Genomic DNA, 71854 nt, shown 5'->3' with positions numbered 1-71854 from the left:
GTCAACCCATCACCTAGGTATTAAGCCAAGCATGCAGTAGCTGTTTTCCTTAAGGCTCCGCCTCCCGAAAGGCCCCAGTGTGTGTTGTTCCCCTTCCTGTGTCCATGTGATCTCATTCTTCAGCTCCCATTATAAGTGAGAATGTGGCGTTTGGTTTTCTTTCCCTGGATTAGTTTGCTGAGGATAATGACCACACGTCACCTCTGTTTTTGTTTTTTAGTATAGAGTAGCATTTTATTGAATAAGATTTGCTCACAGAAAAATAGGCTTAAATCTACAATGAATGCCAGACTCTACAGCAGAAAGCAATTTTCTCACTTTTCCACACACAATGGTTCCTACTAAGTGAAAAAAAGCCATAAAATTTCATTCACAAATGTACTAATCTGTCTCAAAACATCTCACATAATCATGCACTGCACTAAAGCCATTAGATCAGTTCTTCAGTGAGGTTAAAGAAGTATCCCTCTAATAACTGACTTTTATAATGCTATCAATATCCACTCCCAATCAGTATGCCATTGTTAATGGTGTACAGCATTACTGTATACAATGGAATTGATGACACCCATATCCACGGACAAACCGTGACTTATGATGGTTTGATTCATGATTTTTCAACGTTATGATGGGTTTATTGGAATATGAGATGCGGTTCTGAGTTACACTGGGTTTATGAGTATGCGACCCTATACTCCAGAAACAGCTGTATAAGGAAAAACAGGTGTACCTAATAAAAATATGCTTAGTGACTTGGGATAAACCAATAGATGTTCACAACTGATGGAGAGCCGTGAAAGAGAGATAGCGGTAAATAGTTACAATAACACAATTTTCCTGCACCTGTCGAGGATTTCCCCAAAAAAACGCAGAATGTGTGATGCACCTAAGGCATATGAAAGAGAGAGGGCAGAAGGAGTAAGAGAGTAATAGGAGGAAGGAAGGAAGGAAGGAAAGAAGGAAGGTAGGAAGGAAGGAAGGAAGGAAGGAAGGAAGGAAGGAAGGAAAGAAGGACGAAAGGAAGGATAAAACACCCGGTGTTACTAAAACCCCCCAAAAATATGGTTTTCCCCTGTGGGTAAGCCTACAATGTGGATGAATCTTGAAAATATTGTGCTACGTGTTATGTCAGTCATAACAGCTCACCTATTGTGCAATTCTGTTTATAGGACATGTCCACAATATGGAAATCTATGCATATGGGGTTGATCGCACTAGGTAGTTGCTACCTAGGGCTGAGGGTCAGGGAGAGGGTTTGAGACAGAATGAGGAGTGACTAATGCCTACAGGGTTTTTCTCTGGTCGGGGGTGATAAGACGTTCTACAACGGATTGCTAATTAAAATTGAATGTGCACAACCACTGGTATACTAAAAGCCACTCAATTCATGACTTTTAATGGGGGAATCTTATGTGGCGCACTCTCATGGAGACCACGGCAGACATAGTGAGAGAGAAAAAGGTGAGTAAATATCTGAAACGGAGGCAGAAACAGAGAGAATGAAAAGCCCTGTGAATGGAAGGGAGAGCGAAAAGGGAAAATGGTCCATTTACAAATGACAGATGTGAAACTGGGGTTCACATCAACAGTGTCACTGCCAGGAAGGAGGGTGATGCTAGCCATGTCACCGGTAGTGTGTCCCGCAGGGACGCCGACTTGCTGGAGCGTCTTGCCAGCATGGGCTCTGGCAGCCACGTGGGCCAGCAGGAGGGTCCCGCTGCACAGCTGTGGGGTGAGGATAGACTGGGTGGTGATATCGGAAATGACAGGGGCCTCTTCTGCTGGCAAGAGTGTGACAGTAGCAAGTAGGTGGACAGGCCTGCGTGTGAGGACGGAATGCAGGAGCGGGTCTTGTGCGGCTGGGTGTGGGGCCCTCACGGGAACCGTGGAGTAATGGCCAGGTAACTGCGTCATGTGGGCTACTAGACTGGCCAGGGCTTCGTACTGAAGGACAATAACGGGGAGTAGCTGTCAGGCCCTCGGAGTGTCTGAGTGTAAGTGGAGATGGGTTTGGGGTCACTGAGGGATGCGTGGGAGCCATCCCTGTATAGGTACAGGTCATAGGGAGATAGTCTCGTGTGGCCTGTGAGTTTCTAGGGTTATCCTGGGTGCCTGGGGCTGACTGTGGCAGAAATCTGGGGAAGGCGGGAGAGAAGCTGGGAGACCCAGGAGAGTCCCTGAAGGCAGGGGGTGAAGAGGTGAAAGAAATGGTGGAGGGTTGCAGTAAGGTCCGTGAGTTTGTAGGTGATTCCTGGGTGCGGGAAGCTGACTCCAGGTGAAATCTGGAGATGTTTGGAGAGTAGCTGAGAGAGACAGAAGAGTCCCTGAGGGCTGGGGGTGAGAACATGAGGGAGACTGGGGTGTAAGTCAGTGAAATTCGTGAGTTCGGTGGTGTATCGTGGGTGCCTGGAACTGACTCCAGCTGGAATCTAGAGAAGTTTTGAGAGTAGCTGAAAGAGACACGAGAGTCCCTGTGGGCTGAGGGCAAAGACCTGAGAGAGACCAGGGAGGACTTCAGTGAAGTCTGTGAGTCCGTAGGTGATTCTGGAGTGTGGGAGGCTGACTCCCGCTGAAATCTGGGCGTGGTGGGGGAGTAGCTGGGACAGACAGGAGAGTCCCAGGGGGCTGGGGGTGAAGACATGAGAGAGACTGGGGAGTAACTCAGTGAAACTGCTGAGTTTGTAGGTGATACATGGGTGCCTGGGACTGACGCCCGCCGAAATCTGGGCATGGTTGGAGAGTAGCTGCGACACACAGGAGAGTCCCTGAGGGTTGAAGATAAAGACGTGCTAGAGACTGAGGTGTAACTGAGTGAAATAGGTGAGTTTGGTGGTGATTCCGGGGTGCCTGGAACTGACTCCAGCTGCAATGTGGGCGTGGTTGGAGAGTAGCTGGGACAGATGGGAGAGTCCCTGAGGGATGGTGAAGACATGAGAGAGACTGGGGAGTAACGCAGTGAAATTGGTGAGTTTGGTGGTGATTTCTGGGTGCCTGCAACGGACTCCCACTGAAGTGTGGGCGTGTTTGGAGAGTAGCTGGGACAGACAGGCGAGTCCCTGAGGGTTGGAGATAAAGACGTGCTAGAGACTGGGGAGTAACTCAGTGAAAGTGGTGGGCTTGGCGGTGATCCCTGGGTTCCTGGAACTGACCCTCGCTGAAATGTGGGCGTGGTTGGAGAGTAGCTGGGACAGACTGGAGGGTCCCTGAGGGCTGGGGGTGAAGACATGAGAGAGACCGGGGAGTAACTGAGTGAAACTGGTGAGTTTGGTGGTGACTCCGGGGTGCCTGGAACTGACTGCAGCTGAAATGTGGGCATGGTTGGAGAGTAGCTGGGACAGACAGGAGAGTCCCTGAGGGCTGGTGAAGACATGAGAGAGACTGGAGAGTAATTGAGTGAAATTGGGGAGTTTGGTGGTGATTCCTGGGTGCCTGGAACTGACTCCTGCTGAAATCTGGGCATGGTCGGAGAGTAGCTGGGACCCACAGGAGAGTCCCTGAGGGCTGGGGGTGCAGACATGAGAGAGACCGGGGAGTAACTGAGTGAAACTGGTGAGTTTGGTGGTGACACTGGGGTGCCTGGAACTGACTCCAGCTGAAATGTGGGCGTGGTTGGAGAGTAGCTGGGACAGACAGGAGAGTCCTTGAGGGCTGGGGGTGCAGACATGAGAGAGACCGGGGAGTAACTGAGTGAAACTGGTGAGTTAGGTGGTGACTCCGGGGTGCCTGGAACTGACTCCAGCTGAAATGTGGGCGTGGTTGGAGAGTAGCTGGGACAGACAGGAGAGTCCCTGAGGGTTGGAGATAAAGACGTGCTAGAGACTGGGGAGTAATGGAGTGAAATTGGTGAGTTTGGAGGTGATTCCGGGGTGCCTGTAACTGACTCCAGATGCAAAGTGGGCGTGGTTGGAGAGTAGCTGGGACAGACGGGAGAGTCCCTGAGGGATGGTGAAGACATGAGAGAGACTGGGGAGTAACGCAGTGAAATTGGTGAGTTTGGTGGTGATTTCTGGGTGCCTGCAACGGACTCCCGCTGAAGTGTGGGCGTGTTTGGAGAGTAGCTGGGACAGTCAGGCGAGTCCCTGAGGGTTGGAGATAAAGACGTGCTAGAGACTGGGGAGTAACTCAGTGAAAGTGGTGGGCTTGGCGGTGATCCCTGGGTTCCTGGAACTGACCCGCGCTGAAATGTGGGCGTGGTTGGAGAGTAGCTGGGACAGACTAGAGGGTCCGTAAGGGCTGGGGGTGAAGACGTGAGAGAGACTGGCCAGGATCTCATTGAGGTCTGAGAGTTTGTAGGTGTTTCTGGGGTGTGGGGTACAGACTCCCGCTGAAATGTGGGCGTGGTTGGAGAGTAGCTGGGACAGACAGGAGAGTCATGGGTTGCTGGGGGTGAGCTGCTGTATGATGGCAGTAAGAACATATGGTATATTATTGATGAATGAGGTGACTGTGAAGAATCTCCAGAGGAGGACACGGGAGAACACAATGACATGAGTGACTGTCCTGCTTGGTTAGGAAAGGGAAACGTAAAGCTGTGGAATTCTGTTGATGATGGATGTGAGAGTGGTGAAGCCCTGCGGGATGATGTAGAGTACTTCCACATCCCTGGTGAGGAGCTGCCCCTTGGGTCTGAGTTTCTGGGAGGGGAGAGGGAGAAGCTGGGTGAGGCAGGCATGAATCTTGAGGAGTCAGGGCTGGGGGACCGCTCATATTATCCCGAGACCTGTGATTCCCTGGGGGACTCCTGGGTGCATGGGGCTGACTCCCGCAGGAACCTGGGGATGGCTGGAGAGTAACTGGGAGCCACAGGAGAGTCCCTGAGGCCTGGGGGTGAAGAGATGAAAGACACAGGGGTGGAGCACCGCGAGGCTCGTGAGTTTGTAGGTGATTCCTGGGTGTGGGGGACTGACTCCAGCTGAAATCTGGGGTTGTTTGGAGAGTAGCTGGGAGACACAGGAGACCCCCCGAGAGCTGGGGGTGAGCTGCTGGGTGATGGCAGTAAGAACATGTGGTATATTATTGATGAACCTGGGGACTCTGAGGAATCCTCAGAGGAGGACACGAGAGAGCCCGATGGCTTCATTGATTGCCCATCACGGTGAGGACAGGGAAATGGGAGCTTGTGGGATTCTGGTGATGACAGAGATGAGTGTGGTGAAGCCCTAGGGGATGGTGAATGGTAGCTCCGGATCCCTGGTGAGGAGCTTCCCCTTAAGCCTGAGATTCTGAGAGGGGAGGGGGAGAAGCTGGGTGAGGCTAGCATGGACCTTGGGGAGTCCAGGCTGGGGGACCGTTCATAAGAAGAGCCAGACAAGACCCTACTGTTCTTAGGTGCAGACATGATTAGGAAACCTGCAGCTCCCAGGGGCCCCTACTAATTTTCTAACTCGCAGAAGGAAGGAGTGTGTGTGCGTGTGTGTGCGTGTGTGTGTGTGTGTGCGTGTGTGTGTTTCTGTGTGTGCGGTGTGAGGTATGTGCCCCTTAAGAAAATGGAAATCAACCAACCAATGAGACAGACAGACAGACAGACAGACAGACAGACAGACAGACAGAGATTCACTTGCCCAAGTGTTCTGTCCTGTCCTCTGAATCCGCCTCCAAGTCGCAAGACGCCGTGAGCTCCAAGTCCACGCAGAGTCCGCCAAACGCTCCGGCCGCTGATCCGCTCCGCGAAGATCTGAGTATAGGCCAGCCAGGGTGGGTTTAAATTGCCTCGGGCGCAGCCTAGCAGCAGAAAGGGCGGAGCTTCACTCCTCCTTTCCATCAGTCACCCCTAACTTTCCCAGGCTACACCTGGTAGGAAACTGTTCTCCTGCTTTGATTTCATGCGCCAACTTTGGGACAATCTAAGAACTTCCAAGTTTTCTTGGCCAGATATATTAGGAATTGTATGCACTGAAACACTGAAAACCAACCAGTGGTTCTGTGGTTCCCACGTTGTGGTTTCGACACCAGCAGCATCCTTGCCACAATCAAATCCCGGAGATCCACAGATCTGTGTTGCAACAAGACCTCCCCCTGACCCTGATGCATGGCAGTTTAAGAAGTCTTTCCGTGTAAGCGAAAAGACTTTGAAGAAAAGGTGGAGATATGCGTTGTATAAACATTCTTTTGCTCTGGAACCACGTGGAGACTTGGGAGCCAGTTGGGTGGAGCATTCGTTGGATGAGGGTGCTCGGGTTCGGAATATCAAGGTGTGTGTCCAGACGATCCAATCATCTAATTAAGATTCCAGTTTTGCTCATCTGTTTTAAAATTCCGTTTGGGTAACTTCTTTTATTCAGACTGAGAATGGCAAAGCCTCAACCCCAATTTCCAGGGAGGGTTGAGAGCCTCAGGTGGAGTTGATCACCAATAGCCTATGGTTTAACCCATCATGCCTATAGAATGAGGTCTCCATAAAAACCCAAAAGGACTGGGTTCAGAGAGCTTCTGGATAACACTTCCTGGGAGGTAGTGCGCCCCTCCCCACATGCCGGGCCCCACATTTATTTCTGAACTTTTTGCAATGTCCGCTAAAATACAACGGCAAATGTAAGTGTTTCCCTGAGTGCCGTGAGCTCTTCCAGCAAATGAATGCAACTAAATCTGGGAGTGGTGGCAACCTGATTTATAGCCAGTTGCTGAGAAGCACAGGTAAAACAACGTAGGGCTTCCCGTTGTTACTAGTGTGGGAGGCCTGCCTGGCAGGACTCGGCCCTTTGGAATCTAATGCTATGTCCCGGTAGATAGCGTCACCATTGAATTAGAAGACACACATATGTTGAGAATAATCTTTCTGGTCATTTGCTGCATGTCTTATTTACAATATGTAATCAAATTCCTTATCCTGACCTTATGGCACCTGGGTTGAGAACCATGATTTGAACCAAACATTGGTCTGTCACTTTCTGAGTTTGAAACTTTATTTTGCCTTTAGCGTTTTGCTACTGCTTTTTCGTTTTCTTTTGTTTCGTTTCGATTCTAAGTTGTGGGGTATATGTGCAGGATGGGCAGATTTGTTACTAAGGTAAACGTGTGCCATGGTGGTTTGCTGCACCTGTCAACCCATCACCTAGGTATTAAGCCCAGCATGCAGTAGCTGTTTTTCTTAACGCTCTGCCTCCCGAAAGGCCCCAGTGTGTGTTGTTCCCCTTCCTGTGTCCATGTGATCTCATTTTTCAGCTCCCATTATAAGTGAGAATGTGGCGTTTGGTTTTCTTTCCCTGGATTAGTTTGCTGAGGATAATGACCACACATCACCACTGTTTTTGTTTTTTAGTATAAAGAGTAGCGTTTTATTCAATAAGATTTGCTCACAGAAAAATAATCTTAAATCTACAATGAATGCCAGACTCTACAGCAGAAAGGAATTTTCTCACTTTTCCACACACAATGGTTCCTACTAAGTGAAAAAAAGCCATAAAATTTCATTCACAAATGTACTACTCTGTCTCAAAACATCTCACATAATCATACACTGTACTAAAGCCATTAGATCAGTGCTTCAGTCAGGTTAAAGAAGTATCCCTCTAATAACTGACTTTTATAATGCTATCAATATGCACTCCCCATCAGTCTGCCATTGTTAATGGTGTACAGCATTACTGTATACAATGGAATTGATGACACCCATATCCACGGACAAACCGTGACTTATGATGGTTTGATTCATGATTTTTCAACGTTATGATGGGTTTATTGGAATATTAGATGCGTTTCTGAGTTACACTGGGTTTATGAGTATGCGACCCTATACTCCAGAAACAGCTGTATAAGGAAAAACAGGTGTACCTAATAAAAATATGCTTAGTGACTTGCGATACACCAATAGATGTTCACAACTGATGGATAGCCGTGAAAGAGAGATAGCGGTAAATAGTTACAATAACACAATTTTCCTGCACCTGTTGAGGATTTCCCCAAGAAAACGCAGAATGTGGGATGCACCTAAGGCATGTGAAAGTGAGAGGGCAGAAGGAGTAAGAGAGAAATAGGAGGAAGGAAGGAAGGAAGGAAAGAAGGAAGGTAGGAAGGAAGGAAGGAAGGAAGGAAAGAAGGAAGGAAGGACGGAAAGAAGGACGAAAGGAAGGAGAAAACACCCGGTGTTACTAAAACCCCCCAAAAATATGGTTTCCCCCTGTGGGTAAGCCTACAATGTGGAGGAATCTTGAAAATATTGTGCTACGTGTTATGTCAGTCATAACAGCTCACCTATTGTGCAATTCCGTTTAAAGGAAATGTCCACAATATGGAAATCTCTGCATATGTGGTTGATCGCACTAGCTAGTTGCTACCTAGGGCTGAGGGTCAGGGAGAGGGTTTGAGACAGAATGAGGAGTGACTAATGTCTACAGGGTTTTTCTCTGGTCGGGGGTGATAAGACATTCTACAATGGATTGCGAATTAAAATTGAATGTGCACAACCACAGGTGTACTAAAAGCCACTCAATTCATGACTTTTAATGGGGGAATCTTATGTGGCGCACTCTCATGGAGACCACGGCAGACATAGTGAGAGAGAAAAAGGTGAGTGAATATCTGAAACGGAGGCAGAAACAGAGAGAATGAAAAGCCCTGTGAATGGAAGGGAGAGCGAAAAGGGAAAATGGTCCTATTTCCAAATGACAGATGTGAAACTGGGGTTCACATCAACAGTGTCACTGCCAGGAAGGAGGGTGATGCTAGCCATGTCACCGGTAGTGCGTCCCGCAGGGACGCCGACCTGCTGGAGCGTCGTGCCAGCATGGGCTCTGTCAGCCACGTGGGCCAGCAGGAGGGTCCCGCTGCACAGCTGTGGGGTGAGGATAGACTGGGTGGTGATATCGGCCATGACGGGGGCCTCTTCTGCTGGCAAGAGTGTGACAGTAGCAAGTAGATGGACAGGCCTGCGTGTGAGGACGGAATGCAGGAGCGGCTCTTGTGCGGCTGGGTGTGGGGCCCTCACGGGAACCGTGGAGTAATGGCCAGGTAACTGCGTCATGTGGGCTAGTAGATTGGCCAGGGCTTCGAACTGAAGGACAATAACGGGGAGTAGCTGTCAGGCCCTGGGAGTGTCTGAGTGTAAGTGGAGATGGGTTTGGGATCACTGAGGGATGCGTGGGAGCCATCCCTGTATAGGTACAGGTCATAGGGAGATACTCTCGTGAGGCCTGTGAGTGTCTAGGGTTGTCCTGGGTGCCTGGGGCTGACTGTGGCAGAAATCTGGGGAAGGCTGGAGAGAAGCTGGGAGACCCAGGAGAGTCCCTGAAGGCAGGGGGTGAAGAGGTGAAAGAAATGGGGGAGGGTTGCAGTAAGGTCCGTGAGTTTGTAGGTGATTCCTGGGTGCGGGAAGCTGACTCCAGGTGAAATCTGGAGATGGTTGGAGAGTAGCTGAGAGAGGCAGAAGAGTCCCTGAGGGCTGGGGGTGAGAACATGAGGGAGACTGGGGAGTAAGTCAGTGAAATTCGTGAGTTCGGTGTTGTATCGTGGGTGCCTGGAACTGACTCCAGCTGGAATCTAGAGAAGTTTTGAGAGTAGCTGAAAGAGACACAAGAGTCCCTGTGGGCTGAGGGCAAAGACCTGAGAGAGACCAGGGAGGACCTCAGTGAAGTCTGTGAGTCCGTAGGTGATTCTGGAGTGTGGGAGGCTGACTCCCGCTGAAATCTGGGCGTGGTGGGGGAGTAGCTGGGACAGACAGGAGAGTCCCAGGGGGCTGGGGGTGAAGACATGAGAGAGACTGGGGAGTAACTCAGTGAAACTGCTGAGTTTGTAGGTGATACCTGGGTGCCTGGAACTGACTCCCGCTGAAATCTGGGCATGGTTGGAGAGTATCTGGGACACACAGGAGAGTCCCTGAGGGCTGGGGGTGAAGACATGAGAGAGTCCGGGGAGTAACTGAGTGAAACTGGTGAGTTTGGTGGTGACTCCGGGTTGCCTGGAACTGACTCCAGCTGAAATGTGGGCGTGGTTGGAGAGTAGCTGGGACAGACAGGAGAGTCCCTGAGGGCTGGTGAAGACATGAGAGAGACTGGAGAGTAATTGAGTGAAATTGGTGAGTTTGGTGGTGATTCCTGGGTGCCTGGAACTGACTCCCGCTGAAGTGTGGGCGTGGTTGGAGAGTAGCTGGGACACACAGGAGAGTCCCTGAGGGTTGGAGATAAAGACGTGCTAGAGACTGAGGAGTAACTGAGTGAAACTGGTGAGTTTGGTGGTGATTCCGGGGTGCCTGGAACTGACTCCAGCTGCAATGTGGGCGTCGTTGGAGAGTAGCTGGGACAGACGGGAGAGTCCCTGAGGGATGGTGAAGACATGAGAGAGACTGCGGAGTAACGCAGTGAAATTGATGAGTTTGGTGGTGATTTCTGGGTGCCTGCAACGGACTCCGGCTGAAGTGTGGGCGTGTTTGGAGAGTAGCTGGGACAGACAGGCGAGTCCCTGAGGGTTGGAGATAAAGACGTGCTAGAGACTGGGGAGTAACTCAGTGAAAGTGGTGGGCTTGGCGGTGATCCCTGGGTTCCTGGAACTGACCCGCGCTGAAATGTGGGCGTGGTTGGAGAGTACCTGGGACAGACAGGAGAGTCATGGGTGGCTGGTGGTGAGCTGCTGGATGATGGCAGGAAGAACATGTGGTATATTATTGATGAATGAGGTGACTGTGAAGAATCTCCAGAGGAGGACACGGGAGAACACAATGACATGAGTGACTGTCCTGCTTGGTTAGGAAAGGGAAACGTAAAGCTGTGGAATTCTGTTGATGATGGATGTGAGAGTGGTGAAGCCCTGCGGGATGATGTAGAGTACTTCCATATCCCTGGTGAGGAGCTGCCCCTTGGGTCTGAGTTTCTGGGAGGGGAGAGGGAGAAGCTGGGTGAGGCAGGCATGAATCTTGAGGAGTCAGGGCTGGGGGACCGCTCATATTCTCCCGAGACCTGTGAGTCTCTGGGGGACTCCTGGGTGCATGTGGCTGACTCCCGCAGGAACCTGGGGATGGCTGGAGAGTAACTGGGAGCCACAGGAGAGTCCCTGAGGCCTGGGGGTGAAGAGATGAAAGACACAGGGGTGGAGCACCGTGAGGCTCGTGAGTTTGTAGGTGATTCCTGGGTTTGGGGGGCTGACTCCAGCTGAAATCTGGGGTTGTTTGGAGAGTAGCTGGGAGACACAGGACACCCCCTGAGAGCTGGGGGTGAGCTGCTGGGTGATGGCAGTAAGAACATGTGGTATATTATTGATGAACCTGGGGACTCTGAGGAATCCTCAGAGGAGGACAGAGGAGAGCCCGATGGCTTCATTGATTGCCCATCACGGTGAGGACAGGGAAATGGGAGCTTCTGGGATTCTGGTGATGACAGAGGTGAGTGTGGTGAAGCCCTAGAGGATGGTGAATGGTAGCTCCGGATCCCTGGTGAGGAGCTTCCCCTTAAGCCTGAGTTTCTGAGATGGGAGAGGGAGAAGCTGGGTGAGGCTCACATGGACCTTGGGGAGTCCAGGCTTGGGGACCGTTCATAAGAAGAGTCAGACAAGTCCCTACGGTTCTTTGGTGCAGACATGATTAGGAAACCTGCAGCTCCCAGGGGCCCCTACTAATTTTCTAACTCGCAGAAGGAAGGAGTGTGTGTGCGTGTGTGTGCGTGTGTGTGTGTGTGCGTGTGTGTGTTTCTGTGTGTGCGGTGTTAGGAATGTGCCCCTTAAGAAAATGGAAATCAACCAACCAATGAGACAGACACACAGACAGACAGACAGACAGACAGAGATTCACTTGCCCAAGTGTTCTGTCCTGTCCTCTGAATCCGCTTCCAAGTCGCAAGACGCCGTGAGCTCCAAGCCCACGCAGAGTCCGCCAAACGCTCCGGCCGCTGATCCGCTCCGCGAAGATCTGAGTACAGGCCAGCCAGGGTGGGTTTAAATAGCCTCGGGCGCAGCCTAGCAGCGGAAAGGGCGGAGCTTCACTCCTCCTTTCCATCAGTCACCCCCAACTTTCCCAGGCTACACCTCTAGGAAACTGTTCTCCTGCTTTGATTTCATGCGCCACCTTTGGGACAATCTAAGAACTTCGAAGTTTTCTTGGCCAGATATATTAGGAATTGTATGCACTGAAACACTGAAAACCAACCAGTGGTTCTGTGGTTCCCACGTTGTGGTTTCGACACCAGCAGCATCCTTGCCACAATCAAACCCCGGAGATCCACAGATCTGTGTTGCAACAAGACCTCCCCCTGACCCTGATGCATGGCAGTTTAAGAAGTCTTTCCGTGTAAGCGAAAAGACTTTGAAGAAAAAGTAGAGATATGCGTTATATAAACATTCTTTTGCTCTGGAACCAGGTGGAGACTTGGGAGCCAGTTGGGTGGAGCATTCGTTGGATGAGGGTGCTCCGGTTTGGAATATCAAGGTGTGTGTCCAGACGATCCAATCATCTAATTAAGAGTCCAGTTATGCTCATCTGTTTTAAAATTCCGTTTGGGTAAATTCTTTTAGTCAGACTGAGAATGGCAAAGCCTCAACCCCAATTTCCAGGGAGGGTTGAGAGCCTCAGGTGGAGTTGATCACCAATAGCCTATGGTTTAACCCATCATGCCTATAGAATGAGGTCTCCATAAAAACCCAAAAGGACTGGGTTCAGAGAGCTTCTGGAAAACACTTCCTGGAAGGCAGTGCGCCCCTCCCCACATGCTGGTCCCCACATTTATTTCTGAACTTCTTGCAATGTCCGCTAAAATACAACGGCAAATGTAAGTGTTTCCCTGCGTGCTGTGAGCTCTTCCAGCCAATGAATGCAACTAAATCTGGGAGTGGTGGCAACCTGATTTATAGCCAGGTGCTGAGAAGCACAGGTAAAACAACGTAGGGCTTCCCGTTGTTATTAGTGTGGGAGGCCTGTCTGGCGGGACTCGGCCCTTTGGAATCTAATGCTATGTCCCGGTAGATAGCGTCACCATTGAATTAGAAGACACACATATGTTGAGAATAATCTTTCTGGTCATTTGCTGCATGTCTTATTTACAATATGTAATCAAATTCTTTATCCTGACTTTATGGCACCTGGGTTGAGAACCATGATTTGAACCAAACATTGGTCTGTCACTTTCTGAGTTGGAAACTTTATTTTGCCTTTAGCGTTTTGCTATTGCTTTTTCGTTTTCTTTTGTGTCGTTTCGTTTCTAAGTTCTGGGGTAGATGTGCAGGATGTGCAGATTTGTTACTAAGGTAAACGTGTGCCATGGTGGTTTGCTGCACCTGTCAACCCATCACCTAGGTATTAAGCCCAGCATGCAGTAGCTGTTTTTCTTAACGCTCTGCCTCCAGAAAGGCCCCAGTGTGTGTTGTTCCCTTTCCAGTGTCCATGTGATCTCATTCTTCAGCTCCCATTATAAGTGAGAATGTGGCGTTTGGTTTCCTTTCCCTGGATTAGTTTGCTGAGGATAATGACCACACATCACCACTGTTTTTGTTTTTTAGTATAAAGAGTAGTATTTTATTGAATAAGATTTGCTCACAGAAAAATAAGCTTAAATCTACAATGAATGCCATACTCTACAGCAGAAAGCAATTTTCTCACTTTTCCACACACAATGGTTCCTACTAAGTGAAAAAAAGCCATAAAATTTCATTCACAAATGTACTACTCTGTCTCAAAACATCTCACATAATCATGCACTGTACTAAAGCTATTAGATCAGTTCTTCAGTCAGGTTAAAGAAGTATCCCTCTAATAAATGACTTTTATAATGCTATCAACATCCACTCCCAATCAGTCTGCCATTGTTAATGGTGTACAGCATTACTGAATACAATGAAATTGATGACACCCATATCCACGGACAAACCGTGACTTATGATGGTTTGATTCATGATTTTTGAACGTTATGATGGGTTTATTGGAATATTAGATGCGTCTCTGAGTTACACTGGGTTTATGAGTATGCGACCCTATACTCCAGAAACAGCTGTATAAGGAAAAACAGGTGTACCTAATAAAAATATGCTTAGTGACTTGCGATAAACCAATAGATGTTCACAACTGACGGAGAGCCGTGAAAGAGAGATAGCGGTAAATAGTTACAATAACACAATTTTCCTGCACCTTTCGAGGATTTCCCCCAAAAAACGCAGAATGTGGGATGCACCTAAGGCATATGAAAGAGAGAGGGCAGGAGTAAGAGAGAAATAGGAGGAAGGAAGGAAGGAAGGAAAGAAGGAAGGTTGTAAGGAAGGAAGGAAGGAAGGAAGGAAGGAAAGAAGGACGAAAAGAAGGAGAAAACACCCGGTATTACTAAAAGACCCCAAAAACATGGTTTCCCCCTGTGGGTCAGCCTACAATGTGGATGAATCTTGAAAATATTGTGCTACGTGTTATGTCAGTCATAACAGCTCACCAATTGTGCAATTCCGTTTGTAGGAAATGTCCACAATATGGAAATCTGTGCATATGGGGTTAATCGCACTAGCTAGTTGCTACCTAGGGCTGAGGGTCAGGAAGAGGGTTTGAGAGGGAATGAGGAGTGACTAATGTCTACAGGGTTTTTCTCTGGTCGGGGGTGATAAGACGTTCTACAATGGATTGCGAATTAAAATTGAATGTGCACAACCACAGGTATACTAAAAGCCACTCAATTCATGACTTTTAATGGGGGAATCTTATGTGGCGCACTCTCATGGAGACCACGGCAGACATAGTGAGAGAGAAAAAGGTGAGTGAATATCTGAAACGGAGGCAGAAACAGAGAGAATGAAAAGCCCTGTGAATGGAAGGGAGAGCGAAAAGGGAAAATGGTCCTATTTACAAATGACAGATGTGAAACTGGGGTTCACATCAACAGTGTCACTTCCAGGAAGGAGGGTGATGCTAGCCATGTCACGGGTAGTGTGTCCCGCAGGGACGCCGACCTGCTGGAGCGTCGTGCCAGCATGGGCTCTGGCAGCCACGTGGGCCAGCAGGAGGGTCCCGCTGCACAGCTGTGGGGTGAGGATAGACTGGGTGGTGATATCGGCCATGACAGGGGCCTCTTCTGCTGGCAAGAGTGTGACAGTAGCAAGTAGATGGACAGGCCTGCGTGTGAGGACGGAATGCAGGAGGGGCTCTTGTGCGGCTGGGTGTAGGGCCCTCACGGGAACCGTGGAGTAATGGCCAGGTAACTGCGTCATGTGGACTAGTAGATTGGCCAGAGCTTCGAACTGAAGGACAATAACGGGGAGTAGCTGTCAGGCCCTGGGAGTGTCTGAGTGTAAGTGGATATGGCTTTGGGGTCACTGAGGGATGCGTGGGAGCCATCCCTGTATAGGTACAGGTCATAGGGAGATAGTCTCATGAGGCCTGTGAGTGTCTAGGGTTGTCCTGGGTGCCTGGGGCTGACTGTGGCAGATATCTGGGGAAGGTTGGAGAGAAGCTGGGAGACACAGGGGAGTCACTGAAGGCAGGGGGTGAAGAGGTGGAAGAAACGGGGGAGGTTTGCAGTAAGTTCCGTGAGTTCGTAGGTGATTCCTGGGTGCGGGAAGCTGACTCCAGGTGAAATCTGGAGATGGTTGGAGAGTAGCTGAGAGAGACAGAAGAGTACCTGAGGGCTGGGGGTGAGAACATGAGGGAGACTGGGGAGTAAGTCAGTGAAATTCGTGAGTTCGGGGGTGTATCGTGGTTGCCTGGAACTGACACCAGCTGGAATCTAGAGAAGTTTTGAGAGTAGCTGAAAGAGACACAAGAGTCCCTATGGGCTGAGGGCAAAGACCTGAGAGAAACCAGGGAGGACCTCAGTGAAGTCTGTGAGTCCGTAGGTGATTCTGGAGTGTGGGAGGCTGACTCCGGCTGAAATCTGAGCGTGGTGGGAGAGTAGCTTGGAGAGACAGGAGAGTCCCAGGGGGCTGTGGGTGAAGACATGAGAGAGACTGGGGAGTAACTCAGTGAAACTGCTGAGTTTGTAGGTGATACCAGGGTGCCTGGAACTGACTCCCGCTGAAGTCTGGGCATGGTTGGAGAGTAGCTGGGAAACACAGGAGAGTCCCTGAGGGTTGGAGATAAAGACGTGCTAGAGACTGAGGAGTAACTGAGTGAAACTGGTGAGTTTGGTGGTGTTTCCGGGGTGCCTGGAACTGACTCCAGCTGCAATGTGGGCGTGGTTGGAGAGTAGCTGGGACAGACGGGAGAGTCCTTGAGGGATGGTGAAGACATGAGAGAGACTGGGGAGTAACGCAGTGAAATTGGTGAGTTTGGTGGTGATTTCTGGGTGCCTGCAACGGACTCCGGCTGAAGTGTGGGCGTGTTTGGAGAGTAGCTGGGACAGACAGGCGAGTCCCTGAGGGTTGGAGATAAAGACGTGCTAGAGACTGGGGAGTAACTCAGTGAAAGTGGTGGGCTTGGCGGTGATCCCTGGGTTCCCGGAACCGACCCGCGCTGAAATGTGGGCGTGGTTGGAGAGTAGCTGGGACAGACTGGAGGGTCCGTAAGGGCTGGGGGTGAAGACGTGAGAGAGACTGGCCAGGATCTCCCTGAGGTCTGTGAGTTTGTAGGTGTTGCTGGGGTGTGGGGTACAGACTGCCGCTGAAATGTGGGCGTGGTTGGAGAGTAGCTGGGACAGACAGGAGAGTCATGGGTGGCTGGGGGTGAGCTGCTGGATGATGGCAGTAAGAACATATGGTATATTATTGATGAATGAGGTGACTGTGAAGAATCTCCAGAGGAGGACACGGGAGAACACAATGACATGAGTGACTGTCCTGCTTGGTTAGGAAAGGGAAACGTAAAGCTGTGGAATTCTGTTGATGATGGATGTGAGAGTGGTGAAGCCCTGTGGGATGATGTAGAGTACTTCCACATCCCTGGTGAGGAGTTGCCCCTTGGGTCTGAGTTTCTGAGAGGGGAGAGGGAGAAGCTGGGTGAGGCAGGCATGAATCTTGAGGAATCAGGGCTGGGGGACCGCTCATATTCTCCCGAGACCTGTGAGTCTCTGGGGGACTCCTGGGTGCATGGGGCTGACTCCTGCAGGAACCTGGGGATGGCTGGAGAGTAACTGGGAGCCACAGGAGAGTCCCTGAGGCCTGGGGGTGAAGAGATGAAAGACACAGGGGTGGAGCACCGTGAGGCTCGTGAGTTTGTAGGTGATTCCTGGGTGTGGGCAGCTGACTCCAGCTGAAATCTGGGGTTGTTTGGAGAGTAGCTGGGAGACACAGGACACCCCCCGAGAGCTGGGGGTGAGCTGCTGGGTGATGGCAGTAAGAACATGTGGTATATTATTGATGAACCTGGGGACTCTGAGGAATCCTCAGAGGAGGACAGAGGAGAGCCCGATGGCTTCATTGATTGCCCATCACGGTGAGGACAGGGAAATGGGAGCTTGTGGGATTCTGGTGATGACAGAGGTGAGTGTGGTGAAGCCCTAGGGGATGGTGAATGGTAGCTCCGGATCCCTGGTGAGGAGCTTCCCCTTAAGCCTGAGTTTCTGAGAGGGGAGAAGGAGAAGCTGGGTGAGGCTCGCATGGACCTTGGGGAGTCCGGGCTGGGGGACCGTTCATAAGAAGAGCCAGACAAGACCCTACTGTTCTTAGGTGCAGACATGATTAGGAAACCTGCAGCTCCCAGGGGCCCCTACTAATTTTCTAACTCGCAGAAGGAAGGAGTGTGTGTGCGTGTGTGTGAGTGTGTGCGTGTGTGTGCGTGTGTGTGTGTCTGTGTGTGTGTGGTGTGAGGTATTTGCCCCTTAAGAAAATGGAAATCAACCAACCAATGAGACAGACACACAGACAGACAGACAGACAGACAGACAGAGATTCACTTGCCCAAGTGTTCTGTCCTGTCCTCTGAATCCGCCTCCAAGTCGCAAGACGCCGTGAGCTCCAAGTCCACGCAGAGTCCGCCAAAGGCTCTGGCCGCTGATCCCCTCCGCGAAGATCTGAGTACAGGCCAGCCAGGGTGGGTTTAACACCGGGTGTTTTCTACTTCCTTTCGTCCTTCTTTCCTTCCTTCCTTCCTTCCTTCTTTCCTTCCTTCCTTCCTACCTTCCTTCTTTCCTTCCTTCCTTCCTTCCTCCAATTTCTCTCTTACTCCTTCTGCCCTCTCTCTTTCATATGCCTTAGGTGCATCCCACATTCTGCGTTTTTTTGGGGAAATCCTCCACAGGTGCAGGAAAATTGTGTTATTGTAACTATTTACCGCTATCTCTGTTTCACGGCTCTCCATCAGTTGTGAACATGTATTGGTTTATCGCAAGTCACTAAGCATATTTTTATTAGGTACACATGTTTTTCCTTATACAGCTGTTTCTGGAGTAGAGGGTCGCATACTCATAAACCCAGTGTAACTCAGAAACGCATCTAATATTCCAATAAACCCATCATAACGTTGAAAAATCTTGAATCAAACCATCATAAGTCACGGTTTGTCCGTGGATATGGGTGTCATCAATTCCATTGTATACAGTAATGCTGTACACCATTAACAATGGCAGACTGATTGGGAGTGCATATTGATAGCATTATAAAAGTCAGTTATTAGAGGGATACTTCTTTAACCTGACTGAAGCAGTGATCTAATGGCTTTAGTACAGTGCATGATTATGTGAGATGTTTTGATACAGAGTAGCACATTTGTGAATGAAATTTTATGGCTTTTTTTCACTTAGTAGGAACCATTGTGTGTGGAAAAGTGAGAAAATTCCTTTCTTCTGTAAGGTCTGGCATTCATTGTAGATTTAAGCTTATTTTTCTGTGAGCAAATCTTATTCAATAAAATACTACTCTTTATACTAAAAAACAAAAACAGTGGTGATGTGTGGTCATTATCCTCAGCAAACTAATCCAGGGAAAGAAAACAAAACGCCACATTTTCACTTATAATGGGAGCTGAAGAATGAGATCACATGGACACAGGAAGGGGAACAACACACACTGGGGCCTTTCGGGAGGCAGAGCATTAAGAAAAACAGCTACTGCATGCTGGGCTTAATACCTAGGTGATGGGTTGACAGGTGCAGCAAACCACCATGGCACACGTTTACCTTAGTAACAAATCTGCCCATCCTGCACATATACCCAACAACCTAGAATCGAAACGAAACAAAAGAAAACGAAAACGAAAAAGCAGTAGCAAAACGCTAAAGGCAAAATAAAGTTTCCAACTCAGAAAGTGACAGACCAATGTTTGGTTCAAATCATGGTTCTCAACCCAGGTGCCATAAGGTCAGGATAAAGAATTTGATTACATATTGTAAATAAGACATGCAGCAAATGACCAGAAAGATTATTCTCAACATATGTGTGTCTTCTAATTCAATGGTGACGCTATCTACCGGGACATAGCATTAGATTCCAAAGGGCCGAGTCCCGCCAGGCAGGCCTCCCACACTAGTAACAACGGGAAGCCCTACGTTGTTTTACCTGTGCTTCTCAGCAACTGGCTATAAATCAGGTTGCCACCACTCCCAGATTTAGTTGCATTCATTTGCTGGAAGAGCTCACGGCACTCAGAGAAACACTTACATTTGCCGTTGTATTTTAGCGGACATTGCAAAAAGTTCAGAAATAAATGTGGGGCCCGGCATGTGGGGAGGGGCGCACTACCTTCCAGGAAGTGTTATCCAGAAGCTCTCTGAACCCAGTCCTTTTGGGTTTTTATGGAGACCTCATTCTATAGGCATGATGGGTTAAACCATAGGCTATTGGTGATCAACTCCACCTGAGGCTCTCAACCCTCCCTGGAAATTGGGGTTGAGGCTTTGCCATTCTCAGTCTGACTAAAAGAAGTTACCCAAACGGAATTTTAAAACAGATGAGTACAACTGGAATCTTAATTAGATGATTGGATTATCTGGAGCCACACCTTGATATTCCGAACCCGAGCACCCTCATCCAACGAATGCTCCACCCAACTGGCTCCCAAGTCTCCACCTGGTCCCAGAGCAAAAGAATGTTTATACAACGCATATCTCCACCTTTTCTTCAAAGTCTTTTCGCTTACACGGAAAGACTTCTTAAACTGCCATGCATCAGGGTCAGGGGGAGGTCTTGTTACAACACAGATCTGTGGATCTCCGGGGTTTGATTGTGGCAAGGATGCTGCTGGCGTCAAAACCACAACGTGGGAACCACAGAACCACTAGTTGGTTTTCAGTGTTTCAGTGCATACAATTCCTAATATATCTGGCCAAGAAAACTTGGAAGTTCTTAGATTGTTCCAAAGGTGGCGCATAAAATCAAAGTAGGAGAACAGTTTCCTACGAGGTGTAGCCTGGGAAAGTTGGGGGTGACTGACGGAAAGGAGGAGTGAAGCTCCACCCTTTCCGCTGCTAGGTTGCGCCCGAGGCTATTTAAACCCACCCTGGCTGGCCTATACTCAGATCTTCGCGGAGCGGATCAGCGGCCGAGCCTTTGGCGGACTCTGCGTGGACTTGGAGCTCACGGCGTCTTGCGACTTGGAGGCGGATTCAGAGGACAGGACAGAACACTTGGGCAAGTGAATCTCTGTCTGTCTGTCTGTCTGTGTGTCTGTCTCATTGGTTGGTTGATTTCCATTTTCTTAAGGGGCACATACCTCACACCGCACACACACAGACACACACACACGCACACACACGCACACACTCACACACACGCACACACACTCCTTCCTTCTGCGAGTTAGAAAATTAGTAGGGGCCCCTGGGAGCTGCAGGTTTCCTAATCATGTCTGCACCTAAGAACAGTAGGGTCTTGTCTGGCTCTTCTTATGAACGGTCCCCCAGCCCGGACTCCCCAAGGTCCATGCGAGCCTCACCCAGCTTCTCCTTCTCCCCTCTCAGAAACTCAGGCTTAAGGGGAAGCTCCTCACCAGGGATCCGGAGCTACCATTCACCATCCCCTAGGGCTTCACCACACTCACCTCTGTCATCACCAGAATCCCACAAGCTCCCATTTCCCTGTCCTCACCGTGATGGGCAATCAATGAAGCCATCGGGCTCTCCTCTGTCCTCCTCTGAGGATTCCTCAGAGTCCCCAGGTTCATCAATAATATACCACATGTTCTTACTGCCATCACCCAGCAGCTCACCCCCAGCTCTCGGGGGGTGTCCTGTGTCTCCCAGCTACTCTCCAAACAACCCCAGATTTCAGCTGGAGTCAGCTGCCCACACCCAGGAATCACCTACAAACTCACGAGCCTCACGGTGCTCCACCCCTGTGTCTTTCATCTCTTCACCCCCAGGCCTCAGGGACTCTCCTGTGGCTCCCAGTTACTCTCCAGCCATCCCCAGGTTCCTGCAGGAGTCAGCCCCATGCACCCAGGAGTCCCCCAGAGACTCACAGGTCTCGGGAGAATATGAGCGGTCCCCCAGCCCTGATTCCTCAAGATTCATGCCTGCCTCACCCAGCTTCTCCCTCTCCCCTCTCAGAAACTCAGACCCAAGGGGCAACTCCTCACCAGGGATGTGGAAGTACTCTACATCATCCCACAGGGCTTCACCACTCTCACATCCATCATCAACAGAATTCCACAGCTTTACGTTTCCCTTTCCTAACCAAGCAGGACAGTCACTCATGTCATTGTGTTCTCCCGTGTCCTCCTCTGGAGATTCTTCACAGTCACCTCATTCATCAATAATATACCATATGTTCTTACTGCCATCATCCAGCAGCTCACCCCCAGCCACCCATGACTCTCCTGTCTGTCCCAGCTACTCTCCAACCACGCCCACATTTCAGCGGCAGTCTGTACCCCACACCCCAGCAACACCTACAAACTCACAGACCTCAGGGAGATCCTGGCCAGTCTCTCTCACGTCTTCACCCCCAGCCCTTACGGACCCTCCAGTCTGTCCCAGCTACTCTCCAACCACGCCCACATTTCAGCGCGGGTCGGTTCCGGGAACCCAGGGATCACCGCCAAGCCCACCACTTTCACTGAGTTACTCCCCAGTCTCTAGCACGTCTTTATCTCCAACCCTCAGGGACTCGCCTGTCTGTCCCAGCTACTCTCCAAACACGCCCACACTTCAGCCGGAGTCCGTTGCAGGCACCCAGAAATCACCACCAAACTCACCAATTTCACTGCGTTACTCCCCAGTCTCTCTCATGTCTTCACCATCCCTCAAGGACTCTCCCGTCTGTCCCAGCTACTCTCCAACCACGCCCACATTGCAGCTGGAGTCAGTTCCAGGCACCCCGGAAACACCACCAAACTCACCAGTTTCACTCAGTTACTCCTCAGTCTCTAGCACGTCTTTATCTCCAACCCTCAGGGACTCTCCTGTGTTTCCCAGCTACTCTCCAACCACGCCCACACTTCAGCGGGAGTCAGTTCCAGGCACCCAGGAATCACCACGAAACTCACCAATTTCACTCAATTACTCTCCAGTCTCTGTCATGCCTTCACCAGCCCTCAGGGACTCTCCTGTCTGTCCAAGCTACTCTCCAACCACGCCCACATTTCAGCTGGAGTCAGTTCCAGGCAACCCGGAGTCACCACCAAACTCACCAGTTTCACTCAGTTACTCCCCGGACTCTCTCATGTCTTCACCCCCAGCCCTCAGGGACTCTCCTGTGTGTCCCAGATACTCTCCAACCATGCCCAGATTTCAGCGGGAGTCAGTTCCAGGCACCCAGGTATCACCTACAAACTCAGCAGTTTCACTGAGTTACTCCCCAGTCTCTCTCATGTCTTCACCCCCAGCCCCCTGGGACTCTCCTGTCTGTCCCAGCTACTCCCGCACCACGCCCAGATTTCAGCGGGAGTCAGCCTCCCACACTCCAGAATCACCTACGGACTCACAGACTTCACTGAGGTCCTCCCTGGTCTCTCTCAGGTCTTTGCCCTCAGCCCACAGGGACTCTTGTGTCTCTTTCAGCTACTCTCAAAACTTCTCTAGATTCCAGCTGGAGTCAGTTCCAGGCACCCACGATACAACACCGAACTCACGAATTTCACTGACTTACTCCCCAGTCTCCCTCATGTTCTCACCCCCAGCCCTCAGGGACTCTTCTGTCTCTCTCAGCTACTCTCCAACCATCTCCAGATTTCACCTGGAGTCAGCTTCCCGCACCCAGGAATCACCTACAAACTCACGGACCTTACTGCAACCCTCCCCCATTTCTTTCACCTCTTCACCCCCTGCCTTCAGGGACTCTCCTGGGTCTCCCAGCTTCTCTCCAGCCTTCCCCAGATTTCTGCCACAGTCAGCCCCAGGCACCCAGGACAACCCTAGACACTCACGGGCCACACGAGACTATCTCCCTATGACCTGTACCTATACAGGGATGGCTCCCATGCATCCCTCAGTGACCCCAAACCCATCTCCACTTACACTCAGACACTCCCAGGGCCTGACAGCTACTCCCCGTTATTGTCCTTCAGTTCGAAGCCCTGGCCAATCTACTAGCCCACATGACGCAGTTACCTGGCCATTACTCCACGGTTCCCGTGAGGGCCCCACACCCAGCCGCACAAGAGCCGCTCCTGCATTCCGTCCTCACACGCAGGCCTGTCCATCTACTTGCTACTGTCACACTCTTGCCAGCAGAAGAGGCCCCCGTCATGGCCGATATCACCACCCAGTCTATCCTCACCCCACAGCTGTGCAGCGGGACCCTCCTGCTGGCCCACGTGGCTGACAGAGCCCATGCTGGCACGACGCTCCAGCAGGTCGGCGTCCCTGCGAGACACACTACCGGTGACATGGCTAGCATCACCCTCCTTCCTGGCAGTGACACTGTTGATGTGAACCCCAGTTTCACATCTGTCATTTGGAAATAGGACCATTTTCCCTTTTCGCTCTCCCTTCCATTCACTGGGCTTTTCATTCTCTCTGTTTCTGCCTCCGTTTCAGATATTCACTCACCTTTTTCTCTCTCACTATGTCTGCCGTGGTCTCCATGAGAGTGCGCCACATAAGATTCCCCCATTAAAAGTCATGAATTGAGTGGCTTTTAGTACACCTGTGGTTGTGCACATTCAATTTTAATTCGCAATCCATTGTAGAATGTCTTATCACCCCCGACCAGAGAAAAACCCTGTAGACATTAGTCACTCCTCATTCTGTCTCAAACCCTCTCCCTGACCCTCAGCCCTAGGTAGCAACTAGCTAGTGCGATCAACCACATATGCAGAGATTTCCATATTGTGGACATTTCCTTTAAACGGAATTGCACAATAGGTGAGCTGTTATGACTGACATAACACGTAGCACAATATTTTCAAGATTCCTCCACATTGTAGGCTTACCCACAGGGGGAAACCATATTTTTGGGGGGTTTTAGTAACACCGGGTGTTTTCTCCTTCCTTTCGTCCTTCTTTCCTTCTTTCCTTCCTTCTTTCTTTCCTTCCGTCCTTCCTACCTTCCTTCTTTCCTTCCTTCCTTCCTTCCTCCTATTTCTCTCTTACTCCTTCTGCCCTCTCACTTTCACATGCCTTAGGTGCATCCCACATTCTGCGTTTTCTTGGGGAAATCCTCGACAGGTGCAGGAAAATTGTGTTATTGTAACTATTTACCGCTATCTCTCTTTCACGGCTCTCCATCAGTTGTGAACATCTATTGGTTTATCGCAAGTCACTAAGCATATTTTTATTATGTACACCTGTTTTTCCTTATACAGCTGTTTCTGGAGTATAGGGTCGCATACTCATAAACCCAGTGTAACTCGGAACCGCATCTAATATTCCAATAAACCCATCATAACGTTGAAAAATCATGAATCAAACCATCATAAGTCACGGTTTGTCCATGGATATGGGTGTCATCAATTCCATTGTATACAGTAATGCTGTACACCATTAACAATGGCAGACTGATTGGGAGTGCATATTGATCGCATTATAAAAGTCAGTTATTAGAGGGATACTTCTTTAACCTGACTGAAGCACTGATCTAATGGCTTTAGTACAGTGCATGATTATGTGAGATGTTTTGAGACAGAGTAATACATTTGTGAATGAAATTTTATGGCTTTTTTTCACTTAGTAGGAACCATTGTGTGTGGAAAAGTGAGAAAATTCCTTTCTGCTGTAGAGTCTGGCATTCATTGTAGATTTAAGATTATTTTTCTGTGAGCAAATCTTATTCAATAAAATGCTACTCTTTATACTAAAAAACAAAAACAGCGGTGATGTGTGGTCATTATCCTCAGCAAACTAATCCAGGGAAAGAAAACCAAACGCCACATTCTCACTTACAATGGGAGCTGAAAAATGAGATGACATGGACACAGGAAGGGGAACAACACACACTGGGGCCTTTCGGGAGGCAGAGCGTTAAGAAAAACAGCTACTGCATGCTGGGCTTAATACCTAGGTGATGGGTTGACAGGTGCAGTAAACCACCATGGCACACGTTTACCTTAGTAACAAATCTGCCCATCCTGCACATATACCCCACAACTTAGAATCGAAACGAAACAAAAGAAAACGAAAAAGCAGTAGCAAAACGCTAAAGGCAAAATAAAGTTTCAAACTCAGAAAGTGACAGACCAATGTTTGGTTCAAATCATGGTTCTCAACCCAGGTGCCATAAGGTCAGGATAAGGAATTTGATTACATATTGTAAATAAGACATGCAGCAAATGACCAGAAAGATTATTCTCAACATATGTGTGTCTTCTAATTCAATGGTGACGCTATCTACCGGGACATAGCATTGGATTCCAAAGGGCCGAGTCCCGCCAGGCAGGCCTCCCACACTAGTAACAACGGGAAGCCCTACGTTGTTTTACCTGTGCTTCTCAGCAACTGGCTATAAATCAGGTTGCCACCACTCCCAGATTTAGTTGCATTCATTTGCTGGAAGAGCTCACGGCACTCGGGGAAACACTTACATTTGCCGTTGTTATTTAGCGGACATTGCAAAAAGTTCAGAAATAAATGTGGGGCCCGGCATGTGGGGAGGGGCGCACTACCTTCCAAGAAGTGTTATACAGAAGCTCTCTGATCCCAGTCCTTTTGGGTTTTTATGGAGACCTCATTCTATAGGCATGATGGGTTAAACCATAGGCTATTGGTGATCAACTCCACCTGAGGCTCTCAACCCTCCCTGGAAATTGGGGTTGAGGCTTTGCCATTCTCAGTCTGAATAAAAGAATTTACCCAAACGGAATTTTAAAACAGATGAGCACAACTGGAATCTTAATTAGATGATTGGATTATCTGGAGCCACACCTTGATATTCCGAACCCGAGCACCCTCATCCAACGAATGCTCCACCCAACTGGCTCCCAAGTCTCCACCTGGTCCCAGAGCAAAAGAATGTTTATACAACGCATATCTCCACCTTTTCTTCAAAGTCTTTTCGCTTACACGGAAAGACTTCTTAAACTGCCATGCATCAGGGTCAGGGGGAGGTCTTGTTACAACACAGATCTGTGGATCTCCGGGGTTTGATTGTGGCAAGGATGCTGCTGGCGTCAAAACCACAACGTGGGAACCACAGAACCACTAGTTGGTTTTCAGTGTTTCAGTGCATACAATTCCTAATATATCTGGCCAAGAAAACTTGGAAGTTCTTAGATTGTTCCAAAGGTGGCGCATGAAATCAAAGTAGAACAGTTTCCTACGAGGTGTAGCCTGGGAAAGTTGGGGGTGACTGACGGAAAGGAGGAGTGAAGCTCCGCCCTTTCCGCTGCTAGGTTGCGCCCGAGGCTATTTAAACCCACGCTGGCTGGCCTGTACTCAGATCTTCGCGGAGCGGATCAGCGGCCGGAGCCTTTGGCGGACTCTGCGTGGACTTGGAGCTCACGGCGTCTTGCGACTTGGAGGCAGATTCAGAGGACAGGACAGAACACTTGGGCAAGTGACTCTCTGTCTGTCTGTCTGTCTGTCTGTCTGTCTGTGTGTCTGTCTCATTGGTTGGTTGATTTCCATTTTCTTAAGGGGCACATACCTCACACCGCACACACACAGACACACACACACGCACACACACTCCTTCCTTCTGCGAGTTAGAAAATTAGTAGGGGCCCCTGGGAGCTGCAGGTTTCCTAATCATGTCTGCACCTAAGAACAGTAGGGTCTTGTCTGGCTCTTCTTATGAACGGTCCCCCAGCCCGGACTCCCCAAGGTCCATGCGAGCCTCACCCAGCTTCTCCTTCTCCGCTCTCAGAAACTCAGGCTTAAGGGGAAGCTCCTCACCAGGGATCCGGAGCTACCATTCACCATCCCCTAGGGCTTCACCACACTCACCTCTGTCAGCACCAGAATCCCACAAGCTCCCATTTCCCTGTCCTCACCGTGATGGGCAATCAATGAAGCCATCGGGCTCTCCTCTGTCCTCCTCTGAGGATTCCTCAGAGTCCCCAGGTTCATCAATAATATACCACATGTTCTTACTGCCATCACCCAGCAGCTCACCCCCAGCTCTCAGGGGGTCTCCTGTGTCTCCCTGCTACTCTCCAAACAACCCCAGATTTCAGCTGGAGTCAGCCCCCCACACCCAGGAATCACCTACAAACTCACGAGCCTCACGGTGCTCCACCCCTGTGTCTTTCATCTCTTCACCCCCAGGCCTCAGGGACTCTCCTGTGGCTCCCAGTTACTCTCCAGCCATCCCCAGGTTCCTGCGGGAGTCAGGCACATGCACCCAGGAGTCCCCCAGAGACTCACAGGTCTCGGGAGAATATGAGCGGTCCCCCAGCCCTGACTCCTCAAGATTCATGCCTGCCTCACCCAGCTTCTCCCTCTCCCCTCCCAGAAACTCAGACCCAAGGAGCAGCTCCTCACCAGGGATGTGGAAGTACTCTACATCATCCCGCAGGGCTTCACCACTCTCACATCCACCATCAACAGAATTCCACAGCTTTACGTTTCCATTTCCTAACCAAGCAGGACAGTCACTCATGTCATTGTGTTCTCCCGTGTCCTCCTCTGGAGGTTCTTCACAGTCACCTCATTCATCAATAATATACCATATGTTCTTACTGCCATCATCCAGCAGCTCACCCCCAGCCACCCATGACTCTCCTGTCTGTCCCAGCTACTCTCCAACCACGCCCACATTTCAGCGGCTGTCTGTACCCCACACCCCAGCAACACCTACAAACTCACAGACCTCAGTGAGATCCTGGCCAGATTCTCTCACGTCTTCACCCCCAGCCCTTACGGACCCTCCAGTCTGTCCCAGCTACTCTCCAACCACGCCCACATTTCAGCGCGGGTCGGTTCCGGGAACCCAGGGATCACCGCCAAGCCCACCACTTTCACTGAGTTACTCCCCAGTCTCTAGCACGTCTTTATCTCCAACCCTCAGGGACTCGCCTGTCTGTCCCAGCTACTCTCCAAACACGCCCACACTTCAGCTGGAGTCCGTTGCAGGCACCCAGAAATCACCACCAAACTCACCAATTTCACTGCGTTACTCCCCAGTCTCTCTCATGTCTTCACCATCCCTCAGGGACTCTCCCGTCTGTCCCAGCTACTCTCCAACCACGCCCACATTGCAGCTGGAGTCAGTTCCAGACACCCCGGAATCACCACCAAACTCACCTGTTTCACTCAGTTACTCCTCAGTCTCTAGCACGTCTTTATCTCCAACCCTCAGGGACTCTCCTGTGTGTCCCAGCTACTCTCCAACCACGCCCACATTTCAGCTGGAGTCAGTTCCAGGCAACCCGGAGTCACCACCAAACTCACCAGTTTCACTCAGTTACTCCCCGGACTCTCTCATGTCTTCACCCCCAGCCCTCAGGGACTCTCCTGTGTGTCCCAGATACTCTCCAACCATGCCCAGATTTCAGCGGGAGTCAGTTCCAGGCACCCAGGTATCACCTACAAACTCAGCAGTTTCACTGAGTTACTCCCCAGTCTCTCTCATGTCTTCACCCCCAGCCCCCTGGGACTCTCCTGTCTGTCCCAGCTACTCCCGCACCACGCCCAGATTTCAGCGGGAGTCAGCCTCCCACACTCCAGAATCACCTACGGACTCACAGACTTCACTGAGGTCCTCCCTGGTCTCTCTCAGGTCTTTGCCCTCAGCCCACAGGGACTCTTGTGTCTCTTTCAGCTACTCTCAAAACTTCTCTAGATTCCAGCTGGAGTCAGTTCCAGGCACCCACGATACAACACCGAACTCACGAATTTCACTGACTTACTCCCCAGTCTCCCTCATGTTCTCACCCCCAGCCCTCAGGGACTCTTCTGTCTCTCTCAGCTACTCTCCAACCATCTCCAGATTTCACGTGGAGTCAGCTTCCCGCACCCAGGAATCACCTACAAACTCACGGACCTTACTGCAACCCTCCCCCATTTCTTTCACCTCTTCACCCCCTGCCTTCAGGGACTCTCCTGGGTCTCCCAGCTTCTCTCCAGCCTTCCCCAGATTTCTGCCACAGTCAGCCCCAGGCACCCAGGACAACCCTAGACACTCACGGGCCACACGAGACTATCTCCCTATGACCTGTACCTATACAGGGATGGCTCCCACGCATCCCTCAGTGATCCCAAACCCATCTCCACTTACACTCAGACACTCCCAGGGCCTGACAGCTACTCCCCGTTATTGTCCTTCAGTTCGAAGCCCTGGCCAATCTACTAGCCCACATGACGCAGTTACCTGGCCATTACTCCACGGTTCCCGTGAGGGCCCCACACCCAGCCGCACAAGAGCCGCTCCTGCATTCCGTCCTCACACGCAGGCCTGTCCATCTACTTGCTACTGTCACACTCTTGCCAGCAGAAGAGGCCCCCGTCATGGCCGATATCACCACCCAGTCTATCCTCACCCCACAGCTGTGCAGCGGGACCCTCCTGCTGGCCCACGTGGCTGACAGAGCCCATGCTGGCACGACGCTCCAGCAGGTCGGCGTCCCTGCGGGACACACTACCGGTGACATGGCTAGCATCACCCTCCTTCCTGGCAGTGACACTGTTGATGTGAACCCCAGTTTCACATCTGTCATTTGGAAATAGGACCATTTTCCCTTTTCGCTCTCCCTTCCATTCACTGGGCTTTTCATTCTCTCTGTTTCTGCCTCCGTTTCAGATATTCACTCACCTTTTTCTCTCTCACTATGTCTGCCGTGGTCTCCATGAGAATGCGCCACATAAGATTCCCCCATTAAAAGTCATGAATTGAGTGGCTTTTAGTACACCTGTGGTTGTGCACATTCAATTTTAATTCGCAATCCATTGTAGAATGTCTTATCACCCCCGACCAGAGAAAAACCCTGTAGACATTAGTCACTCCTCATTCTGTCTCAAACCCTCTCCCTGACCCTCAGCCCTAGGTAGCAACTACCTAGTGCGATCAACCACATATGCAGAGATTTCCATATTGTGGACATTTCCTTTAAACGGAATTGCACAATAGGTGAGCTGTTATGACTGATATAACACGTAGCACAATATTTTCAAGATTCCTCCACATTGTAGGCTTACCCACATGGGGAAACCATATTTTTGGGGGGTTTTAGTAACACCGGGTGTTTTCTCCTTCCTTTCGTCCTTCTTTCCTTCCTTCCTTCCTTCTTTCCTTCCTTCCTTCCTTCCTACCTTCCTTCTTTCCTTCCTTCCTTCCTTCCTCCTATTTCTCTCTTACTCCTTCTGCCCTCTCACTTTCACATGCCTTAGGTGCATCCCACATTCTGCGTTTTCTTGGGGAAATCCTCGACAGGTGCAGGAAAATTGTGTTATTGTAACTATTTACCGCTATCTCTCTTTCACGGCTCTCCATCAGTTGTGAACATCTATTGGTTTATCGCAAGTCACTAAGCATATTTTTATTAGGTACACCTGTTTTTCCTTATACAGCTGTTTCTGGAGTATAGGGTCGCATACTCATAAACCCAGTGTAACTCAGAAACGCATCTAATATTCCAATAAACCCATCATAACGTTGAAAAATCATGAATCAAACCATCATAAGTCACGGTTTGTCCATGGATATGGGTGTCATCAATTCCATTGTATACAGTAATGCTGTACACCATTAACAATGGCAGACTGATTGGGAGTGCATATTGATAGCATTATAAAAGTCAGTTATTAGAGGGATACTTCTTTAACCTCACTGAAGAACTGATCTAATGGCTTTAGTACAGTGCATGATTATGTGAGATGTTTTGAGACAGAGTAGTACATTTGTGAATGAAATTTTATGGCTTTTTTTCACTTAGTAGGAACCATTGTGTGTGGAAAAGTGAGAAAATTGCTTTCTGCTGTAGAGTCTGGCATTCATTGTAGATTTAAGATTATTTTTCTGTGAGCAAATCTTATTCAATAAAATGCTACTCTTTATACTAAAAAACAAAAACAGTGGTGATGTGTGGTCATTATCCTCAGCAAACTAATCCAGGGAAAGAAAACCAAACGCCACATTCTCACTTATAATGGGAGCTGAAAAATGAGATCACATGGACACAGGAAGGGGAACAACACACACTGGGGCCTTTCGGGAGGCAGAGCGTTAAGAAAAACAGCTACTGCATGCTGGGCTTAATACCTAGGTGATGGGTTGACAGGTGCAGTAAACCACCATGGCACACGTTTACCTTAGTAACAAATCTGCCCATCCTGCACATATACCCCACAACTTAGAATCGAAACGAAACAAAAGAAAACGAAAAAGCAGTAGCAAAACGCTAAAGGCAAAATAAAGTTTCAAACTCAGAAAGTGACAGACCAATGTTTGGTTCAAATCATGGTTCTCAACCCAGGTGCCATAAGGTCAGGATAAGGAATTTGATTACATATTGTAAATAAGACATGCAGCAAATGACCAGAAAGATTATTCTCAACATATGTGTGTCTTCTAATTCAATGGTGACGCTATCTACCGGGACATAGCATTGGATTCCAAAGGGCCAAGTCCCGCCAGGCAGGCCTCCCACACTAGTAACAACGGGAAGCCCTACGTTGTTTTACCTGTGCTTCTCAGCAACTGGCTATAAATCAGGTTGCCACCACTCCCAGATTTAGTTGCATTCATTTGCTGGAAGAGCTCACGGCACTCGGGGAAAGACTTACATTTGCCGTTGTAATTTAGCGGACATTGCAAAAAGTTCAGAAATAAATGTGGGGCCCGGCATGTGGGGAGGGGCGCACTACCTTCCAGGAAGTGTTATCCAGAAGCTCTCTGATCCCAGTCCTTTTGGGTTTTTATGGAGACCTCATTCTATAGGCATGATGGGTTAAACCATAGGCTATTGGTGATCAACTCCACCTGAGGCTCTCAACCCTCCCTGGAAATTGGGGTTGAGGCTTTGCCATTCTCAGTCTGAATAAAAGAATTTACCCAAACGGAATTTTAAAACAGATGAGCACAACTGGAATCTTAATTAGATGATTGGATTATCTGGAGCCATACCTTGATATTCCGAACCCGAGCACCCTCATCCAACGAATGCTCCACCCAACTGGCTCCCAAGTCTCCACCTGCTTCCAGAGCAAAAGAATGTTTATACAACGCATATCTCCACCTTTTCTTCAAAGTCTTTTCGCTTACACGGAAAGACTTCTTAAACTGCCATGCATCAGGGTCAGGGGGAGATCTTGTTACAACACAGATCTCTGGATCTCCGGGGTTTGATTGTGGCAAGGATGCTGCTGGCGTCAAAACCACAACGTGGGAACCACAGAACCACTAGTTGGTTTTCAGTGTTTCAGTGCATACAATTCCTAATATATCTGGCCAAGAAAACTTGGAAGTTCTTAGATTGTTCCAAAGGTAGCGCATGAAATCAAAGTAGGAGAACAGTTTCCTACGAGGTGTAGCCTGGGAAAGTTGGGGGTGACTGACGGAAAGGAGGAGTGAAGCTCCGCCCTTTCCGCTGCTAGGTTGCGCCCGAGGCTATTTAAACCCACGCTGGCTGGCCTGTACTCAGATCTTCGCGGAGCGGATCAGCGGCCGGAGCGTTTGGCGGACTCTGCGTGGACTTGGAGCTCACGGCGTCTTGCGACTTGGAGGCGGATTCAGAGGACAGGACAGAACACTTGGGCAAGTGAATCTCTGTCTGTCTGTCTGTCTGTGTGTCTGTCTCATTGGTTGGTTGATTTCCATTTTCTTAAGGGGCATATACCTCACACCGCACACACACAGACACACACACACGCACACACACGCACACACTCACACACACGCACACACACTCCTTCCATCTGCGAGTTAGAAAATTAGTAGGGGCCCCTGGGAGCTGCAGGTTTCCTAATCATGTCTGCACCTAAGAACAGTAGGGTCTTGTCTGGCTCTTCTTATGAACGGTCCCCCAGCCCGGACTCCCCAAGGTCCATGCGAGCCTCACCCAGCTTCTCCTTCTCCCCTCTCAGAAACTCAGGCTTAATGGGAAGCTCCTCACCAGGGATCCGGAGCTACCATTCACCATCCCCTAGGGCTTCACCACACTCACCTCTGTCATCACCAGAATCCCACAAGCTCCCATTTCCCTGTCCTCACCATGATGGGCAATCAATGAAGCCATCGGGCTCTCCTCTGTCCTCCTCTGAGGATTCCTCAGAGTCCCCAGGTTCATCAATAATATACCACATGTTCTTACTGCCATCACCCAGCAGCTCACCCCCAGCTCTCGGGGGGTCTCCTGTGTCTCCCAGCTACTCTCCAAACAACCCCAGATTTCAGCTGGAGTCAGCCCCCCACACCCGGGAATCACCTACAAACTCACGAGCCTCACGGTGCTCCACCCTTGTGTCTTTCATCTCTTCACCCCCAGGCCTCAGGGACTCTCCTGTGGCTCCCAGTTACTCTCCAGCCATCCCCAGGTTCCTGCGGGAGTCAGCCCCATGCACCCAGGAGTCGCCCAGAGACTCACACGTCTCGGGAGAATATGAGCGGTCCCCCAGCCCTGACTCCTCAAGATTCATGCCTGCCTCACCCAGCTTCTCCCTCTCCCCTCCCAGAAACTCAGACCCAAGGGGCAGCTCCTCACCAGGGATGTGGAAGAACTCTACATCATCCCGCAGGGCTTCACCAGTCTCACATCCATCATCAACAGAATTCCACAGCTTTACGTTTCCCTTTCCTAACCAAGCAGGACAGTCACTCATGTCATTGTGTTCTCCCATGTCCTCCTCTGGAGATTCTTCACAGTCACCTCATTCATCAATAATATACCATATGTTCTTACTGCCATCATCCAGCAGCTCACCCCCAGCCACCCATGACTCTCCTGTCTGTCCCAGCTACTCTCCAACCACGCCCACATTTCAGCGGCTGTCTGTACCCCACACCCCAGCAACACCTACAAACTCACAGACCTCAGTGAGATCCTGGCCAGATTCTCTCACGTCTTCACCCCCAGCCCTTACGGACCCTCCAGTCTGTCCCAGCTACTCTCCAACCACGCCCACATTTCAGCGCGGGTCGGTTCCGGGAACCCAGGGATCACCGCCAAGCCCACCACTTTCACTGAGTTACTCCCCAGTCTCTAGCACGTCTTTATCTCCAACCCTCAGGGACTCGCCTGTCTGTCCCAGCTACTCTCCAAACACGCCCACACTTCAGCCGGAGTCCGTTGCAGGCACCCAGAAATCACCACCAAACTCACCAATTTCACTGCGTTACTCCCCAGTCTCTCTCATGTCTTCACCATCCCTCAGGGACTCTCCCGTCTGTCCCAGCTACTCTCCAACCACGCCCACATTGCAGCTGGAGTCAGTTCCAGGCACCCCGGAATCACCACCAAACTCACCTGTTTCACTCAGTTACTCCTCAGTCTCTAGCACGTCTTTATCTCCAACCCTCAGGGACTCTCCTGTGTGTCCCAGCTACTCTCCAACCACGCCCACACTTCAGCGGGAGTCAGTTCCAGGCACCCAGGAATCACCACCAAACTCACCAATTTCACTCAATTACTCTCCAGTCTCTCTCATGTCTTCACCAGCCCTCAGGGACTCTCCTGTGTGTCCCAGATACTCTCCAACCATGCCCAGATTTCAGCGGGAGTCAGTTCCAGGCACCCAGGTATCACCTACAAACTCAGCAGTTTCACTGAGTTACTCCCCAGTCTCTCTCATGTCTTCACCCCCAGCCCCCTGGGACTCTCCTGTCTGTCCCAGCTACTCCCCCACCACGCCCAGATTTCAGCGGGAGTCAGCCTCCCACACTCCAGAATCACCTACGGACTCACAGACTTCACTGAGGTCCTCCCTGGTCTCTCTCAGGTCTTTGCCCTCAGCCCACAGGGACTCTTGTGTCTCTTTCAGCTACTCTCAAAACTTCTCTAGATTCCAGCTGGAGTCAGTTCCAGGCACCCACGATACACCACCGAACTCACGAATTTCACTGACTTACTCCCCAGTCTCCCTCATGTTCTCACCCCCAGCCCTCAGGGACTCTTCTGTCTCTCTCAGCTACTCTCCAACCATCTCCAGATTTCACGTGGAGTCAGCTTCACGCACCCAGGAATCACCTACAAACTCACGGACCTTACTGCAACCCTCCCCCATTTCTTTCACCTCTTCACCCCCTGCCTTCAGGGACTCTCCTGGGTCTCCCAGCTTCTCTCCAGCCTTCCCCAGATTTCTGCCACAGTCAGCCCCAGGCACCCAGGACAACCCTAGACACTCACGGGCCACACGAGACTATCTCCCTATGACCTGTACCTATACAGGGATGGCTCCCACGCATCCCTCAGTGACCCCAAACCCATCTCCACTTACACTCAGACACTCCCAGGGCCTGACAGCTACTCCCTGTTATTGTCCTTCAGTTCGAAGCCCTGGCCAATCTACTAGCCCACATGACGCAGTTACCTGGCCATTACTCCACGGTTCCCGTGAGGGCCCCACACCCAGCCTCACAAGAGACCCTCCTGCATTCCGTCCTCACACGCAGGCCTGTCCATCTACTTGCTACTGTCACACTCTTGCCAGCAGAAGAGGCCCCTGTCATGGCCGATATCACCACCCAGTCTATCCTCACCCCACAGCTGTGCAGCGGGACCCTCCTGCTGGCCCACGTGGCTGCCAGAGCCCATGCTGGCAAGACGCTCCAGCAGGTCGGCGTCCCTGCGGGACACACTGCCGGTGACATGGCTAGCATCACCCTCCTTCCTGGCAGTGACACTGTTGATGTGAACCCCAGTTTCACATCTGTCATTTGTAAATAGGACCATTTCCCCTTTTCGCTCTCCCTTCCATTCACAGGGCTTTTCATTCTCTCTGTTTCTGCCTCCGTTTCAGATATTTACTCACCTTTTTCTCTCTCACTATGTCTGCCGTGGTCTCCATGAGAGTGCGCCACATAAGATTCCCCCATTAAAAGTCATGAATTGAGTGGCTTTTAGTATACCTGTGGTTGTGCACATTCAATTTTAATTCGCAATCCATTGTAGAACGTCTTATCACCCCCGACCAGAGAAAAACCTGTAGACATTAGTCACTCCTCATTCTGTCTCAAACCCTCTCCCTGACCCTCAGCCCTAGGTAGCAACTACCTAGTGCGACCAACCCCATATGTATAGATTTCCACATTGTGGACATTTCCTATAAACAGAATTGCACAATAGGTGAGCTGTTATGACTGACATAACACGTAGCACAATATTTTCAAGATTCATCCACATTGTAGGCTTACACACAGGGGGAAACCATATTTTGGGGGGGGTTTGGTAACACCGGGTGTTTTATCCTTCCTTTCGTCCTTCTTTCCTTCCTTCCTTCCTTCCTTCCTTCCTTCCTTCCTTCCTTCCTACCTTCCTTCTTTCCTTCCTTCCTTCCTTCCTCCTATTTCTCTCTTACTCCTTCTGCCCTCTCTCTTTCATATGCCTTAGGTGCATCACACGTTCTGCGTTTTTTTGGGGAAATCCTCGACAGGTGCAGGAAAATTGTGTTATTGTAACTATTTACCGCTATCTCTCTTTCACGGCTCTCCATCAGTTGTGAACATCTATTGGTTTATCCCAAGTCACTAAGCATATTTTTATTAGGTACACCTGTTTTTCCTTATACAGCTGTTTCTGGAGTATAGGGTCGCATACTCATAAACCCAGTGTAACTCAGAACCGCATCTCATATTCCAATAAACCCATCATAACGTTGAAAAATCATGAATCAAACCATCATAAGTCACGGTTTGTCCGTGGATATGGGTGTCATCAATTCCATTGTATACAGTAATGCTGTACACCATTAACAATGGCATACTGATTGGGAGTGGATATTGATAGCATTATAAAATTCAGTTATTAGAGGGATACTTCTTTAACCTCACTGAAGAACTGATCTAATGGCTTTAGTGCAGTGCATGATTATGTGAGATGTTTTGAGACAGATTAGTACATTTGTGAATGACATTTTATGGCTTTTTTTCACTTAGTAGGAACCATTGTGTGTGGAAAAGTGAGAAAATTGCTTTCTGCTGTAGAGTCTGGCATTCATTGTAGATTTAAGCTTATTTTTCTGTGAGCAAATCTTATTCAATAAAATGCTACTCTTTATACTAAAAAACAAAAACAGTGGTGACGTGTGGTCATTACCCTCAGCAAACTAATCCAGGGAAAGAAAACCAAACGCCACATTCTCACTTATAATGGGAGCTGAAGAATGAGATCACATGGACACAGGAAGAAGAACAACACACACTGGGGCCTTTCGGGAGGCGGAGCCTTAAGGAAAACAGCTACTGCATGCTTGGCTTAATACCTAGGTGATGGGTTGACAGGTGCAGCAAACCACCATGGCACACGTTTACCTTAGTAACAAATCTGTCCATCCTGCACATATACCCCAGAACTTAGAAACGAAACGAAACAAAAGAAAACGAAAAAGCAATAGCAAAACGCTAAAGGCAAAATAAAGTTTCAAACTCAGAAAGTGACAGACCAATGTTTGGTTCAAATCATGGTTCTCAACCCAGGTGCCATAAGGTCAGGATAAACAATTTGATTACATATTGTAAATAAGACATGCAGCAAATGACCAGAAAGATTATTCTCAACATATGTGTGTCTTCTAATTCAATGGTGACGCTATCTACCGGGACATAGCATTAGATTCCAAAGGGCCGAGTCCCGCCAGGCAGGCCTCCAACACTAATAACAACGGGAAGCCCTACGTTGTTTTACCTGCGCTTCTCAGCAACTGGCTATAAATCAGGTTGCCACCACTCTCAGATTCAGTTGCATTCATTTGCTGGAAGAGCTCACAGCACTCAGGGAAGCACTTACATTTGCCGTTGTATTTTAGCGGACATTGCAAAAAGTTCAGAAATAAATGTGGGGCCCGGCATGTGGGGAGGGGCGCACTACCTTCCAGGAAGTGTTATCCAGAACCTCTCTGAACCCAGTCCTTTTGGGTTTTTATGGAGACCTCATTCTATAGGCATGATGGGTTAAACCATAGGCTATTGGTGATCAACTCCACCTGAGGCTCTCAACCCTCCCTGGAAATTGGGGTTGAGGCTTTGCCATTCTCAATCTGAATAAAAGAATTTACCCAAACGGAATTTTAAAACAGATGAGCACAACTGGAATCTTAATTAGATGATTGGATTATCTGGAGCCACACCTTGATATTCCGAACCCGAGCACCCTCATCCAACGAATGCTCCACCCAACTGGCTCCCAAGTCTCCACGTGGTTCCAGAGCAAAAGAATGTTTATACAACGCATATCTCCACCTTTTGTTCAAAGTCTTTTCGCTTACACGGAAAGACTTCTTAAACTGCCATGCATCAGGGTCAGGGGGAGGTCTTGTTACAACACAGATCTGTGGATCTCCGGGGTTTGATTGTGGCAAGGATGCTGCTGGCGTCAAAACCACAACGTGGGAACCACAGAACCACTAGTTGGTTTTCAGTGTTTCAGTGCATACAATTCCTAACATATCTGGCCCAGAAAACTTGGAAGTTCTTAAATTGTTCCAAAGGTGGCGCATGAAATCAATGTAGGAGAACAGTTTCCTAAGAGGTGTAGCCTGGGAAAGTTGGGGGTGACTGACGGAAAGGAGGAGTGAAGCTCCGCCCTTTCCGCTGCTAGGTTGCGCCCGAGGCTATTTAAACCCACCCTGGCTGGCCTGTACTCAGATCTTCGTGGAGCGGATCAGCGGCCGGAGCCTTTGGCGGACTCTGCGTGGACTTGGAGCTCACGGCGTCTTGCGACTTGGAGGCGGATTCAGAGGACAGGACAGAACACTTGGGCAAGTGAATCTCTGTCTGTCTGTCTGTCTGTCTGTCTGTGTCTCTGTCCCAATGGTTGGTTGATTTCCATTTTCTTAAGGGGCACATACCTCACACCGCACACACACAGACACACACACACGCACACACACGCACACACTCACACACACGCACACACACTCCTTCCTTCTGCGAGTTAGAAAATTAGTAGGGGCCCCTGGGAGCTGCAGGTTTCCTAATCATGTCTGCTCCTAAGAACAGTAGGGTCTTGTCTGGCTCTTCTTATGAACGGTCCCCCAGCCTGGACTCCCCAAGGTCCATGCGAGCCTCTCCCAGCTTCTCCCTCTCCACTCTCAGAATCTCAGGCTTAATGGGAAGCTCCTCACCAGGGATCCGGAGTTACCATTCACCATCCCCTAGGGCTTCACCACACTCACCTCTGTCATCATCAGAATCCCACAAGCTCCCATTTCCCTGTCCTCACCGTGATGGGCAATCAATGAAGCCATCGGGCTCTCCTGTGTCCTCCTCTGAGGATTCCTCAGAGTCCCCACGTTCATCAATAATATACCACATGTTCTTACTGCCATCACCCAGCAGCTCACCCCCAGTTCTCGGGGGGTCTCCTGTGTCTCCCAGCTACTCTCCAAACAACCCCAGATTTCAGCTGGAGTCAGCCCCCCACACCCAGGAATCACCTACAAACTCACGAGCCTCACGGTGCTCCACCCCTGTGTCTTTCATCTCTTCACCCCCAGGCCTCAGGGACTCTCCTGTGGCTCCCAGTTACTCTCCAGCCATCCCCCGGTTCCTGCGGGAGTCAGCCCCATGCACTCAGGAGTCCCCCAGAGACTCACAGGTCTCGGGAGAATATGAGCGGTCCCCCAGCCCTGACTCCTCAAGATTCTTGCCTGCCTCACCCAGCTTCTCCCTCTCCCCTCCCAGAAACTCAGACCCAAGGAGCAGCTCCTCACCAGGGATGTGGAAGTACTCTACATCATCCCGCAGGGCTTCACCACTCTCACATCCATCATCAACAGAATTCCACAGCTTTACGTTTCCCTTTCCTAACCAAGCAGGACAGTCACTCATGCCATTGTGTTCTCCCGTGTCCTCCTCTGGAGATTCTTCACAGTCACCTCATTCATCAATAATATACCATATGTTCTTACTGCCATCATCCAGCAGCTCACCCCCAGCCACCCATGACTCTCCTGTCTGTCCCAGCTACTCTCCAACCACGCCCACATTTCAGCGGGAGTCTGTACCCCACACCCCAGAAACACCTACAAACTCACAGACCTCAGTGAGATCCTGGCCAGTCTCTCTCACGTCTTCACCCCCAGCCCTTACGGACCCTCCAGTCTGTCCCAGCTACTCTCCAACCACGCCCACATTTCAGCGCGGGTCAGTTCCAGGAACCCAGGGATCACCGCCAAGCCCACCACTTTCACTGAGTTACTCCCCAGTCTCTAGCACGTCTTTATCTCCAACCCTCAGGGACTCGCCTGTCTGTCCCAGCTACTCTCCAAACACGCCCACACTTCAGTGGGAGTCCGTTGCAGGCACCCAGAAATCACCACCAAACTCACCAATTTCACTGCGTTACTCCCCAGTCTCTCTCATGTCTTCACCATCCCTCAGGGACTCTCCCATCTGTCCCAGCTACTCTCCAACCACGCCCACATTGCAGCTGGAGTCAGTTCCAGGCACCCCGGAATCACCACCAAACTCACCTATTTCACTCAGTTACACCTCAGTCTCTAGCACGTCTTTATCTTCAACCCTCAGGGACTCTCCTGTGTGTCCCAGCTACTCTCCAACCATGCCCAGATTTCGGCGGGCGTCAGTCCCAGGCACCCATGTATCACCTACAAACTCAACAGTTTCACTGAGTTACTCCCCAGTCTCTCTCATGTCTTCACCCCCAGCCCCCTGGGACTCTCCTGTCTGTCCCAGCTACTCCCCCACCACGCCCAGATTTCAGCGGGAGTCAGCCTCCCACACTCCAGAATCACCTACGGACTCACAGACTTCACTGAAGTCCTCCCTGGTCTCTCTCAGGTCTTTGCCCTCAGCCCACAGGGACTCTCGTGTCTCTTTCAGCTACTCTCAAAACTTCTCTAGATTCCAGCTGGAGTCAGTTCCAGGCACCCACGATACACCACCGAACTCACGAATTTCACTGACTTACACCCCAGTCTCCCTCATGTTCTCACCCCCAGCCCTCAGGGACTCTTCTGTCTCTCTCAGCTACTCTCCAAACATCTCCAGATTTCACCTGGAGTCAGCTTCCCGCACCCAGGAATCACCTACAAACTCACGGACCTTACTGCAACCCTCCACCATTTCTTTCACCTCTTCACCCCCTGCCTTCAGGGACTCTCCTGGGTCTCCCAGCTTCTCTCCAGCCTTCCCCAGATTTCTGCCACAGTCAGCCCCAGGCACCCAGGATAACCCTAGAAACTCACAGGCCACACGAGACTATCTCCCTATGACCTGTACCTATACAGGGATGGCTCCCACGCATCCCTCAGTGACCCCAAACCCATCTCCACTTACACTCAGACACTCCGAGGGCCTGACAGCTACTCCCCGTTATTGTCCTTCAGTACGAAGCCCTGGCCAGTCTAGTAGCCCACATGACGCAGTTACCTGGCCATTACTCCACGGTTCCCGTGAGGGCCCCACACCCAGCCGCACAAGACCCGCTCCTGCATTCCGTCCTCACACGCAGGCCTGTCCACCTACTTGCTACTGTCACACTCTTGCCAGCAGAAGAGGCCCCTGTCATTTCCGATATCACCACCCAGTCTATCCTCACCCCACAGCTGTGCAGCGGGACCCTCCTGCTGGCCCACGTGGCTGCCAGAGCCCATGCTGGCAAGACGCTCCAGCAAGTCGGCGTCCCTGCGGGACACACTACCGGTGACATGGCTAGCATCACCCTCCTTCCTGGCAGTGACACTGTTGATGTGAACCCCAGTTTCACATCTGTCATTTGTAAATGGACCATTTTCCCTTTTCGCTCTCCCTTCCATTCACAGGGCTTTTCATTCTCTCTGTTTCTGCCTCCGTTTCAGATATTTACTCACCTTTTTCTCTCTCACTATGTCTGCCGTGGTCTCCATGAGAGTGCGCCACATAAGATTCCCCCATTAAAAGTCATGAATTGAGTGGCTTTTAGTATACCAGTGGTTGTGCACATTCAATTTTAATTAGCAATCCGTTGTAGAACGTCTTATCACCCCCGACCAGAGAAAAACCCTGTAGGCATTAGTCACTCCTCATTCTGTCTCAAACCCTCTCCCTGACCCTCAGCCCTAGGTAGCAACTACCTAGTGCGATCAACCCCATATGCATAGATTTCCATATTGTGGACATGTCCTATAAACAGAATTGCACAATAGGTGAGCTGTTATGACTGACATAACACGTAGCACAATATTTTCAAGATTCATCCACATTGTAGGCTTACCCACAGGGGAAAACCATATTTTTGGGGGGTTTTAGTAACACCGGGTGTTTTATCCTTCCTTTCGTCCTTCTTTCCTTCCTTCCTTCCTTCCTTCCTTCCTTCCTTCCTTCCTACCTTCCTTCTTTCCTTCCTTCCTTCCTTCCTCCTATTACTCTCTTACTCCTTCTGCCCTCTCTCTTTCATATGCCTTAGGTGCATCACACATTCTGCGTTTTTTTGGGGAAATCCTCGACAGGTGCAGGAAAATTGTGTTATTGTAACTATTTACCGCTATCTCTCTTTCACGGCTCTCCATCAGTTGTGAACATCTATTGGTTTATCCCAAGTCACTAAGCATATTTTTATTAGGTACACCTGTTTTTCCTTATACAGCTGTTTCTGGAGTATAGGGTCGCATACTCATAAACCCAGTGTAACTCAGAACCGCATCTCATATTCCAATAAACCCATCATAACGTTGAAAAATCATGAATCAAACCATCATAAGTCACGGTTTGTCCGTGGATATGGGTGTCATCAATTCCATTGTATACAGTAATGCTGTACACCATTAACAATGGCATACTGATTGGGAGTGGATATTGATAGCATTATAAAAGTCAGTTATTAGAGGGATACTTCTTTAACCTCACTGAAGAACTGATCTAATGGCTTTAGTGCAGTGCATGATTATGTGAGATGTTTTGAGACAGATTAGTACATTTGTGAATGAAATTTTATGGCTTTTTTTCACTTAGTAGGAACCATTGTGTGTGGAAAAGTGAGAAAATTGCTTTCTGCTGTAGAGTCTGGCATTCATTGTAGATTTAAGCCTATTTTTCTGTGAGCAAATCTTATTCAATAAAATGCTACTCTATACTAAAAAACAAAAACAGAGGTGACGTGTGGTCATTATCCTCAGCAAACTAATCCAGGGAAAGAAAACCAAACGCCACATTCTCACTTATAATGGGAGCTGAAGAATGAGATCACATGGACACAGGAAGGGGAACAACACACACTGGGGCCTTTCGGGAGGCGGAGCCTTAAGGAAAACAGCTACTGCATGCTTGGCTTAATACCTAGGTGATGGGTTGACAGGTGCAGCAAACCACCATGGCACACGTTTACCTTAGTAACAAATCTGCCCATCCTGCACATACACCCCAGAACTTAGAAACGAAACGAAACAAAAGAAAACGAAAAAGCAATAGCAAAACGCTAAAGGCAAAATAAAGTTTCAAACTCAGAAAGTGACAGACCAATGTTTGGTTCAAATCATGGTTCTCAACCCAGGTGCCATAAGGTCAGGATAAAGAATTTGATTACATATTGTAAATAAGACATGCAGCAAATGACCAGAAAGATTATTCTCAACATATGTGTGTCTTCTAATTCAATGGTGACGCTATCTACCGGGACATAGCATTAGATTCCAAAGGGCCGAGTCCCGCCAGGCAGGCCTCCCACACTAATAACAACGGGAAGCCCTACGTTGTTTTACCTGTGCTTCTCAGCAACTGGCTATAAATCAGGTTGCCACCACTCCCAGATTTAGTTGCATTCATTTGCTGGAAGAGCTCACGGCACTCAGGGAAACACTTACATTTGCCGTTGTATTTTAGCGGACATTGCAAAAAGTTCAGAAATAAATGTGGGGCCCGGCATGTGGGGAGGGGCGCACTACCTTCCAGGAAGTGTTATCCAGAACCTCTCTGAACCCAGTCCTTTTGGGTTTTTATGGAGACCTAATTCTATAGGCATGATGGGTTAAACCATAGGCTATTGGTGATCAACTCCACCTGAGGCTCTCAACCCTCCCTGGAAATTGGGGTTGAGGCTTTGCCATTCTCAGTCTGAATAAAAGAATTTACCCAAACGGAATTTTAAAACAGATGAGCACAACTGGAATCTTAATTAGATGATTGGATTATCTGGAGCCACACCTTGATATTCCGAACCCAAGCACCTTCATCCAACGAATGCTCCACCCAACTGGCTCCCAAGTCTCCACGTGGTTCCAGAGCAAAAGAATGTTTATACAACGCATATCTCCACCTTTTCTTCAAAGTCTTTTCGCTTACACGGAAAGACTTCTTAAACTGCCATGCATCAGGGTCAGGGGGAGGTCTTGTTACAACACAGATCTGTGGATCTCCGGGGTTTGATTGTGGCAAGGATGCTGCTGGTGTCAAAAACACAACGTGGAGAACCACAGAACCACTAGTTGGTTTACAGTGTTTCAGTGCATACAATTCCTAATATATCTGGCCAAGAAAACTTGGAAGTTCTTAGATTGTCCCAAAGGTGGCGCATGAAATCAAAGCAGGAGAACAGTTTCCTACGCCTGGGAAAGTTGGGGGTGACTGACGGAAAGGAGGAGTGAAGCTCCACCCTTTCTGCTGCTAGGCTGCGCAGGAGGCTATTTAAACCCACCCTGGCTGGCCTGTACTCAGATCTTCGCGGAGGGGATCGGCGGCCGGAGCCTTTGGCGGACTCTGCGTCGACTTGGAGCTCACGGCGTCTTGCGACTTGGAAGCGGATTCCGAGGACAGGACAGAACACTTGGGCAAGTGAATCTCTGTCTGTCTGTCTGTCTGTCTGTCTGTCTGTCTGTCTGTTTGTGTGTCTGTCCCATTGGTTGGTTGATTTCCATTTTCTTAAGGGGCACATACCTCACACCGCACACACACAGACACACACACACGCACACACACGCACACGCTCACACACACGCACACACACTCCTTCCTTCTGCGAGTTAGAAAATTAGTAGGGGCCCCTGGGAGCTGCAGGTTTCCTAATCATGTCTGCTCCTAAGAACAGTAGGGTCTTGTCTGGCTCTTCTTATGAACGGTCCCACAGCCCGGACTCCCCAAGGTCCATGCGAGCCTCACCCAGCTTCTCCCTCTCCCATCTCAGAAACTCAGGCTTAAGGGGAAGCTCCTCACCAGGGATCCGGAGCTACCATTCACCATCCCCTAGGGCTTCACCACACTCACCTCTGTCATCACCAGAATCCCACAAGCTCCCATTTCCCTGTCCTGACCGTGATGGGCAATCAATGAAGTCATCGGGCTCTCCTCTGTCCTCCTCTGAGGATTCCTCAGAGTCCCCAGGTTCATCAATAATATACCACATGTTCTTACTGCCATCACCCAGCAGCTCACCCCCAGCTCTCGGGGGGTCTCCTGTGTCTCCCAGCTACTCTCCAAACAACCCCAGATTTCAGCTGGAGTCAGCCCCCCACACCCAGGAATCACCTACAAACTCACGAGCCTCACGGTGCTCCACCCCTGTGTCTTTCATCTCTTCACCCCCAGGCCTCAGGGACTCTCCCGTGGCTCCCAGTTACTATCCAGCCATCCCCAGGTTCCTGCGGGATTCAGTCGCATGCACCCAGGAGTCCCCCAGAGACTCACAGGTCTCGGGAGAATATGAGCGGTCCCCCAGCCCTGACTCCTCAAGATTCATGCCTGCCTCACCCAGCTTCTCCCTCTCCCCTCCCAGAAACTCAGACCCAAGGGGCAGCTCCTCACCAGGGATGTGGAAGTACTCTACATCATCCCGCAGGGCTTCACCACTCTCACATCCATCATCAACAGAATTCCACAGCTTTACGTTTCCATTTCCTAACCAAGCAGGACAGTCACTCATGTCATTGTGTTCTCCCGTGTCCTCCTCTGGAGATTCTTCACAGTCACCTCATTCATCAATAATATACCATATGTTCTTACTGCCATCATCCAGCAGCTCACCCCCAGCCACCCATGACTCTCCTGTCTGTCCCAGCTACTCTCCAACCACGCCCACATTTCAGCGGGAGTCTGTACCCCACACCCCAGAAACACCTACAAACTCACAGACCTCAGTGAGATCCTGGCCAGTCTCTCTCACGTCTTCACCCCCAGCCCTTACGGACCCTCCAGTCTGTCCCAGCTACTCTCCAACCACGCCCACATTTCAGCGCGGGTCAGTTCCAGGAACCCAGGGATCACCGCCAAGCCCACCACTTTCACTGAGTTACTCCCCAGTCTCTAGCACGTCTTTATCTCCAACCCTCAGGGACTCGCCTGTCTGTCCCAGCTACTCTCCAAACACGCCCACACTTCAGTGGGAGTCCGTTGCAGGCACCCAGAAATCACCACCAAACTCACCAATTTCACTGCGTTACTCCCCAGTCTCTCTCATGTCTTCACCATCCCTCAGGGACTCTCCCATCTGTCCCAGCTACTCTCCAACCACGCCCACATTGCAGCTGGAGTCAGTTCCAGACACCCCGGAGTCACCACCAAACTCACCAGTTTCACTCAGTTACTCCCCGGTCTCTCTCATGTCTTCACCCCCAGCCCTCAGGGACTCTCCGGTGGGTCCCAGCTACTCTCCAACCATGCCCAGATTTCAGCGGGAGTCAGTTCCAGGCACCCAGGTATCACCTACAAACTCAGCAGTTTCACTGAGTTACTCTCCAGTCTCTCTCATGTCTTCACCCCCAGCCCCCTGGGACTCTCCTGTCTGTCCCAGCTACTCTCCCACCACGCCCAGATTTCAGCGGGAGTCAGCCTCCCACACTCCAGAATCACCTACGGACTCACAGACTTCACTGAGGTCCTCCCTGGTCTCTCTCAGGTCTTTGCCCTCAGCCCACAGGGACTCTCGTGTCTCTTTCAGCTACTCTCAAAACTTCTCTAGATTCCAGCTGGAGTCAGTTCCAGGCACCCACGATACACCACCGAACTCACGAATTTCACTGACTTACTCCCCAGTCTCCCTCATGTTCTCACCCCCAGCCCTCAGGGACTCTTCTGTCTCTCTCAGCTACTCTCCAACCATCTCCAGATATCACCTGGAGTCAGCTTCCTGCACCCAGGAATCACCTACAAACTCACGGACCTTACTGCAACCCTCCACCATTTCTTTCACCTCTTCACCCCCTGCCTTCAGGGACTCTCCTGGGTCTCCCAGCTTCTCTCCAGCCTTCCCCAGATTTCTGCCACAGTCAGCCCCAGGCACCCAGGACAACCCTAGACACTCACAGGCCTCACGAGAGTATCTCCCTATGACCTGTACCTATACAGGGATGGCTCCCACGCATCCCTCAGTGACACAAAACCCATCTCCACTTACACTCAGACACTCCCAGGGCCTGACAGCTACTCCCCGTTATTGTCCTTCAGTTCGAAGTCCTGGCCAATCTACTAGCCCACATGACGCAGTTACCTGGCCATTACTCCACGGTTCCCGTGAGGGCCCCACACCCAGCCTCACAAGAGCCCCTCCTGCATTCCGTCCTCACACGCAGGCCTGTCCATCTACTTGCTACTGGCACACTCTTGCCAGCAGAAGAGGCCCCTGTCATGGCCGATATCACCACCCAGTCTATCCTCACCCCACAGCTGTGCAGCGGGACCCTCCTGCTGGCCCACGTGGCTGCCAGAGCCCATGCTGGCAAGACGCTCCAGCAGGTCGGCGTCCCTGTGGGACACACTGCCCGTGACATGGCTAGCATCACCCTCCTTCCTGGCATTGACACTGTTGATGTGAACCCCAGTTTCACATCTGTCATTTGTAAATAGGACCATTTTCCCTTTTCGCTCTCCCTTCCATTCACAGGGCTTTTCATTCTCTCTGTTTCTGCCTCCGTTTCAGATATTTACTCACCTTTTTCTCTCTCACTATGTCTGCCGTGGTCTCCATGAGAGTGCGCCACATAAGATTCCCCCATTAAAAGTCATGAATTGAGTGGCTTTTAGTATACCTGTGGTTGTGCACATTCAATTTTAATTCGCAATCCATTGTAGAACGTCTTATCACCCCCGACCAGAGAAAAACTCTGTAGACATTAGTCACTCCTCATTCTGTTTCAATCCCTCAGGGCCTGATGGGAAGGCACTTTCGTCTGTGGGGGACCCATTCCCTGCTTCTCCTTTGCGCGGTTTTTTTTTTTTTTGCTACGATAGATGCCTTTCCTCTCCTTCCTCAAATCTCACCTTCCCCTCATGTGGCTTCTGTCTGCCTTGGGGTACACCTAGCGGCCCGAGGTGCACTGTGGGATCGAACCAGGGACTCCAGGGTCCCTGAGGCCCAGCACGAGGCCTGATGGGAAGATACTTTCGTCCGTTTGGAGGACCCAGTCCCCGCTTCTCCGCGGCTGTGTTTGTTTTTCTCTGCCCCAGGTGCCTCACCTTCCCCTCTTGTGCTTTTTGCAAGCTTTGGGGTACCCCTAGCGGCCCAAGGCATACCCTGGGCTTGAACCATGGAAGCCAGGTTCCACAGGGTCAAGCGCAGTGGCTGATGATAAGACACGTTCTTCCTCGGGGACCCAGGCTCTGCTTCTCTGTGGCGTTTTTTTTTCTTTTCTTTTCCACAGGTGCCTCACTTTCCCGTCATGGGCTTTCTGCCCGCCTTGAGGTACCCCTAGCCGGCCCGAGGCGCACCCTTGTTTTGAGCCAGGGATGCTAGGGTCTCCGGGGCCCAGTGTAGGGCTTATGGGTAGGGACGTTCGTCCATGGGGAACCCAGGCCCCACTTCTGGTGGGCGCAGTTTTTTATTTTGTTCTCTGCCCCAGGTGTCTCACCTTTCCCTCATGGGCCTTCTGTCTGTCTTGGGGTACCCCTAGCGGCCTGAATCGCACCCTGGTCTCGAACCAGGAATGCCAGGGTCCCCTGTGCCCAGCGCAAGGGCTGATGGGAAGACACTTTCTTCCGTTGGGGATCCAGGCTCCGCTTCTCCGTGGTGCAGTTTTTTTTTTTCTGCCACAGGTGCCTCACCTCTCCTTCCTCAAACCTCAACTGCCCCTCATGGGATTTCTGCCCTCCTTGTGATACCCCTAGCAGGCCCGGGGCGCACCCGGGGCTCGAACTGGGGTCTCCAGCGTCCACAGGGCCCAGCGCAGGGACTGATGGGAAGGCATTTTCATCCTTGGGGTACCCAGGCCCAGCTTCTCCTAGGCGCGGCTTGTTTTCTTTTTTTTTTTCTGCCACAGTTTCCTCACCTCTCCTCCCTCAAACGTCAACTTCCCATCATGGGCTTTCTGCTCTACTTGGGGTACCCCTTCCGGCCCAAGGCTCTCCCTGGACTCGAACCATGGATGCCAGGGTCGCCGGGGCCTAGCGCAGGGGCTGATGGGAATGTACCTTCATCCGTGGGTACCCAGGCCCCGCTTCTCAAAGCTGCGGTTTTTTTTCTCCGCCCCTGGTGCCTCACCTTCCCCTCACTGGCCTTCTGCCTGCTTTGGGGTACCACGAGCAGGCCCGAGGCGCTCCCGGGTCTCCAATCAGGGTCGCCAGGTTCTCGGGGCTAGCGCAGGGGCTGATGGGAAGGCACTTTCATCAGTGGGGACCCAGGCCCGGCTTCTCCGAGGTGCTGATATATATATATATATATATATATATTTTTCTGCCACAGGTGACTCACCTCTCCTCCCTTAAATCTCGCCTTCCCCTCATGGGCTTTCTGGCTTCCTTAGGGTACCCTAGCATGCCGGAGTCTCTTCTGGTCCTTGAACTAGGGTCGCCAGAGTCCAGGGGGCCCAGCGCAGGGGCTGATGAGAAGGCACTTTCGTCCGTGGGAGACCCAGGTCCCGCTTCTCTTCCGCACGGTTTTTTTTTTTTTCTGCCGCAGGTGCCTCACCTCTCTTCCCTCAAACCTCACCTTCCCCTCATGGGCCTTCTGCCCGTTTTGGGGTACACCTAGCGGGCCCGAGGTGCACCCAGGCCTAGAACCAGGGTCGCCTGGGTCCACGTGGCCCAGCTCAGGGACTGATGGGAAGGCACTTTTTTTCCATGGGAGACCCAGGCCCCACTTTTCCGTGGCGCGGTTTCTTTTTCTTTTCTGCCACAAGTGCCTCACCTCTCCTCCCTCACAGCTCACCTTCCTCTCATGGGCTTTCCACCGTGTTGGGGTATCCCTAGTGGCCCGAGACTCTCCCTGAGCTCCAACCAGGGACTCTAGGTTCCCCGGGGCCCAGCGCAGGGGCTGATGGGAAGGCACTTTCATCCGTGGGGTACCCAGGCCCCACCTCTCCGCGGTGCGGGTTTCTTTTTTTTCTTTTTCTGTGACAGGTGCCTCACCTCTCCTCCCTCAAAACTCACCTTCCCCTCACGGGTTTTGTGTCCCCAAAGCCCCCTTGGGGTGCACTTAGCGGCCGAGGCACACCCTGAGCTCGAACGAGGGACACCAGGGTCCCTGGGTCCCAGTGCAGGGACTGATGGGAAGACACTTTCGTCTGTGGGGCTCCCAGGCCGTGTTTCTCCGTGGTGAAGTTTTTTTTTTTCTCTGCCCTAGGTGCCTCACCTTCCCCTTAGGGGCTTTCTGCCCACCTTGGGGTACCCCTACTGTCCCGAGGCGTACCCCAGGGTCAAACCAGGGACGCCAGGGTCCCCAGGGCCCAGCGAAGGGGCTGATGGGATGGCACTTTCATCCGTGGGGGACCCAGGCACTGCTTCTCGGCTGAGCATTTTTTTTTTCTCTGCCTCAGGTGCCTCACCTTCCCCTCATGGACCTTTTCTTTGCTTTGTGGTACCCCAAGCTGTCCCGAGGCGCACCCTGGGCTCGAACCAGGGTCGCCAGGGTCCACCAGGCCCAGCATAGGGCCTGATGGGAAGGCACTTTCATCCGTGGGGGACCCAGGCCCCGCTTCTCTGAGACGCGGTCCTCTTTTTTTATTTTTTCTGCCCCTGGTGCCTCACCTCTCCTCCCACAAACTTCAACTTCCACTCATGGGCCTTCTGTCCAAGTTGGGGTACCCCTAGTCGCCTGAGGCACACCCCGGGCGTGAACCAGGGATGCCAGGGTCCCTGGGGCCCAGCGCAAGGCCTGATGGGAAAAAACTTTCGTCCCTGGATGACCCAGACACTGCTTCGCGGCGCATTTTTTTTTCTTCTTTGCCCCAGGTGTCTCACCTTCCCCTCATGGGCCTTCTGCCTCTCTGCGCCTGCGCCGGCGCTGTGGGCCTCTCTGCGCCTGCCCCGGCGCTGTGGGCCTCTCTGCGCCTGCCCCGGCGCTGTGGGCCTCTCTGCGCCTTTCGCCCGCGCTGTGCGCCTTTGCGAGGGCGGAGCTGCGTTCTTCCCAGCACAGCCAAGGAGAGCATCGCCAGGGCGGAGCTGAGTTCTCCTCTGCACAGACTTCAGAGATACAGCGAAGGCGGAGCAGTGTTCTCCTCAGCACAGACCCAGGCGGGCCGGGGGCACCGCGAGGGCGGAGCTGCGTTCTGCTCAGCACAGACCCGGGGGACACCGCTAAGGCAGAGCAGCGTTCTCCTCAGCACAGACCTTTGGGGCACTGCCTCGCTTTGGGACAACTCGGGACCGCATAGACGGTGAATAAAATCCTTCCCTTTTGCAGCCCTGAATAATCAGGGCCAGAGACCAGTTAGAAGGGCTCAGTGTGGAAAAGGGAAACCAAAAGCCCCTCTGAATCCTGCCAACCGAGGTTCTCCCCAGCCAAGCCGAGGCGGCCACAGTGCGAGATCCACACCGCAGACTCGGAAGACAAATGCAGCATTCCTAATGCAGACATGACACCCAAATTATGACACTCCCATTGCTCATGTAACAAGCACCTGTAATGCTAATGCACTGCCTCAATACAAAAATATTAATATAAGATCCGCAATCCCCTTGCTGCCATGCAGTCCTAAGACAGAGATCATAATAATCAACATTGACATAGTACAAACGTAGTAACGAACCTAGGGTTAAGGTTGGTGTTAGGGTTAGGGGTTAGGGGTTAAGTTTAGGGTTAGGGGTTGGAGATAGGGGTTGGGGTCAGAGTTAAGAGTTAAGAGTCAACGTTTAGAGTTAGAGGTTAAGAGAGGTTAGGGGTTAGGGATAAGGGGTTAGGGTTGGATTAGTGTGAGGGTGAGGGTTGTGGTTAGGGGTTAGGCTTAGGGGTTACGGTTAAGGGTTAGGGTTAGGGTCAGGGGTTAGGGGTCAGGGTCAGGGGTTAGGGATCAGGGTCAGGGGTCAGGGTCAGGTTCAGGGGTCCCACTCTGAGTTGTCCATTTAGTCTGCTGACTGTTCCTTTTGCCATGCAAAAGCTGTTTAGTTTAATTAAGTCCCAGCTATTAATCTTTGTTTTTATTTCATTTGAATTTGGGTTCTTGGTCATGAAATCCTTGCGTACGTCAATGTCTAGAAGGGTTTATCCAGTGTTATCTTCTAGAATTTTTATAGTTCAGGAATTAGATTTAAGTTCTTAATCCATCTTGAGTAGATTTTTGTATAAGATGAGAGATGAGAATCCAGTTTTATTCCCCTACATGTGGCTCGCCAATTATCCCAACATCATGTGTTGAAAAGGGGGTCCTTTCCCCACTTTATGTTTTTGTTTACTTTGTCGAAGATCAGTTGGCTGTAAGTATTTGGGTTAATTTCTGGGTTCTCTCTTCTGTTCCATTGGTCTATGTTCCTATTTTTAAACCAGTACGTTGGTGTTTTGGTAACTATGGCCTTATTGTACAGTTTGAAATCAAGTAGTGTGATACCTCCAGGTTCTTTTTGCTTAGGCTTGGTTTGGTTACATGGCTCTCTTTTGGTTCCATATTAATTTTAGAATTGTTTTTGTAATTCTGTGAAGAATGATGGTGGCATTCAGATGGGGATTGCATTGAATTTGTAGATTGCCTTTAACAGAATGGTAATTTTCACAATATTGGTTCTACCCATCCATGAGCATGGGGATGCATTTCCATTTGTTTGTGTCATCTATGACTTCTTTTCTTTCTTGTTTTTTTTTTTTTTTTGTTTTTTTTTTTTTTTTTTTTTTTTTTTTTTTTTTTCAGAAGGAGTTTCGCTCTTGTCGCTGAGGTGGGAGAGCAATGGTGTGATCTCGGCTCACTACAACTTCTGCCTCCCGGGTTCAAGCGATTCTCCTGCCTCAGCTTCCCGAGTAGCTCGGATTATAGGCATGTGCCACCGTGCTTGGCTCCATCTATGATTTCTTTCAGTAGCGTTTTGTAATTTTCATTGTAGCGGTCCTTTGATTCCTTTGCTAGGTATATTCCTAAGTTTTGTTTTTTTGTTGTTGTTGTTTGTCGCAGCTATTGTAAAAGGGGTTGAGTTCTTGATGTGATTCTCTGCTTGGTAGCTGTTGATGTATGGAAGAGCTACTGATTTGTGTCCATTAATCTTGTATCTGGAAACTTTGCTGAATTCTTTTATCAGTTCTAGGAGGTTTCTAGAGGAGTCCGTAGGGTTTTCTAGGCAAAAGATTATATCATCAGCAACAAGTGACAGTTTGACTTCCTCTTTACCGATTTGGATTTCCTCTATTTCCTTCTTTTGTCTGATTGCTCTGGCTAGGATTTCCAGTACTATGTTGAAGAGGAGTGGTGAGAGTAGGCTCCTCGTCTTGTTCCAGTTCTCAAAGGGAATGCTTTCACCGTTTCCCCATTCAGTATTATGTTGGCTGTGGGTTTGTCATAGATGGCTTTTATTACATTAAGGTATGTCCCTTGTATGCCTATTTTGCTGAGAGCTTTAATCATAAAGCAATGCTAGATTTTGTCAAATGTTTTTTCTGCACCTGTTGATATAATCATATTAGATTTTTTTTAATTCTGTTTATTTGGTGTATCACACTTATTGACTTGCATATGTGAAACCACTCCTATATCATTGGTATAAAACCCACTTGATCATGGTGGATTATTTTTTGATATGTTGTCGGATTCAGTTAGATAGTATTTTGTTAAGGATTTTGGCATCTGCGTTCATCAAGGATATTGGTCTGTAGTTTTCTTTTTTGGTTATGTCCTTCCATGGTTTTGGTATTAGGGTGATGCTGGCTTCATAGAATGAATAAGGGAGGGTTTCTTCTTTCTCTGTCTTGTGGAATAGTATGAAAAGATTGGTATCATTTCTTCCTTGAATGAAAGAAGACATTCTTTGAATGTCTGGTAGAACTCTGCTGTGAATCTGTCTGGCCCTCAGCTTTTTTTGCTGGTAATTTTAAAATTACCATTTCAATCTTGCTGCTTGCTTTATTGGTCGGCTTGGGGTATCTAATTCTTCCTGATTTAAGCTAGGAGAGTTGTATTTTTCCAGGAATTTATCCAACTCTTCTAGGCTTTGTAGTTTATGTGCCAAAAGGTGTTCATAGTACCCTTGAATAATCTTTAATATTTCAGTGGTGTCAGTTGTAATATCCCCTGTTTCATTTCTTAGTGAGGTTATTTGGATTTTCTCTCTTCTTTTCTTGGTTAATCTTGCTAATGGTCTATCAATTTTATTTATCTTTTCAAATAACCAACTTTTTCTTTTATTTATGTTTTGTATTTGTTGTTGTTGTTGTTGTTGTGTCAATTTCATTTAGTTCTGCTCTGATCTTTGTTATTTCCTGTGTTTGCTGGGATTGGGTTTGGCTTGTTCCTGCTTCTCTAGTTCCCTGAGATGTGAACTTAGATTGTCTGTTTGTGCTCTTTCAGACTTTTTGATGTAGGTTTTTAGGACTACAAACTTTGCTCTTAGCAGTGCCTTTGCTGTATCCCAGAGGTCTTGATAGGTTGTGTCATCCAGTTCGAATAAATTTTTTACATTTCCATCTTGATTTCATTTTTCACCCAATGCTCATTCTGTGAGGAACAACCAAATTGTTTTCCGCAGCAAGGGCATCATTTTCTATTCCTAGCAGCCAAATCATGAGGGCTCCAACTTCTCCACCTCCTTAGCAACATTTATTTTCTGTGTCATTGTTATGAAAGCCTTACTTGTGGGTGCAGAGTGGCATGAATGTAGTCAATTAACACGTTTATTACCTCACAGAATCGTCACCTTTTTGTGTGCATGGGTGGGATAAGAAAACTTAACTCTATCCCCTGTGACGGAGTAGTGGCCATTCCAGCTGCTCCAGGCTCCAGCAGAGGAAGACCGGGGTATGTGGCCCCACCAGGGTGACCCTCAGGCCTGGCGCGCACGCATTCCAGAGGCCACCCAAACCATGCTCCGCCATCTGGGCGCCCAAGCTGCCGTCGCCCTCTGTGTGCAGGCAGCAGCTGCCTGGCAACCCCCGAGCCCGCTCGCGCTCCTAGCATCACAGAAGCAGGGCCACGTGTCCCAGTGGCTGCAGCCAAGCCAGGCATTCTGCCCTGCGGCAGCAGCTGCACAGGAGCGAGAACTGAGAACCCACCGCTCAACCCCACACGAGGTGACTGCCGAGTGCCCATACAAACGGCTCCGATCTCCCTCAGGTGGAGGAGTGGTCGGGAGGCACGGCCTGGGGGCCCTGAGGCTGGGCGCGCTGGCGATCCCAAGGCCGACCAGGCCATGCACTTCCAGCCCGCCTGGGCACCCGAGCTGCAGCCGCCTTCTGCGTGCAGGCAGCAGCCTCCAGGCAACTCCCGAGCTCGCCCACACTCCCCACATCTCGGAAGCAGGGCCAAATGTCCCTGTGGCTGTGGCCAAGCCAGGCGGTCTGTCCTGCAGCAGCTGCACAGGGGCGGGAACCGGCCCTCAGCCCCATCCCCGGTGGCTGCAGAGGGCCCCTGGATAGAGACCTGGAGCTCTGACAGAGGAGGAGCCGGGCCGGGGCAGGGTCTGGCAGGCTCTCAGGCCAGGGGCACCCGCGATCCAGAGGCGGCCCAGGGCATGCTCCACCACCTGGGCACCCAGCTACAGGCGCCGGGCGACTCCCAAGCTGGCTGGCGCGCCCAGCCTCGCAGAACTGGGGCTAGATGTCGCCGTGGCTGCGACCAAGCCAGGCGGTCTGCCCAGGGGCGGCTGCACCGGGGCAGGAACCGACCCTCAGCCCCATCCCCGGTGGCTGCAGACGGCCGCTGGGGCGGCCCCGATCTCTCTTCGGAGGAGGAGAGGGGCAGGAGTCACGGCCAGGCGGGCCCTCAGGCGGGAAGGAATGCGCGCCTGCGATTCCGGGACGTCCCGCGCCAGCCCAGGAGAACCTGCAAGCCAGCGGCGCCTGTTTCTCTGTGTGATTCTTTGAGGAACCACCAAACTCTTTTCCACAGCAAGTGCATCATTTTCTATTCCTAGCAGCCAGTTCATGAGGGCTCCAGTTTCTCCACCTCCTTAGCAACATTGATTTTCTGTGTCGTTGTTATGAAAGCCTTACTAGTGGATGCAAAGTGGCGTCTCATTTGGGTTTTGCCTTGCATTTTATTAATGAATAATGGTGTTTAGCATCTTTTCTTTTCCTTCTTAGACATTTGTGTATCTTCTTTGGAGAAATGTCTGTTCAAGTCCTTTGCCTATTTTTTTAATTGGGATCTTAGAAATTCTGTTGTTGAGTTGTGGGATATTAAGCTTTTATCAGATACACATTTTGATTTTATCAGATACATATTTTCTCACATATTATGGGTTGTCTTTTCACTCCCTTGATAGTATCCTTTGATGCATAAAGGGTTTTTTTATTTTGATTAAATCTAATTTTCGTGTATTTTCTTTTGTTATCTGTGCTTTTCTGTCATATTTCAAAATACACTTAAAACTCAAAGGTCATAAAGGTTTACCGTGTGTTTTCTTCTAAGAGTTACATATTTTTAGTCCTTACATTTAAGTCTTTTATTAATTTAGAATTAATTTTTGTATATACTGCAAGGTAGGGGTCTAACTTCTCTCTTGTGCACTGACATCCAGCTGTTGAAGAGACTGTTCTTTCCTCCCTTGACTAGACTTGGCCACCTTGTTGAACAGTCATTGACCATATATGTGAGGACTAACTTGTAGGATCTCAAATCTGTTCTATTGTATTTGTCTGAAAGTCTATTGGTCTTATTCCAGTACCACACTCTCTTGATTACTGTAGATTTGTAGTAGGCTGTGAAACTGAAAAATGTGAGTTTTCCAATGTTCTTTTTCAAGACTGTTTTGTCTGTCAGATCCTTTGAATTTTTGTATGATTTTAGAATGAGTTTCTTTGTTTCTGCAAAAATGCCTTTGGGATTTTGATGGTATTGCATTGAATCTGTAGATTACTTTAGATGGTATTGTCATCTTAACAATATTGTCTTACAACCCGTGAACACAGAATGTCTTTCCACTTATTTCCACTCTCTTTAGTTTTTTGCAGCAATGTTTTGTGTATACCACCATGGTTAGATTTATGCCTGAATAACGTATTCTTTGATGTCATTATAAATGGAATTTTTAAAATGTTTTCATAGTTCTTTACAACTATATAGAAATATAGCTCATTTGCCTATGTTTGTTTGCATCCTGCCTCTTTTATTAGTTATAATCGGTTTTGTGTTTTGTTTGGAGCTTTATACCTACAAGATCATGTGTAGATATAATTTTACACCTATTTTTTATTTCTAATTTAGATGCCTTTTATTTCTTTGTCTTGCCTAATTGCTCTGGCTAGAACTGCCAGTGCTACGTTGAATACAAGTGGCAAATGCACCATCCTTTTCTTCTAGATATTAGGAAAACAGCTCTCAGTGTTTCATCATTGATCATGATATTAACTGTTGGGTTTTTGTACATCCCATTGTCATGTTGCAGAAGATCCCTTCTATGCCTAGTTTATTGAGTATTTTTATTATAGAAGGGTGTTGTATTTCATCAATGTTTTCTCTGCATCAATTGAAATAATCACGTGCTTATTCATTTTACTGTTACAGCATATTACACTGATTGATTTTTTATATGTTGAACCACCCTTGCATTTTGGGGATAAATCTCAAAGGGTGATAGTTTACAATCCTTTGATTATACAGTATTGCTGCTAGTATTTTGCTAGTATTGCTAGTATTTTGCTGAGATTTTTGCTTATATATTCATAAGGGATATAGTGCTGTATTTCTCTCTTTTGTGCTCTCTTTGTCTTTGGTATAAGGATAATGCTGTTATCAAAAAATGAATTAGCAAGTATTCCTTCTTCATATATTTTGTCAGAAGAGTTTGAGAAGAAATGGTATTAATTCTTCTTTAAATGTTAGGTTGACTCACCAGTTAATGCAGCTATTTGGTCATAAATGTTTCTTTGTTAATCGCTTTCGATTACTAATTCAATCTCCTAGGTTATAGGTCTATTCAGATTTTCTCTTTCTTCTTGAGCCACCTTGGTAGTTTGTGTCTTTCTAGCGATTCATCCATTTCATCCAGGGCACCTAATTTGTTGCTAGACAGTTGTTCACAGTATACTCCTATAATCCTTTTGTATTTCTGTAAAGTTGGTAGTAATGGCTCTGCTTTCATTTATTATTTTAATAATTAGTCTTCCATCTTTTGCTCAGTCAATATAGTGAAAGGCTTGATCTTTCAAAGAATCTACATTTTTTCATTCTACTGCTCTCCAACCTTCTATTTGATTGATTTATGCTCTAATTATGCTCTTTATTATTTCTTTCCTTCTGCTAGCTTTGGATTTAGTCTTCCACCTGGATTTATTTTGGGAGTGATATTGATGTAACTTCATGGAAATAATACTAGATAGAAAGTTAGCAGATAGATTCTCTATCTGATGAGAGTTTGGGGCAAGTCGAGTACCAGGTTACCAAGTTTTATTTTTTTCTCTGACCCAAAAAACAATTTGGCAGCCGGTGAGAAACTCTCACAGCTCTGGATGTGAGTTTAGGACACTGCATTTCTACCATTCAATTTCTTACTACTTTTTTGCACAGGGATCATGGCACAAGTTGCAGTTTCCACCCTGCCCATGGAAGATGAGGAGTCCATGGAAGATGAGGAGTCTGTTGAAGATGATTCCGTGGAGAGCAGGATGGTGGTGACATTTCTCGTATCAGCTCTCAAGTCCACGGTGAGACCTTCTGTTCTAATATGATATAATTGGGTAGAACTGGGTGGTAGATAAGGTTGATTTGTTTTTGTAGAACTTATAATTTTATGATTTGTAGTTCTAATGAGTAGATCTTTTTCTGGAATAGTAGTTATGGTCAAACACTTCTAACCAAAAGTGCCATGTTGTCCAGTCTGGTCTCAAAATATGGGGCTCAAGAGACCTGCCCACCTTGGCCTCCCAAAATACTGGGATTACAGGTGTAAGCCCCTGAATCTGGCCAGATATTTTTCTTTTTATGGCTGAATAATACTCTGTGTATGTATATATTACATTTTCTTTATCTATTCACCTACTGATGGGCATTAGGTTTGGGCTACCTTTTGGCCACTGTGAATAATGCTGCTGTTAATCGGGTGTACAAATACCTGTTTGAGTCCCTGCTCTCAGTTCTTTTGGGTATATACGCTTAAAGGGTGTTGATGGATCATATAATTCTATGCTTCATATTTTTAAGGAGCTGCTAAACCATTTTCCACAGTGGGCTGTACCATTTTACATTCCAAAAAGCAATGCATACAGCTTCCAATTTCTCTATAGCCTTGCTGACAGTTAATATTTTCTGTTTATGTATTGTATTTTTATAGTGTTTGAAATTAATCTGAGGCTTTTTGCTGATACCAAAATATTAGGAAAGGTTTTCCAAAAATAATACTGCTTATTATAAAGGATTTTACGTGTTACTTGATGCCCTGTGATCTGTTTTCTAAGTAAGAAGAGGAACTTCTTGGCTGGGCACAGCGGCTCATGCCTGTAATCCTAGCACTTTTGGAGGCCGAGGTGGGTAGATCACCTAAAGTCAGGAGTTCAAGACCAGCCTGGCCAACATAGCGAAACCCAGTCTCCACTAAAAAAAAAAAAAAAAAAAAAAAAAAAAAAAAAAAGAAATTAGCTGGGTGTGGTGGGGGGGTGACTCTAATCCCAGGTATTCGGAAGGCTGAGGCAGAGAATTGATTAAACCCATAAGGCAGAGGTTACAGGGACCGAGATTGCACCACTGCACCCCAGGCTGTGTGACAGAGCGAGAGTCCATCTCAAAAAAAAAAAAAAAAAAGGAAAGAAAGAAGAGGAACTTCTCTCCATCCAGCCTCATTCCACTGCACCAACTCTTCTGTGTCGGGTTGTGCACGGGAGAAAGGGAGCTTGGCAACTCTTTGCTGTGTTGAGTTGTGGTAGCCCATCACTGGGTTGTAAAGTGCCTTGCCTCCTTTCCTCCCCTCCTTTTTCTTTGAGACAGAGTCTCACTCTGTCATCCAGGCTGAGGTGCAGTGGTGTGATCTCTGCTCACTGCAACCTCAGCCTCCTGGGTTCAAGTGATTCTCCTGCCTCAGCCTCCCAAGAAGCTGGGACTACAGGCACATGCCACCACACCTGGCTAATTTTTTTTATTTTTAGTAGAGACAGGGTATCACCATGTTGGCCAGGCTGGTCTTGAACTCCTGACTTCAGGTGATCCACCCACCTTGGCCTCCCAAAGTGCTGGGGTTAAAGGCATGAGACACTGCGCCCGTCCACCTCCTCTTTTACTTGGGAGAAATGCACAGATTCTGGGTGCCATGTGCATTTGTTTTGGGAGTGATAATTGATCTAACTTATGGAAATAATACTAGATAGTTAGCGGATGGATTCTGTATCTGATGAGAGTTTTGGGCAAAACTCCTAGTTTCTGAGTCTTATTTTTCCCCTGATTCAAGAAAACTGTGAATTATCCAGCCAGTAAAAAACTCTCACAGCTCCGGATGTGAGTTTAGGACACTGGATTTCTACCACTCATTTTCTTACTACTTTTCTTGTGCAAGGATCATGGCACAAGTTGCAGTTTCCACCCTGCCCATTGAAGATGAGGAGTCTGTTGAAGATGAGGAGTCCTTGGAGAGCAGGATGATGGTGACATTCCTGTCAGCTCTCGACTCCATGGTCAGACCTTCTGTTCTCACATTCTGTAGTTCAGTAGGACTGGGCGGTAGATAAGGTTGATTTGTTTTTGTAGAACTTACAATTTTGTGATTTTTAGTTCTAATGAGTAGACCTTTTTCATGAATAGTAGTTACGGTCAAACACCTCTGACCAAATGTGCATGTGGAGTTTCTACACTGATTTTCAGACAATCTGGATCCCAACTGGGTATCCCACAATTCCATCCTGACACTCCCTGGAGTTAGTGCAGACCCCGCAGGATGGGAGCTCAGTCCCAGGAGTCTACCCTCACTCCACATGCCAATTGCAAGTCTTGGGTTGTTACATGTAGTTTTGACCAACCAGTTAGAAAACAGAGTTTCATGACCCCCATTGGTGGGTGGAATCATTTGCTCGGACAGCTTGCAGAACTCAGAAAAACAGATTGTTTTCTTTTTTTCTGAGATACAGGGTCTCAGTCTGTTGCCAGGCTGGAATGCAGTGGTGTGATCAAAGCTCACTGTAGCATGGGACTCCTGGGCTCAAGTGATCCTCCCACCTCAGCCTCCCAAATAGCTGAGATTATAGGCCTGTACCAGCATATCTGGCTATGTTCTCTTACTTTTTGTAGAGATGGGGGGGTCTTGTTATGTTGCCCAGGCTGGTCTCAAATTTCTGGGCTCACATGATCCTCCCACCTCAACTTCACAAAATGCTGGGATTATGGGCATGAACCACTGCATCTCACCAATTTATTTTCTTTTACTGGTTCATTTTAAAGGCTAAATCTCAGAAACAGCCAGTGAAAGAGATGTACATGCTGGGCACAGTGGCTCATGCCTGTAATTTCAGCACTTTGGGAGACTGAGGCGGGAGCATCGCTTAAGTGCTCAGGAGATTAAGACCAGCCTGGGTAACAAGGTGAAAATGCATCTCTACAAAAAGATTTTTCTAAAAATTAGCCAGGCACAGTTATCTATAGTTCTAGCTACTCAGTGCCTATAATTCTAGCTACTCAGGAGGCTGAGGTGAGAGGATGAGAGGATGGGGCTTGAGATAGGGAGGCATAGTTCGCAGTGAGCCACGATTGTGCCATGGCACTCTAGGCTGGGAGACAGAGCCAGACTCTGTCTCAAAAAAAAAAAAAAAACACACACAGGGCAAGGTATGTCGAGAGGGGTACAGAACTTCCATGTCCTCTATTGTGCATGTTACCTTCCTGGTATCTCCCTTGTGTTCAGCAACCCAGACATTCTCCAACTCCAGTTGTTAAGGGCGCTTATGAACGCTTCATTATGCAGGCATGATTGATGAAATCATTGACCATTGGTAATTAAGTCAGTCTTCGGCCACTATTTCTTCCTGGAGCCCAGGGGGTGAGGCTGACAGTTCCAAGCCTCTAATCACATGGTTTGTTCTTCTGACAACAACCACCCCTTTTTCTGAAGCTGTCTAGGAGCTTTCAGTCACCCAGTCATCTCAGTAACATCACCAAATGCATTCTTACTATGGTGATCCCAAAGGTCTTAGAGGCTCTTGTGTTAGAAACCTGGGACTAAGACCAAATATTGAAACAGAAGATGCCCCATCACTTTCATCACCAAGGCCTTTATAAGAGCTTGAGAAGCTCTGTGCCAGGATGAGGGGCAGAAACCAAATGTGTATTTCTTTTCTTTTTCTTTTGAACACAGAGTCTCTGTTTCACCCAATCTGGAGTGCAGTGATGGTGTTGTAGTTAACTGCAGTCTCAACCACCTGTGCTCAAGCAATTCTCCCACCTCAGCCTTCCAAGCATCTGGGACTACAGGTGCACACCATCCATGCCCAGCTAATTTTTGTATTTTTTTTTGTAGAGATGGGATCTTGTTATATTGCCGAGGCTGGTCTTGAACTCTGGGGCTAAAGCGATCCTTTCACCACAACCTCTCAAGTAGCTGAAACTACAGATGCATACTACCATGCCCAGCTAATTTTTTCTTATTTCTTTTTGTTGTTTAATTGAGGGGGTCTCGCCGTGTTTCCCAGGCTGGTCCTGAAGTTTTGGCCTCAAGCGTTTCTCCTGCTTTGACCTCCTAAACTGTTGGGATTATGGTTGTGAGCCACGGCCTCTGTGTCCAGCAATCACAAGAGGTCTTTATAAGTGAAAGAGGGAGGTAAGAGAGTCCGAATTGAAGGAGATTTGATGATGGAAGCACAGGTCACAGAGGGAGATTCGAATATGCTTTGCTTCTGGCTTTGAAGATGCAGTTAGGAGCCATGAGCCAAAGAATAGCAGTGGCTTTAGCAACTGGGAAAGGCAAGGGAACATATTCTCTCCAGAACCTCCAGAAGGGATGCAGTCCTGCTGGCACCTTGACTTTAGCCTTAATAGACCTATTTTGGACTTCTGGCCCCCAGACCTCTTAGTTAGTAGATTTGTGGTGTATTAAGCCACTCAATGTAGGGTAGTTTGTAACAGCGGCAAGAAGAAATGAACATGAAGCCAGAATTGGTGGCCCACACCTATAATTCCAGCTATTTAGGAGGTTGAGGCAGGATGGTTTCTTTGGCCCAGCAGTTCACGATAAGTCTGGCCCTGAGGCAGGACAATTTCTTGACCTAAGAGCTCCAGGTCTCAGTGCGTTGTGATCATGCCATGGCACCCCAGTCTGAGTGACACAGCGAGATTATATCTTAGAAAAAAAAAGAAAAAAGAAATGAGTGAGCATGGCAGGAATAGGGACAGATAGCAATATTAAATAAAGTGGTCAGGGTTGGCCTCCTAAGTGAAAATTGAGCAAAGACTTGAAGGAGGGGAAGGAGCTGGCCAAGGTACTGAGGGAAGAGCATTGTAGGCAGAAACAACAGAATAAAGATGCTAAGAGGGAACTCCGTGGTGTGTCTGAAGCTCAGGAAAGAGGTCTGTGGAGTAGAGAGAGGGAGAGAAGTAGGGAAGGAGGCCAGGGAGTTGTTGGACTCAGATCAGTGCAGATTGTGTAAGCCCTGGGAGGTTATTGCTGGGGCTTTGGTTTTTATTCTGTCTGAGATGGGAGATGAGGAAGGGTTCTGAGCAGAGAGGTGACGCGAACTGTCTACTGATTTAAAAGCATCCCATGGCAGCTGAGTTGAGAAAGATTGTGGGAAGATTTGGGTAGAAGCAGGGAGGCCATGCTGTGGCAACCTCCAGGTGGGAGATGATAATGGTTCTGACCAGGGCCCTGGCAATGGTGAGAGATGGTTGATTCTTGTTGAAATAGTAAGTAATTAAAAAAAAACCACTACTGCTTTTCCCAATTATATGAAGTATGGGATGCTAGATTACAGAAATCTTAAGTCGGGCCAGGTGCAGTGGCTTATGCCCGTAGCTTCAGCACTTTGGGAGGCAGAGATGGGAGAATGGTTTGAGTCCAGGAGTTTTAGACCACCCTGGGCAACACAGCAAGACCTCCTGTCTATGCAAATAAAAATTAATAAAATATAATTATCCCGGCATAGTGGTATTTTCCTGTAGAACCTGTTACTTAGGTTGTTGAGGTGGGCAGATCTCTTGAGGGTGGGAGTTTGAGGCCAGCTTGGGCAACATAGCAAGGCTCCTCTTTCTACAAAAAAAAAAAAAAAAAATTAGCTGGGTGTTTTGGTGTTCATCTGTAGCCATAGCTATGGTGAGGGTGAGGCAAGAGGATCCCCGGAGCCCAGGAGGTCACGGCTGCAGTTAGCTATGAGTGCACCCCTGCATTGCAGCCAGAGTGACAGAGTGAGACCCGGTCTCAGAATACAGATACAAGTAAAGAAATCTCAGCTCAGAGCAGTCTGTTTGTCACTATGCAGCCTTTGCAACCCCATAGCTGCGCGATTGGGTTTGTGTTGCTGGAGGTGAGGAGACCCGTGCCCAGGTGTTGTTGCCTGTCTAATCAGTTTATTTTAAAATATATTAATGAAATTTATTTCATCATACTTTATGGCCTCATACCTGAATGGTTTTTTGAATTCTCCTTTGAATAGCTTGTAACTATTCAAACCTCTTATTGGTTCTATAATTAATTCTTTTTCTAATTAGCTTTTTAAAAATCAGAATTGATATTAGACCAATCAGTTATTAATGAGGAGATGAAATTGAGTTGTTTGTACACTTTATCTAAGATAGTGTTATATTGGCTAACTCAAATCAGTAGTTCAGCAAATGCAGAATCAGAGCTTCTTCAGCGTGGAACTCTCTTGTGGTTCTTGTGGTTCTTGAAGATGCCGTTTCTTTTTTTTTTTTTTTTTTTTGAGACAGCATCTTCCTCTGTCACCAGGCTCGAGTGCAGTGGCACAATCTCAATTCACAGCAACTTCTGCCTCCCGGGTTCAAGCATTTCTTTTGCCTCAGCCTCTGAAGTAGCTGGGACTACAGGCACATGTCACCATGCCCGGCTAAGCTTTGTATTTTCTGTAGATACGGGGTTTCAGCATGTTGGACAGGCTGGTCTTGAACTCCTGACCTTGTGATCCACTGGTCTTGGACTCCTAAAGTGCTGGGATTACAGGTGTGAGCCACCGTGCCTGGCCTCTTTTTTCAGTCTTTAATAAACTGCTGCCATCATTTCAGACCGCTTGCTATTTTAGGCACTTAGAAATTTTTCAATGGAATTCATGTAAAGAAAGACCATGGGTGTTTGTACTGGATTTAGTATTCATCCTTCGACTGCATGACTCACCCCTAGTGCCATAATTTTACTAATGAATTTTTCAGATACTACTCAGCTGGCCACTGAACCTAACCAGCAACCCACCCTCAACCATTCAGTGGTCTTTTGTTCTTCTCTGTTCCTCCTGAATGTTGATTACTCTCAGAAGGTGATAAAAACTTGGATTTCTTTTTTTTTTTTTCTAGAGACAGGGTTTTGTTCTGTCACCCAGGCTGCAGTGCGGTGGCATGATCATGGTTCACTGCAGCCTGAAACCCCGGACTCAAACAGTCCTCCCACCTCAGCCTCCCAAGTAGCTGGGACTACATACATTTGCCCCTATGCCCAGCTAACTTCTTTATTTTTTATTGTACAGATGGGATCTTGCTGTGTTGCTCAGGATGTTGTCAGACTCCTGGCCTCAAGTGATCCTTCTGCCTCAGCTTCCCAAAGTGCTTGGATTATATGTAGGTGGGAGCCACCTGTGTTCAATGCCCATTTTCTTTTTCTTTCTTTCTTTTGGAGACGGACTCTCACTCTGTCATGCAGGCTGGAATGCAGTGGTGTGATCTCAGCTGATTGCAACCTCCACCTCCCTGGTTCAAGCAACTCCCCTGCCTCAGCCTCCCGACTAGCTGGAATTACAGGCCCATGTCACCACTCTCAGCTAATATTTTTGTATTTTTAGTAGAGACAGAGTTTCAGTATGTTGGCCAGACTGGTCTCGAACTCCTGAAATCAGGCAATCCACCCACCTTGGCCTCCCAGTGTGCTGAGATCAGAGGCGTGAGTCACCACGCCATGCCCAGCCATTTTTAAAATAATAACGTTATTGAAATATGATTAACGTATCATGCAATTCATTTATCAAAGTACGCAATTCAGGCCAGGTGCAGTGGCTAATTCCTATAACGCTAAGACTTTGGGCAGCTGAGGCAGGTGGATCGCTTGTGTTCAGGAGTTTGCGACTAGCCTGGGCAACATGGCAAAACAGCATCTCTAGCAAAGATACAAAAATTAGCTGGGTGTGGTGGCTCATGCCTGTAGTCCCAACTACTTGGGGACATGAGACTGGATGATCACTTGAGCCCGGAAGCCATAGGTTGCAGTGAGACCAGATGGCACCACTGCACTACAGCATGGGTAACAAAAGGAGACCCTGTCTTTAAATAACTAAAGAAAAAAGAAAGTATACAATTGAGTGGTTTTTAGAATATTCAAGGAGCTGTGCATCCATCACCACAGTCTTTCTTAGAAGTGATTACCCACTTGTGAGTTACCCACTTATGAGTGAGAAACCCTCACCTCTTAGCCACTACCTCCTACGTACCCCATGTTCATAGGGTACGTATGTTTATCCATTCATTAGTTGATGGACATTTGTGTTGTTTTTGCGTATTCACCATCATGAGTCAGGCTGCTATGAACACTCGTACGTAAGTTTTAGTGTGAACATATATTTTTATTTCTCTTGGATTTACACTCAGGAGTGAAATTGTTGCATTATGTGATTACTATACATTTAGTCTTTGAGAAACTGCCACGTTGTTTTTCAAAGTGGTTACACTGGTCAGGCACAGTGGCTCACACCTTTAATCTCAGGTATTTGAGACGCTGAGTTTGGAGGATTTTCTTAGCTCAGGAGTTCAGGACAACCCTGGGCAACATAGGGAAACAATGTCTTGATTTTTTAAAAAAATCAAATGCCAAGAAAACACCCAAATTGATTACACCATTTTATGTTCCCACCAGTAATGTATGTGAGTTCCAATTATTCCAATTGTCACCAACTTTTTTTTTTTGAGACAAAATCTTGCTCTGTTGCACAGGCTGGAGTGCAGTGACATGAACATGGCCAGTGCAGCTGTGACCTTCCAGGCACAAGTGATCCTCTCACCTCAGCCTCCTAAGTAGCTGGGACTTACAGGTGCATGCTATCATGTGCAGCTGATTTTTACAGTTTTTGGTAGAAATGGGGTGTTGTCATGTAGCCCAGGTTTGTGTCAAACTCCTGAGCTCAAGTGATCTGCCTGCTTCAGCTTCCGGAAGTGCTGAGATTACAGGTGTGTGCCACCATGCCCGACTGGTGTAACCACTTTGGAAAGCAGCCACTGAGCCCGGCCTTCACCAGTATACCAATATTTGTTAATATCGTTTTATTTTTTACAATTTTTCCATTTTTAAAAACTTATTCTTTTACCTGTATTATTGATTATAATAAACAACGAATAATTTTGCAGTAGAGTCCCCCCAAAAAGTATTTATTGTTTAACTGAAGTAGTTTTTTTTTTTAACCTGGATATATATTTTTTCATTTTCACTTTATTTTTAGTGTTTATTTTTAGAAATTATTTATATGTATTTTTATTTTAATAGGTGTTTGAGAAACAGGTGGTGTTTGGTTCCATGAATAAGTTCTTCAGTGTTGATTTCTGAAATGTAGTACCCCTCATTACTTATTAAATTATATATTAAGTCATTATAAAATAATTAATAAACCAAGGACTTTAGTAAAATGGGAATTTTATTTTAACTTGCAACCTGGGACGTAACTGTCAAAAAAATTAGAGAAATTACCACATTAAGGTTTTAAAATCTTGAACTGAAAAATGAAAACCTTGGTGCACCTAAGAACCACCAGCCCACTGGTCAAAGTGAACAAAACTAAATGAAAAAATAAAACCAAGAAAACCAAACTCAGGATTATTAGGTATTTTGTAATGCTATTTTATCTTTGGACTCACAGAATATTGTTATTATTATTATTACTCTTATTATTATTATTATTATTTTGATATGGAGCCTCACTCTGTCACCCAGGCTGGAGTGCAGTGGCGCAATCTTGGCTCACTGCATCCTCTGCCTCCTGGGTTCAAGTGATTCTCCTGCCTCAGCCTTCAGAGTAGTTGGGATTACAGGCAGGTTCCACCATGCCTGGCTAACTTGTATTTTTGGTAGAGACAGGGTTTCACCATGTTGGCCAGGCTGGTCTGAAACTCCTGATCTCAAGCAATCTGCCTACCTCAGCCTCCCAAAGTGCTGGAATTACAGGCATGAGCCACTCTGCTCAGCTGAAAATAGTTAATTTTATGTATATTCCAACTCAGAATACATCCTATTTTTGAATATTTGATGACTTTAGGATACTATATTAACTCTTAATTGAATTAATACAAGTTTAGGTGTAAAGATGATGTTTATGTTGACAAAAATTATTAATGTTTTACATATATGAAAGTAACAATATCATATATTTTTCATACTTGTACAATACTTTGAAATCTATTATTAGCTAATATTTTATATTCATTTTGCGTTTTCACATTATTGTTAGATCCAGAGAAAAGTAATATTGTGTGAATACTCAAATCATAAACATTTTGCTGGATGCATTCATAGATACTTTATTTAAAAAGTACATTAATTGAAGTTTTACACCATTTTATGATTCATCAAACACAGCAACTGAATACTGGCGTATAGCAACATTACAGATGATGTTAGTCTAAGATAAAACTCATAACACATTTTAAAAAGGGTAAAAGGAAGGAAAGGAAAAAGGATACAAGGCTGTAGAAAGATTTTAAAAACAAACGTCATATGTCTGAACCTTTGCCTGGAGTTTCATATTTTGTGAAAAGCAGTTTGTAAGTAGAGGACTCGTAAGTGCACCTAGTACACTGCAATGGCACAGACACGGCAGATAGTCAATAAAATGACCTTTAACTTCTGATCTAGGTTATTTTTGTTGTTGTTCATGTATTAACCTAGTGAAACTCGCCAATAGATGGAGTGGCATTGACCTGTACAACTTCCAAAATCCCATCCAACCTTAGTGTCCTCTGAAGTTCTCCATAACTTATTGTCTGTTCCAACCAACATTTAGCATAAGCTACAGCTTATATTGTTAATAATTCTTCTATGTTTATGTGCTGATTTGCAAATAAATGGGCCTATATAGTCTTTATCTAGTGTTGGATTGGGATCAAAAGTTTCATGAAATCATTGTTTTTAGTATACGTACAGATGGATAATTGTATAAATAAGTACAGATGTGTATAAATGTGTGAGTATACATACATATATTTTCTAGCTCCTCTAACAAAAGGGCCTAGAAACAACATCATCCCAGTAACAATGAGAACACCATTCTCCAATTAAAGGAACCAAGGCTCCTTGGGGACATATTTGATATCAGGATTGGGCAGGGAAAATACAAGATTAGTTTGAAATATTTTGTCATGTTAGGAAGTAAGGAAATGCTCACAAAATGGGGAAAATGTGAAAGGGAAACAGATCCACTTTGAATAAACTTCCATAGCCAAATTTGAGAAAATTGGGGCAATAAAATAGATAACAATAATAATATATTACAATCTACAGGAGAAAATTTTCAATTAATCCAGGCCAGGTGCAGTTGCTCATGCCTGTATTCCCAGCCCTTTGGGAGGCAGAGGCGGGCAGATCACTTGAGGTCAGGAGTTCAAGACCAGCCTGACCAATGTGGTGAATCCCTGCCTCTACTGAAAATACAAAAATTAGCCGGGCATGGTGGCACATGACTGTAGTCCCAGCTACTCCGGAGGCTGAGGCAGGAGAATGGCTTGAATCCCGGAAGGTGGAAGTGCAGTGAGCGGAAATCGCACCATTGCACACCAGCCTGGATGACAAAACAAGACTCCAACTCAAAAAAAAAATCCATATTGACATAAATAATAAACCAAAGATTGAGAGTGGGTAGTATTTTATTACAGTAAGATTTCATTAAATGTAGGAGACATAAAATATAAGAATCATCACTTTGCAAATATCATAGTAATAATTGTTGCAAGAAAGAACCTTGGAGGAATGCTAAGATTAGTGGTGAATATATGTTGGGAAAGAACATATTTGCATAATATGAAAGTATCTTCCCACAAGATAATTATAGAATAGTAACTTCAAAGTGGAGATGTCAACTTAGCCAAGTGATCATAGTTAACATTACTAATAATAAGATAAATGAACTTCATGTAATTTCTTATATGATGCACTGAGTAGGACAAAACATCAATTCTATGGTATTCTTAGACAAAATGTATAACTTTAGTCCTAACCGTGAGAAAACATCAGACTAACTGAAATTGAGGCAGGACATTCTACAAAATAACGGCCAGTATTCATCAAAAGCATTTTAGAAAGACTGAGGAATTCTCCAGAGACATGGAGGCATGTTATCTAAGTGCAATGGAGAACATGCATTGTATCATGAACCAGAGATGGACAACAGTAGGATATGTACAATAACACCCCAACATTTGAACATTAAACAAAATACTTCAGAAAAACCCATTGGCCAAGAAAAGTTTCACACACAAAAAAAATAGTTTAAACTGAAATAAAATTTTTTAAAAACTTAATAAAATGTGGGATGCAGATAAATCGTTTCTTAAAGGTACATTTATAGATGTAATATATTGAAAATAAAAGGCTTCAATCAATGACCTTTAAGTTCTTTTTTAAGAGGCTAAAAAATAAGCAAAGTATATCCAAATTAAGAAGAAGGAAGATGATAAAGATAAAAATGTAAACCAACAACATAGCAAATAACAAAAGGTGGAGCTAATTAATATACCCACAAATTGGTTCTTTGAAAAAAATTTTTTTAATAAACAATGGCTAGCAAGATTTATCTCGAAAAAAATTAGAGAAGCTACATAATGTAGATAATGGGAATTAAATAGAGGATGTAACTACAGAACCTACAGACATCAATATAATTATGAAAACTTTAGGCCAATACATTTGACAATTAAAATAACATGGGAAATTATTTGTAAAACTAATTCTTAAAACTAATGCAAAATGAAATAGAAAAAGTAATAGCTTCTCTATGTATTGAAGAATTTTTTTAATTTAAAAAGATTTCTATAATTACAGGCTACATGCTTTCTCAGGTGAATTCTATCAAACATTTAAGAAAGTACAGAGAGTCCTCAACTTACAGTGGTTTGACTTGTGCTCTTCTTACTTGATAATGGTGCTTTCATCTGTGTACGTTAATGATGAGCATCAATATGACCAGTTTTTCACTATCAGTATAGTTTTCAATAAATTTCATGAGAAACTCAATATTTTAAAATGGGCCTTGTGGTAGATG

At 48.1% G+C, this 71854-nt stretch overlaps 1 pseudogene, besides 4 other annotated features; it reads left to right on the top strand.

Moving 5' to 3' along the window:
- Window positions 1–47622: 47622 nt before the first annotated feature.
- LOC124900865 (translation initiation factor IF-2-like) lies at window positions 47623–56484 on the top strand (annotated as a pseudogene).
- Window positions 55002–55773: an enhancer, noted in NCBI's record as "H3K27ac-H3K4me1 hESC enhancer chr4:49273133-49273904 (GRCh37/hg19 assembly coordinates)". NCBI's record gives its function as "activates a minimal SCP1, AML or CMV promoter by ChIP-STARR-seq in naive and primed H9 embryonic stem cells {active_cell/tissue: H9 hESC(naive and primed)}" and the evidence as "EXISTENCE:reporter gene assay evidence [ECO:0000049][PMID:30033119]".
- Window positions 55002–56545: a biological region, named in NCBI's record as "H3K27ac-H3K4me1 hESC enhancers GRCh37_chr4:49272361-49273132 and GRCh37_chr4:49273133-49273904".
- Window positions 55703–55997: a silencer, noted in NCBI's record as "tiled region #1861; HepG2 Repressive non-DNase unmatched - State 20:ReprD, and K562 Repressive non-DNase unmatched - State 25:Art". NCBI's record gives its function as "represses a minimal TATA promoter and a strong SV40 promoter by Sharpr-MPRA in HepG2 and K562 cells {active_cell/tissue: HepG2 | K562}" and the evidence as "EXISTENCE:reporter gene assay evidence [ECO:0000049][PMID:27701403]".
- Window positions 55774–56545: an enhancer, noted in NCBI's record as "H3K27ac-H3K4me1 hESC enhancer chr4:49272361-49273132 (GRCh37/hg19 assembly coordinates)". NCBI's record gives its function as "activates a minimal SCP1, AML or CMV promoter by ChIP-STARR-seq in primed H9 embryonic stem cells {active_cell/tissue: H9 hESC(primed)}" and the evidence as "EXISTENCE:reporter gene assay evidence [ECO:0000049][PMID:30033119]".

Source organism: Homo sapiens, chromosome 4, assembly GCF_000001405.40.
Source record: "Homo sapiens chromosome 4, GRCh38.p14 Primary Assembly".
NCBI classification, from domain to species: domain Eukaryota; kingdom Metazoa; phylum Chordata; class Mammalia; order Primates; family Hominidae; genus Homo; species Homo sapiens.
Note: the sequence above shows the minus strand (reverse complement) of the source record. Positions and strands in the feature narration are given on the sequence as shown.